This window comes from Arvicanthis niloticus, chromosome 8 (assembly GCF_011762505.2).
Source record: "Arvicanthis niloticus isolate mArvNil1 chromosome 8, mArvNil1.pat.X, whole genome shotgun sequence".
Lineage (NCBI taxonomy): Eukaryota > Metazoa > Chordata > Mammalia > Rodentia > Muridae > Arvicanthis > Arvicanthis niloticus.
This window is the reverse complement of record NC_047665.1, coordinates 31,704,267-31,759,430: the sequence shown is the minus strand read 5'-3', so window position 1 is coordinate 31,759,430 and position 55,164 is coordinate 31,704,267. Positions and strand designations below refer to the sequence as shown.

Below are 55,164 nucleotides of genomic sequence, written 5' to 3'. Positions count from 1 at the left end.
GGTTCCTTGGGCACAAACACAGTCCTTCTGAGCCAATACTACTTGTAGCCTGACGTCCCTTCCTGTCTGTCACCGTGTAACCACAAGTGATTCCAACACCCACCACCCCTACACTTTGTAAACTTAGATTAGGAAATATTTCACTTACTGAAGTCTCGAACCTGAAGCCTGCACCTACCCTCATGGTAAGTCCCTGGGTAGCAGTAGCTTTGCTTTTGTCAGGGCGATCCTTGGGTGAAGCCTTGACCTCCTTAGACAGAAACCTGGGTACAGCCTCTTCATGACCAAACCAGGTACTTGTAGGCCATGCTGAAGATGACACCTGGGATCCACACACCTGTGTGGGCACTTGGACTTGTAAGATGAACTGGATCATGTCCCAGTGCAGTGGCTCGCTCTCTCTCTCTCTCTCTCTCTCTCTCTCTCTCTCTCTCTCTCTCTCTCTCTCTCCAAACTCAGACCTGCCATAGACTGTAATGCAGAGTCAGAGTCAGGGTCCACAAAGGGAAACAGGATTCATCTTGTTAACATCTGTCTCTATCCAGGCTGGACCCTAGGATAGTAAGCTGCAGTAGTGACAGCAAAGGAATGTGCAAGAACGAGTGCAGCCACCCTGGTGCAGTGCAGGAGGGAGTTTTAGGAGACAGGAGTATTAAAGGGAGGGCATCTTGAAAACAGTGAAGCCTCATTTGAGACCTGACATGGAAGTCAGTGTGGTGTGAAGGAATGAGAACCCAGGCTGAGGCTGCATGTGTGGGGAAGCCTGAAGGTAGAGCTCAACACTGGGAGTCACAAGCCATCCCCAGTGACTACAGAGTCGCACTACATAGGCAGTGGTGAGCTGCAGACCAGACTGTAAAAGGCCCAGCCTGGCCAGTCGAATACTAGTACAAGTTTGAATCCCTTATTGGAGATGCTAGGGACTGGAAGTGTTTTTGATTTGGGGTGGTTTCCTGATTAACAGCACTTCCATGAGCATCATGAAATAGCTTAGGAACAGGACCCTCCATAACTCTAAAATTGATTTGCTTCATATGCACCTTAGGCACACATGCATATGACGTACACAGAGTCTGGAGATAATTGTTTTGTACATGATTGTCAGCACGTCTGTATTTTGATTACTTTTCAACATGAGATATCAAGTATGGGATTTTTCATTTGTGGAAAATACCAGAGTTCAAAGAAGTTGGATTTGGAAACATTGTGAATTGCACATATCAGGTTAAAAGCGATCTGTAGTGACATCCAGTTGTCACTTGTAGAGACCCTGGCACATTTGTGCTCCTTTACTTCTTAGCCTAGTGCTTCTCACTGGCCTGTTCTCATCTTCTGTGGCTTAATCCTGAGGTGAGAGCTTCATGAGGAGCCAGTGTTACAGATGAGTTCCCTGGACACCGCAGGAACTCAGTGGATGGTGCTGAATGAGCAAGTGTGTAATCTGTGCACACAACACAAAACGTTCTTCCCCACGCAAATGAACTGTGAAATAGTTTATTCTGAGCTAAATCAGAATGTCCATGGCTCAGGAAGGTTCAGATTGTCCTGAATGATGTATTTCACTATGAAGTCAGTTACATGAATGATTTTTTTTTAATATTTAAAAAACAAAAAACAAAAGTCAAATTAGCACATATACCAGACCCATGCCCATTAGCACATTAGCTCAGACGTGCACGTTTCAGTAAAGTGGGGAGTTCTCTGTTGTTGGCCTCAGATGATGCCTAAGCCTTTAGATCTTATCTTTGGGTTTGGTGGAAGCTACTGATCTGCTAAATTAATGTAATCCAAATGTTTTGCCTGGTAGAATGATATTAAATCATAAGGAGATTAATAACTGGCTTCCGGGGCACCAAAGAGCCCAAGGTATTGGCTCTCGATATACAACATTTCATCTCTCTGCCTTCTGTCACTCTATCTACAGAATTTTAATCCAAGAATTTTGTTTCACACTTATGTATTATTGAGGATGGATTGGAGGCCCATGAAGGGGGCGGCTGTGACCACCATCCAGGTGAGAAATGTTGGTACCCTGAGCCAGGTCTTGATAATGATGATGAGAACCATCAAGAGGGCAAGTAGACTTCAGTTGAGAGAAACTAGGAGAAACAAGAATTCAGTGACTGTTGGGGAAGTGAGAGTAGGGTCCACTCTGCTCTCTAGGACCTTACTGCGAAAACTTGTTCTTTAGTCTTCTACACTACATGGTTGTGTGAGCTTCTGCCATGTTAAGGTTAGATGTAAGGGAAGTGCTAAAGATGAAACTGGCAGATCTCCAAGGAGGCACAGAGCTTCGCAAAGCACATACTCAAGCCTGTTCACTCTCCTAGAACTCAGTCCCAGGAACCAGACTCAGGAACCTTCCTGTACAAGTCACTCTCCAATTTCCTTGTTATTGAGAGGGAGATACTGGCTTCTTCCTGGCCAAGTTATTTGTCCCATTGTCAGAACTTCTAGGAGATCAACTTAGTCCTTGAGCTCCCGATCTACTTACTTTCTTGTCAGCTTCACACAAGATGAGGTCATCTGGGAAGAAAGTACCTCATTTGAGAAGATTCCTCTATCAGATTATCCTGTAACTCTGTGGGGGCATTTTCTTGATTAATGATTGACGTGGGAGGATCTGACTCACTATGGGTGATGCAAAGCCTGGGAACATGGTCCTGGGTATTATAAGAATGTAAACTGAGAAAGCCATGGAAAGCAAGCTAGTAAGCAAGCAACATTCCTCCACTGGCTCTGCTTCAGTTCCTGCCTGCTAATACCTACCAGTTCCTGCCATGATTTCCTAGGATGATGGATTTCAAGCTTTAAGATGACAGAAACTCTTTTCTTTCCAAGTTGCTTTTGGTCATGGCATTTATCATGGCAATAGAAAACAAATTAGGCTGTGGGCTTGGGAGCTGCAGCCCTTGCCCTACCTGATCTGGCTGTATACCCCCGACAAGAGTGCTGTTGACACAGCCAAGACTGTGAACAGGGAAGACCTGCATGTTTCCTGAAGGCTCCATCTTCCCTTGCTAGGCAAGGCTGCTAGCTCCAGGAAGACATCTTTGAAGGGTTACCAGCAGATCACCTGTGTTCATACTACATGCTCTACCCAAGCTGAGTTGACAGTAAGTCATGTTTCTCAAAGTACTAACCTTAAACTTTGGCATTTGCACTTTTCCCTGAGGAAAAGATCCTGCTTGGGGTTTAGTTTACTGCAAAGTGAACAGTTCTTTCTTGTTTCTGTCTTGGCAGGAGACCTATTAGTTATCCACAGATGAACTCAGGTGATGGGTTTGGGGGAGAACATGCGTGCACTCAAGGTATTTGTTTTTATTGGTATTTTTTGTTTATTCATTTCAAAGAAATCCTTAACCTCTGGAGGAGTAACATGTACCATGCATGTCTACGACATGCCAAGCTTAAATACCTGGACATTCAGACCCTCGGTTCCTTGGTACCTGGCAGTGGCTTGGGAAGCATTTGAGCCCATATTCCACAACCAGAGCTGGCTACCAGCTGTCACTTTGCATGCCAGCCTCTGATCATAGAAATAGGGAACACACAGAGTCACACCCTTGCCATCCCACATCAGCTGGCTCCTCCCATCCTGACCCTGAGTTATTAATAATTTTATTAAGAATGTGCTTTCAACACTCTTGTATATATATGTACTTAGCAAGAACTCACCAAGGCTGCAAAGGGCGGTTCCGCTTCCCTTATTACCAGAGAAAAGGGAGAAACAAGAAGCACCGCCCTTGAATCCTTACTTGGAAACATCTTTCCTTTTTTCCATTCAGTGGCATCTCCTGGTCCTCAGGTGCACCAGAACACAACCAAAGGCATGGACAGTGTTATAGATGGGCACCTTCTCATGCCCTGAGAGCTGGTCACTTTCTTGTTTCCCTGTCACAGCTCAAGACCTTGAGACCTGTGATGTCAAAAAAAGGGCAAGATTATGTCCATGTCATGTCTGCCAGTATCACAAATTAGTGTCATTTCTCTTTGTGACTCAGGCTCAAGGGACTGCAGGAAACATCTGATAGTGCTCTAAGCACTGAGCCCGAATCTTTCCATCATGGGAAAGACTTGTCAGCACGTGTTCAAACATCTGCAACTTGAGGTTTATTTTGGCTCTGGGTCTCTATGCAAACTATCGATCATAAGAGTTTGTAGCTTACAGTTAATTTTCCTGAAGGTTTTAGTTTGGGTATTAGAATCTGGCCACCAAAAGGGCTACTTAGCAGGTGTCTGAAAGTCTGGGCAGTTCAATATTCTAATTGCATGGCTGTTGACTTAGAAGCTGTTGACTACAAGAGGAATTTGGAATAGATTGTTCTTGTGTGTACCCATGTTTAAAGGTCTGTATTTTAAAATGGTGTCAGAACCTAGGGAAGGGCCTTTCTGGAGGTTTCTTCAAGGAATAATCTCCTTTGGGACCATTCTAATTGGCTATGCTGACTGAAGGGTTGCAACTTGCTGCTCAACACACATTCAATTATAAACTCCGTGTGCATGGAACATGTCAGAAGCAGGACGGCTTACTATCTCTCCTCTCAGAATCCTATTAGGTTTTCTCTGTTCTCAGCCTCGGTTCTTGTCCCCAGGAGCTGCTAAGGTAGTACAAACAGGAACCAGGCTTTCTGGTAAGATGCTGCACCCTGGGGAAACCCAGAGCACTGGTCAGAAGCCATGTTGGAAAACGAAAATCAGAAAGCTTTCTATGCACATCAAAGAAATGCTAATGTTCTGCTTTGCAAAGGGTGTGTCCTTCATGGCTGCAAGCCTAAAGGGTACACATTTCCCTCAGACTTCAGGTTTAGGAAGAAACCTGTCATGTGCCTAGGCCCCATGGTTAGGATCCTCTTCGGCCTTGTGTGAAGCCATACTGAGGTGGAAGAAGGAAGATAAGTGTGAGGAGATGTTGACCACTTGCAGATTGGGCTCTGTCTGTCAGTGTGGCATGGTGTGGTCTGAAATGGCCTCCAAGCTTTATAGTCACTGTCCTACAAAATGTCCTGTTCTGTGCATTCAGAGCCTCTTCCAATGGTCTATGTTCCTCAAGAGGGAGAGGCATGGGTCCAAGTAATAGAGCTGTGGGAAAGTGCTTCCTTAGCAGATGGTGGTCTGAGGCTCTTGGTGTTTGACCAGCTAGGCCTGGCAATTATAGACCAGCTTGGATGAGGCCCAGTTTGCTCCAGTTCTCTGGAACACCTAGGGGAGTTTCAAAGCAGGCCACCTATTCATGTGAAGAAACTCTTCTGCATCCTGGTGCAGCAGAAATTCCTGATAAGACAGAAGAGAGGGCCTGGACAGTACCCTGTCTCCTGGACAATGATGTGGCCAGAACCAGCTTCCTGGGTAACATTTGTGTTTGTGAATTCTCTTATTACTAAGCACCTCCCTCCAGATGGCCAGCTGTCACTGAAAAATTGTCATGGCAGTCTTGTGAGACAATCCTCATTTAACAAATGAAATTGAATTCTAGAATCACAGCCAGAAAACAGTGAAGTCATAGTTGCTGGCTAGAAGTGCCCCAAATTCTTAGTCCATTTAAAATGCTAACATCATCTGGGAGCAGGGAGAAGCTGACTCTTGCCAGCAATGTCCAGCTGCAAAGGATGACCCCTGCAGGAAGACAGCTGCCTATGTGGGGAGAGGGGGAACTTAGCTCCAGACCATCAACAGAGGGCTTTCTATAGCCCATGCTTCATTATTTTCTACAAGATAAGGAATGGACTGAAGAAACTTTGAGACTCCTAGCAGGAAACAGATCCCCTCAGATGAAGGGATGATTACCAAAGACAAAGACAAAGGAAGCAGGGACTGCTTGCCGCAGCAGCCAGAGTCTGCTTCCTTCCTTAAGAATTCCTTCCACCCCTGCATCCACGGGGGAGGAGCTAGGAGATGGTGTCCACAGTAAGATGTGGCCCCATGTAGAGATATCCACAGGCTGCCCCTTAAGAAGTGCAGTGATCCAGAGGAGATGGGTGGGAAGCTCACCATACCTTGCCCTCCTGTCTGTTTGGTCTGGGCAATTGCAATTGCATGGTTATGGCCAGAGATTTGGTAACAGTCTTCCACGAAACACCTTTAGAGTCAACCAACTTAATAGCTAAAGGTGATCTGGGGTGGGGGCTCTGGTCTGCAACACATTTGCCCCAGGACACACCAAATCAAAGCTTTTCTTGTCACAGCTTTCAGCTATAGAAAGCATTCTAGAAGCATCCTTAGTTGCCCCCTTCTCCCAACCTGGGCCTCTTCTTACAACCTATTTGGAGAGTTGATGCTCTGAGGAGGGCTATGGGGGGGGGGGGCATCTGCTGTGTGCTGAGCTGACCCCTCTACAGAGTAGGTGAGAGAACAGTCTGTTGTGTCTCCATCATCTCTCTAAGCCACACTAGGTGCAGTCTGTCACAAGAGTGACAGACTTTTTAATCACTCTGACTAGAGTGTATTATTACATGAGTGTACACTAAGGAGGGCCCTTAGGACAGGTGCTGAACATGAAGGTGGAAAACTTGGGAGAAGGGTCGAGGGTGTGGATCCTGGGTGTGAACCATGCAAGCAAAGGGAGAATTCTGCATCTTGGGACCGCCTTTGGACCTGGCAGGAAGTGACTGTGATCCGTAGGCAAGAGGGGAGACAACCAAAGAACATTTCTCTTGTGTCCCTTGCCGTCTTTCATTGGGACCATTGTCGTGGAGCAGAATGTCAGAGGTGTCTGCCATACCTCTGTCCATAGGCTCCTTCGTGACAACTGAGAAGCTTGCACTTGCTTGTGCATCACTTCCCTGTTAAGCCCCCTTTTGTGGAAACCCAGCTAATTAGTGATTTCCTGGGACGCCCACCTCCCTGTTCTTTATTTACTTTTATTAGAGTGCTCCAGTACTTGGGACTTGAGCAACTGGTTCCATTTCATTGTTTCTACAGAGAGAGAATTAAAAAGTCTCTGACTTTGCATGCATTCTTTCGGGGGTTTCTGACCCATCCTCAGAGACAACCGAATACCACTTTGGTTATTTTGGAGACCTTGGTGAGAATGCTGCTCTTGCCCTGTATGGGGCCCCTGTGGCTTCCCCTCCATGAAAAGAGGCAACATGGGAAAGTCTAGCTGTCACAGGAAGGAAGGCTGGCCCCTTAGCCTGTTCTTATTCTCAAAGAATTCCTATTGGTGTAGTTGGAAAGTGTTCTCTTCCCTTGAACAGTTCAGAGGCATATTTAGAACGCTTCTGTGTGGATACAGTTTACTAAGACCATCACTCCCACCGCAGAAATAGCCGATGTTTTTATGATTCCCGGTCATTAAACATTCCCTCCTGAGCTGGGAATTTCCATGTATATGCCTATGGTATAAAGCCCCAGCCTTCCCAAAGACTTCATGCCCCTTGAGGGCAGAGCCTGGGTCTTAATCAGGACTTAGAATGAATGGTCTAGCACAGGAGAAGAACTTGACAGGGAATTTCAAGGGCTCCATGCCCTACCCGCTTCACCTATTGTCAGTTAAGGTTAATGCTGGCCCCAATGGTAGAAGTGAGCCAGACCCCCTGGACTGTTTCGGTTTATTTGGTTGGCTGGTTGGTTGGTTGGTTGGTTAGGGGTTGTTTGTTGTTATTATTTTGGGTTTGTTTGTTTTGTTTTCTTTTGTTAATTTGTTTCTTTTTCTACTCCTGAGGGGGTCAGAGAAAAGCCTAGTGCCATCAGCTTCATTTTAACAGCCACTCTGGCTGAGTCCTCCCCAGACCTTTGACCCAGACCTTTGACATTATTTGACATTATTCTTGTTACCGTTTACTAGGATCCGCCCACTTACAAAGTGGGAGCCTCTGCTTCCCACTGTTCGATTCACCGCCTTTCTCACAGTCTGCTCTCGATTCTCAGAAGAGCCTGTTGCCGTTTGCTATGGAGCTATCTGCTAACAAAGTTCACTGTGGCAGTTGCTAAGGTTCCTTGAAGCACCTTATGGTATTCCTTTAGGAATACCCAGAGTTCTGCTCTGCAGAGGATCTGAGCAGACACTGAAGCACCTATACCTCACCCCAAAGCCAACACATTGACAGCCAGGACTGACTGGCTCCTTGAAGTGCCTGTTCACATAGCAAGGTCACCTGGGACCTAGGTACAGAGCTGTTAGCAGTATCTTTCACCCAGGGTTCTTTAGAGGAAAAAAAAAAAAAAAAAAAAAAAAGAACTTGCCTCAGGGTTTCTTGATCTGAACTTCTTTCAGAAACTACTCAGACAGGGACATTGGAATGTGACTTGGGTCAGGCTCGTACCCCAGTGACAGAATGCCTGGGCTGCCCCCACACCACTGTGGGGGGTGGGTGGAGAAACAATGTTCTGACTGTGTTTTAAGAAGTTAAAACTATCCAATCTAATGCAAAGCCTTCAAAGTTAACTGAAAATCATTGTAAAAACACAGTGGATGCCCTCCAACCTCAGAGGTGACATCACTTTGCTCCAAAGCATTAAAAACAAAAAGCTGTAGTTCCTGAAAAAAAGAATGACCTTTTCAGAGAGGTTCTTGGGTAGGAAAGGATCCCTCATATACCTCTGTCCCCTGTAAGTGTCCACTCACAGGCCAGAAGGCAGAAATCCATGGAGGGAATGTGGCACTTCACAACTATCCCTGTAAAATTCTCTCCAACGTGGCCTCTACAGCTTACAGTTATAAAGCTGACAAGGCGAGGCGGGCACATCTATCTGCCTTGCTTCTGGACTTTATGAGACCTTTGCTTCTAAACCATTTGAATCCTGCCCAAGGAGACAGGGCCTGGAAGTGAAGGGATGCATTTACCACAGGCAGTGCATGGGAGAAGCTATGCTGTGTGGAGCCCACAGCACCTGTTGATCACTGAAAATCAAAAAGCTATCTTCATATCAGAAACCTGAAGAGATCCAGTGAATTAACTGATGTCCTCTAACTTCATTTCCAAATCAGGCCTAATCAGAAATGTTTATTTCATCAGCTTTTTCTAAAGTGGTACCAGGTACTAGGTGGTCTCTTTGCCTCACTAGCCGCCTCCTCCCACTCCTCAAACAGACCCAGAGAGCTGCAGACCTCAGTTTGCTGAGTCAGGGAATGGGGCCATCCTGCCTCAGTTTCTGTAACAGTAGATGGGTAATCCACAAGAGAAGGAAGTGTCTTTTCTGTGTGACTGTTAGGAGTCTGAATGTCCCAACTTACCTCTTTGCTTCATTGACCACACAGTTTCCAACTAAAGGGATGAAATGAATTTGCCCTAGTAACCTTTTTTTAACCCTAGACTTTACCAAAATGAGGTCTTGGGAAAATTTGTCCCAAGCCCCAGTTTCTGACCCGTTTCTCACTTTGTTTAGGGATTGGATTGAAGATACTAAAACTGTTTCATGTTTCCTCATGGGGCTGCATCTTCAGTCAGGTCAGTGTCTATAACCAGACTAGGGAAAGGGCTCCAAGAAAAACACACAAACACATTCTGCCACCCTCCCACCTTGAATGTTTTTGTAGTGCTCTTGACAGCAGCTAATGTTCTTCAAGAAGACTGCTACTACACCATTTATAAGGAGAGTCCCTGGAATTTCTTTGAATAATGTCAGCAGCTGCCATTTAAACCAAAGGACAAAACTGTGTTTGGAGTTTGATTTTGTTTTTGTCTTGCTATGGCAGAGGTTTGAATGGGGAATGGGAAACTCTACATGGTTTCTAACATTGTTTCCCCTTTAGATATCATGTTATACCAGATATATTGGACCACTGGTTTGAATGAATTCATATTCTAACAGAATACAGACTGCCTGTAAGACACGCCCATGCTGGTGGCTTGCCACCTTCCTGGCCGTGTTGAACATGAGTGACCATGCATACACACTATTTTCCATAGAAAGATACAGGCCAGGGCTAATTAAACAGCCCGTTGGGTTGCATCAGGTGCTAACAGACTTTGCAGCTGTCTGACCAGCAAAAATATTGTGAGCTTCTTGTAACCGTCTCTTGGGCAGACAGAACACAGGGAATCTGACCTCTGTTTAAAGGAGACAACTCACCATGAAGGGTGTCCCTGTGTTGACCCTCCCCTCCTTTTCTACACTACCAACCACTGATTTTGCATACTTAAAAGAGAAAGACTGTTTAGCAGGAATTGAAATACCATAAAACTCACCCATCTAAAGTGTAAATTCAGTGACTGCACTGTGTCCACCAAGTTGCTTGGCCATCCTCAGAGTCTGGTTTCTGAGGACGTTCATCACCCAGTGGGGCTGGCCTGCCTGCACTTACTCCTTGTTCCGACTGTCATCTCTGCCCAACTCCAGTTCCCTTCTGTCCCCATAGAGTTGCCGTTCAAGGACATCGCATTGGCACAGAATCATAGGGCATGTGCAGTATTTCTTGTCTGGCATCTTGTCTCTTGTGTAAGGCAGATGACTTTTGCCCTGCTGTGGCCTGTAGCAGCAAGTCTTTCTCCTTACTTGACTAGTCTGTTGGGGTTTGTTTGTTGTTTGTTTGTTTGTTTTCAAGGGTTTATACTGAGTAGGGGCAGGAGACAACCATAGGCTCTCCGTAGAAGCTGACTGTACCCCTTTAGGGGAACATGTGGCAATATGTGGAGGTCTGTTTTCTTGTCACACCTGGGCTAGAGGATGCTACTGGCATCTGTTACAGAGGCCAGATTGCTGCTGATGGCAGAAACACAAAGAATAGCCTCTCAACTGAGATTCATGGCTGGGGATCTTTCCCTGGAACTCCACTTGACCTTAGGGCTTCTCCTGTAAATTAAAGGGACATGGTGCTAATCTTCCCATTGAGTGACCTTATCGCTTATCACTTGAAGGTCCTTTGCCTGTTGATGTTTTGTCCAGTTTTGATGTATATCTAAAACAACAGATGCTTGTGAAATCGATCTCTTTTTCTTTCAACAGTTTGAGTAAGTTCTGGTCTCCTCTGACATATTATTGACTTATATATACTTTTCACCAGAGGGAGAAGTAGGGAGCAGATGAGTAATTCTTGTCTCCTGGTTGATAGCTAATATATATTGGTTTAAAACATTTAGAAATGTTAAAAGTAGGAAGTACTTGCTGGCACAGATAAAATCCCAAGACGACATGGAACGTCAGGATTTTGTATCTGTGTTGTTCTTAATGAGAAGTGATAAAGTCTGCACAGGGGTAGAGCTGGAAAGAAAACAGATCTAAGAAAACAAAACTAAAACCCTTATCACTCAGCCTTTGGCACAGCATTAAACCCTGCGTTAGCAAGAAGATATCAGCCAGGGTTAAAATATTTCTTTTATCTGAGACCAGGGACTTCCTGGCTGCTTAAATCTTCTCTCTAGGGTGGCTGGGATGCCAAAAGGAGGAATTCTATCTCCCAGTTCTCTATGGCTTTATACAATGATGAATTAGAAACAAAGTACTCTGTCTGGAGCTCACTAACTTAAGAGGCAGAGGGACCTTTGGGAATTGGTCAAGTAAACATTTCAGTTACCCCAGGCAGCTTCTCCTCACTCTGACCCCTCTTTTGCTCCAATGGGCAGCTCTGCCTCCACCCCATGAGGCTCCGTGGTGACAAGAAAACATAGGCAGCTGGAGGAAACTCCTGCCTGAAGAGATGACTCTGTGAACAAAAGCAGAGGACCTGAGCTTCTTCGTTCCCAGCAATCATGCCAGCCTGCCTGTAACTCCAGTTCAAGGAGAATTTGAGGACACCTACGCTCATGTATGCACGAGCACACATACCAGAGAGAGAAAGAGAGAGGAAAAAAAGAGGGGGGAAATATATGTACACATGTATATAAATATGAAAGTATTTATATATTAGAAATATATAAGTGTATATGTCATATATGTGTGTATATGTATATAGAAATGTATAGTATATGTGTGTGTATGTGTATCCATCAATAATGCAAAAACATTGCATCTCTGGTTTCAAGAAACTTCCAGGACTCCTTGCTCTCCCTGCTCAGTTAGACGGGTGATGACTCAATCCACCATCTTCAAATAAGAGTAGATGCATGTTATCCATGTAGTATGCATGCCTATGAAATACAAGAAGAAGGCAAGCATTGCTTCCATCCTTCCTGAGAGAGAGAAGCAATCCCAACACTTTGTCAGCCTTCCTCCTGCAATAGCTTATCAGGCAGTGCTGGGACAGATGGACACAGATGGACAGACCATATTCTCAGTGGACAGCATCCTAATGCCGGTCGTTCTCATTCACTGGTGCATGTTGGCAATTGTGTGTCAACATGTCTAATTCTATGTCATTAGAATGGCCATGCGAACTCAAACCAGTATCTGCTTGATATGGTGTCTCTCTCTCTCCCCATTCCCCCCTTCCACTCCCCTCCTCCCTCCCCCTTCCTCTCTTTGAATTTGGAGCCATGTTCAAGCCCTACGGATTCTTCTAGCAAGCACTGGCCGAATGTCTGCACTGTAGTGTGTAGTCTTCTCTATCTCATGGCTGTGCCAGCCAGTCCCTCACCCTGAGGACACCTACATGCTAGTGAGAAAAGAGAGGGGAAGAATCAAGACACAGGAGTAAGAGACAAAGGGGGGCACTGCCAGTACCCTGCTTTCAAATATTTGGGAAAACATCTTTTGCTCCTTAAAGCAATTTTCCAGAAATACCACAGAGTTGCAGGAACTGGACGTTTAACTGTCCTCTAAAGACACAGGACTGGATGAAACTGCAATTAGTGTGTGTACAACAGAGCCCAACAGGGCTGTGCTCCCCTCCCCCATGCTGTTCTTGCTCTCACTCCCCTTCTGTCCTCCCATTGAAAGAAAGAAATGCAAATTTGCACCCTCCTCCTCCCTCCTTCTATACTTTTTCTAGGAATCTGTGTTCTGATTTGTGAGGGCAGGCCACAGGTGTCAGCAGACGGCGCCCATAATAATAATCCTCAGCACCCATCTTCTCCCGCCAGAGTCGATGGGCAGGTGAACCTCGGAGAGCCCTGCAAAAGAGTCCCGTTCTCTGCAGTTACTCTTTCCCTCCCTCAGAACTCTGTCCCTCTGTAGCTGAAGAGGGACAGCTGGGGACAGCCTGTCTCCTTAGAAGCCCTTTCTGCCTGCAGACTAAATGGATCTCTGAGCTGAAGCCCACCTCAGCTTCCTATAGGAAAACACTTCCCTATAGGAAGACAGTTATCTTTAAAAACCCTTACCACAAAGTCGTGTTCCATCCCCTGACCGAATTCATAGATGAAGCTGGTAGTATATTCCACTTCTTAACTGTTCCTTCCAGTGTGCCTTCCTCATTCATACTCTCGAGAGAAATATTTTACTTTGTAGATAAGAGGGTTTGGGTTACTATTATTATTTTTAAATGTGGCTGTGACACCCATAAAATGTTTTCCCCTGCTTTGAAAAGGCCTACTCTCACCTAAAGTACAATGAGAGAGACAGAGACAGAGAGAGAGACAGAGACAGAGAGAGACAGAGAGAGAGAGAGAAAGAGAATTGGCAAACTCCCATCAGCCCTTGGCACACTCCTGTTCTGGCTTTAGCCCCTTGGCTGGTGCTGGTACCCAAGATGCCAAGGGAGGACACACTGTCCCCTGTTTATAAACCATCTCCCCTCCTAAAGAGCACAACACACGTTAATCTGTGATTTCATCCGTTTTTTTTTTTAAATTTGACCAAATATTATATCTGAAATGTTTTGAAATGTGTACACGCCTTACAGTTAAAGAGATTGATCACACACCATGTGACTATGGTTAATGTACTGAAGAGTTGAAAACAGTAAGTAGGTGAGAAGCCGTGTGTACTAATTAGCTGGAGTTACCACTGCATGGGGCATTCAGAGGGGTTTCGAACTCTTGCTCCTGTCCTGGGAGGTGCTTTCCATGCTTTTGGAAAGAGAAAGAGATTGGTCTCATTTTTTCACTGAATCAGAAGGAGGGCACGACAGTGGAGGAAGGTGGTGTCTCATCTCACTTCCTGTGGCTCCCTGCAAATTGCAGACCAAGGATTTTGTACCTTGAATCATCTTGCTCTGGTTCTCCATCCCTTTCTGTTCTCTAACCAATAGGAAACCAGCTCAGGGTCACTTAGTTAAAAATAATGGAGCAAGGACTTCATGCGAACTTTTATAAAGTAGCTGTCAGTGAGGTCCTGCGTTGCAAGCCCCCGATTCACCTGCCCATGGAAGGGGCCCCAGGAAGTCTCAGAAGAGGAGCTGAGGAGTTCTGCATGCTGCTGTCTCCAGAAGGTCAATGGAATGGCTGGAGGGCCTGAGCTGTCTGCTATCTGCCTCCTCAAGTTTTACTGGATTTTTAAAAATATGTACGAGTTTTACCTGCATGTGCGTATACCACATGTATTTCTGGTTCCTGTAGAGACCTGGAGAGAGGGAATCAAATGCCCTGAGACTGGAATTACAGACAGTTTTGAGCCACCATGAGTGTGCTGGGAATCAAATTCATGTCCTCTGCAAGAGCAGCGACTACTCTGAAACACTGAGCTACCCAGCCCCCTTTACTGCTTTTTGTGATGAAAGGAAATATAAAGTCTGCAAAGTAGACTATTACAGGCACCTCGAGCCTACTTTAATTGCTGATAACACTTTGTTTTCCCTTTTTGTAAAATTAAACGTATATAATATATAATAAAGTATATAATATAATAAAAGTATAGTTACTGTCCATTTCAAATATATTCTCTGCAACCTTGTCTCTTTTGTTTGTGTTTGTTGTTTTGTGTTGTGTTTTTGAGGTAAATCTTGCTATGCAGCTATGGCCAACTTCAAGAACAAGATCCCCCTACCATGGCCCCTAAGTACTGTTGGGATTACAGGTATGTACCGCCAAGCCCAGAAAATATCCATAGCCTTTTTAAAACAAGCAAAAGAAAGCCAGATCTAGTTTATAAGTGCATATATAAAGGTTGAAAACAGTGGAGCAAAATCACTGTAGTTGTCTCTTGGGAGGCAAGAGCAAAGCCAGGGGTAGGCTAAACTCAGGAAGAGGACTGCTTGCCAGTACACCTTCATGAGGCCTGGCTTGACAATGCACACAGACTGTAAGACACAGTGTGTCCTCAAGTCTGTGTGAGATTCAATTATAAACCACCAAGTCTGCAGGTAACTATTTAAATGAGTTGTCTGGTGCTGGCTGTAGTCTTTCAGTTCCTAGACACTGGCTGCATAGGCTAGGACAACAAGCTGTATTGTGGCAATGATGTAGCAATGCCTGGAGCCCAGCTTGCTAAGACCCAGGCCACTAGTCTCCGTGCTGGAACTCCTGCTGTCCCTTTAGAGTATTTTACCCACTTGGATCCCCTGCTTCAGCTTAGGCAGGCCCTTGGTCTGATGGGCTGTCTCGTAGGAAGCCTACCAGCTCCCTCTTCCCCAAGGCTGAGCTTTTCAGAACCCTCCCTCATCCCCAGACACATTCTTTGGTTGCCCCACAGACCTTCATCTGTGCAGAAGTGATGACACTCTTCTTGCATGGTACATTGTCACACTGAGGAGGGTGGGGAGGATTCGGTTTTTAAAGTTAGGGATGGAGTCTTACTCATCAGTGCCAACCTCCCCAGAGATGTCTGCTGTAAATTCCATTGAGTAAATCATTCATTCCGTGAGTATGGGGTTTTCCTAAGTCCACGTGCTTCAAACTTCTACCAAGAGGAGACAGTAAGTTGTGTGTGTGTGTGTGTCTGTCTGTCTGTCTGTCTGTCTGTCTGTCTGATGAGTAGGGCCAAGGTAAGCCTCCACCTCCTTCCTGTGAGACAGAGTCAATCTTAAGCAGCCATTTTGAGTATCTCAATCATAGGGATTGATTTCTCTCGGTTTGAATAATTCACTTGAGGGTTATCTGCTTAAAACTGCAACCCACAACTCCACTGAAGAAGGATACTTACAGTGAGCCATAGATGTCTCCCAAGGAAGGCTGTACAGCCACCTGCATGCTTTTAGAGATGACCTCCCTATAGAACCCTCTCTTGGGTCATGTGGTACCTTACAAGTGCCCATGTGAGGCCACTGTCTCTGTCTAGGCTAAGGATTTCTTCAGTTTACGTTTTAACACTTAATGTTGCAGCAAGAATAAGCAGCTGTGTTTAGACATGAAACACCTCTCCTCTCTGAGATGCAAGCCTGGAGGGGCGGGTCCTAGAATAGTATCTGGCATGACACAGATACTTGGCACCTGCCTGCCTAGGAAGTGAAGACTTGGGGCTCAAACTACCTTTCCATGAAGCCCAGGCTGATGTTCTTAGTGGTGGTTGACAAAGGTTCGTGTGGAATCTTCTAGTTGCTCTAGGTCTCCAAAGGGGAGCTTCCTAAGGCTAGGAGACAAGCTCCCCGAACCTGAGTCTAAGCACTTTCCCTTTAAATTACCAGCAGAGTTGAGGAGTGTCTGGGGTCTAGTTTTGAGAGTCATGCAGAAGGATCAAGATAAAGGATTTTGCTTACGGTCTCTTGAGTAGAAATTAATGCAGAGGACAGAAGAGATGGTAGCCAGTGGCCATTGTATCAACCATAGCAGCAACAGTACTAACAGTGGCCACAATGGAACAGGAAGCCAGTACCAGCGGGTAGCACCTGTATATGCCAGTGGCAGCAGAAACAATGACAACAGTAGCAGTGGGAGTGACAAACAACACCATCCCTCTATCAACACCATCTATGCGGCAACTAATGCTCCAGCAGCCAATGTTATTATCACTGTTACATCCTAAACCAGCCCAACCTAAAGCCCATACAGACTTCAATTCCCTTGAAAGCCATCTGAGCCACCTTCACTTGCACCAGCCTCCTGCAGCAGTACCCACTGAGCCCCACCTCCTCAGCGCTTGCCCACCAGCACAGCCTGCAGCTCTTTCGGTTCCTCAAAGGCAGCATCCTCTCCCCTTTGCAACCCTCTTCCACCCCACAAGCCTCTCTTCCCTCCCCTTCGGGCTTTTCCCTGTATTGGTCCACTTAGGTCAAGCTTGATGAATCCCTGCCTCTCTGTAGAATCACCAGGGAAGGTGTGGTCACTGGAGGTTGAGAGGTGGCCTGTAGGCGCTCCCATTGGCAAGAACCAAGCCAAGTAAAAATGGTGGTGTCACTGGATCTGGACTTTGCGGCCAGAAGTTCCAAAAGAGCATGTTGCCATGGAGAAACAAATATGCTGGGGTGTGGCTGGTGGTAGAGCACTTGCCCTAGCATTCACAAGAAAAAGTGTAAAGCCCACTGGGGTAGGGAGGGGAGTTATTCATGGGTCTTGAGGGCTGCTCTCTATGGTGTCTCCACTTAGAAGTGAGTTGCACAAGTTGGAGTAGCATCACATGCGACAGATGAAGAATGAAGGCCGAAGCAGTGCAGCTGAGGCTAGAGCAGGCTGCATCTTCAAAGCCCGAGTTCCCACAAGCTTCCTAAGGTAACCCCAAGTCTCCATGGGCTCCCCAGTTCTTGCACTCCGGTGTGATTTGGAGCATTTGACGATCTTGTATGATCTGGAAACCTATGACTTTTCTTTTAAAAACATAAATTATTCACACTTTACCTACCGTGCCACTGTGCCACTGTGACTGCAGCCCTGCATCTCCTAGCCCTGCATCAAGAAAAGCCCCAGATGCTGGTTTTAAGTACTTAGCTTTAGGCCGAGGAGCACCCTAACATACAATCAGAGGGCTACAGTGTTTAGCTCCTCAGCCTACTGAGTGGTTCCCTATCTGGCTCTCGGTTACCTGTGCATATACTATGATTAATTCTTACACATTTATGTTCACTAATGTCAGTGCTAAGATATCCAGTCTTTGGGCTGCCTGTGCTGTACTCAGCTGTATCAAGTGGCTTGCGCCGTCTGGGATCCTGTCTCCTTAAGAACTGTTTTTGGAAAAATGAGGACAGAGGTTTTTGATTTCTAGTCCCAGGCTCCACAGGCTGGCAGAAGCTGGAATTGCTTCATGGTCGGCACCAGTTCTCTCTGGCCATTCTCCAGGACGGCTTGCTGAGTGATCAAGGGCCACTAAAGGAGATGGGAGTGGCTGATCTCGGCTTGTTCTTACTAAGTGCTCTGCAAGCTGCTAGGCTGTATGCGAGCTGCTCTAGGAGGTAAGGGTTTGCGGCTTGGTTGCAGCAGCCAGCTCCTAGCCCTTTGGTGGTCAGCATCTCCAAAAGAAGGTATTGACTGAAATCAGGGATGGTTTTGAAAAACCAGGATGGGGTTCAGGGCGAAGTGGTTGGTGCCAGGAATTGAAAGGGAGAACGTATGTGAGGAGCCCAGGGCATTTGTGCAGCCAGGAAACAAGGAAGTACTTGAACAAGAAAGGAACATGTCAAGAGGCTACAGAGCCAGCCAAAACCAACCAAACAAACAAAAAACCCCACCAAACCAAACAAAACAAAACTTCGGATGAGCCAAACCAGTGTAATTTAAGCAACAAATTAGCGTCTAACCTGTGGAATAAAATAAATACACAAGTCCAAACTGACATAAAATTGAATGAATCAGTAAGTAGAAGGCTAGGGCATTCTTGCTTGTAGAAGAATTCAGGTGAGCAGATGTGGATGGGACAAGAAAAGCACAAAATCGCCATTACAAATGATAGTAACAACTCTGGGCCAACTCCCCAGCCTCTGACTCACCAGGCACAGCAGGGAGAGACTGTATTTGCATAGTCTGGACTTATCTCTCCCAAGAGAGAGACCAACCAGAAAGAAAACCTGATCGGTGATCAGAGGGGAAACCCTTCAGTTAGAGCCCTAATTGGACTATCTAGGGCAACAGGGACATTAGTAAGCCTACTACTGTCACATGTCCATTAATGTCACCCACTGAGGACAAAGTGTCACTTCTGTGGGACTTTTGCCAAAACTGCACTGACCTCAAGGTAACCAGAACAAACATGGGGCAACGGAGAAACGGTCTGCAAAATCGCTGACTAGTGGTACCAAAAGCGTTGCAGCACAGATGACGAGAGAGGACCCCAAACTGCCAGAGGGATCAGACATTAAAAAATTATTATATTAAAAACTGCTTTCAAAACCAAAATGACAGCCATGCAAAGTGGTACTCAGGAGGCTGGGGCAGAATGATCACCACAAGTTCAATGAAGCTAGCCTGGGCTACATATCAAGATCTCTCTCTCTCTTTCTCTCTCTCTCTCTCTCTCTCTCTCTCTCTCTCTCTCTCTCACACACACACACACACACACACACACACACACAGAAATACATACATGCATACATACATAGGATCACAAAAATAGTAGAGTTTGGGTGCCCGATGTCCTAGTAGAAGCTAAGCACCATGTGTACCTCTGGATTGGTGTAGGGAGAAAATACAAAAAAAGATGGAACTCAGTGTAAGCCACTGTACAGTAATGAAACCATGAAACTTGGCTTTATTTATTCATGCACACAGCTACAGACACTTGATCTTCAAAAAAGTGCCAATATATATATATATAGGAGAAAAGATAGCTATTGGGTTCTGATTGGAAACCAAGAAAAACTCATTCCAGAGGCAGAAGTTTAAAAATGAAAGCATTATTTTGGGGCCTCACAAGGAGCCAGCCAGTTCTGCCTCTGAACTGCACCCCTAAAGTTCAATGAAGCTAGCCTGGGCTACATATCAAGACCCTATAAACATTTTTATAGAATGGAAACACAAAGCAGGGGGTGGGACATGGTGGGCTGTTGCATTGACCAATCATATTTTGGCACAAGGAGTTAATCAAGAAGTTAACACTGGTGACTGGGCCATATCCAGATCACCTGGTTTCAGGGTCCTGATTCAGCTTTTGCAGTCAGGTCCCCTCCTGGACTCTAGCCTGGAATTTAGAAAAATAAGGGAACAGAGGCGTGAGCAAGCTGCACATAGTCAGTCAAATCAAGACAGGCAATTGAGTATTTGTGTGCCTTAGTTCAGGTAACGGGATAGACAACTTCCCTCTTTGCATCCTTTACTGGTTAACAGAGAAACATGAAATACCCGAAGAAGCAGAATAGGAGTTGGTTCTGGGGCCTGGGAACACGAACTCAGTTTGGCCCTGCCAGCAATATGGAACTTGTTCCTGAGAAGGGAAGACTCGGGAAACTGTCTCCTAACAACAGCCTCTTCAACAAATTGTGCTAAAGAAAATGAACAGTCTACATGTGTAAGAATGAAACTGGGGCCCTCACGCACCGCTGGACACCAGGACTGCAAGATGGCGTTGCTCGTGCCACTGAAGGAGAAGAAACTGGTGGGGGTTAAGCTTGGAGAGCTGCTGAGCTGGATATGGTCACGAGATTTCACCCCCAGTGGCATTGCAGCGGCCTTTCAGAGAGGGTATGACCAATACTTACAAGAAGAGCACAAATATTCGGGAAGGCAGCATCAGGGATTAATATGGCGCTGGCAGCGTACACGTGGCTTTCAGCTACTGCGTTTTGGACAAGGAACTCAAACAGGAGCAGCCATGCAAGCACCACTGAAGAGGGGTCACTATGGGGAGCATTGCACGGCTGAGCATAACCGCCCTGCTCCGGTCTAGGAAGAATTCAACTGGCTGAACCTTCATACCCTGACTGAGAACCAGCGTCCAATAAAAGGTCACTGACTGGTTAAAAAAGAAAGAAAGAAAAAGGAAAAAAGAAAAGAAAAAGAAAAAAAGAAAAGAAAAGAAAAAGGAACTGGATTTGCCCCCTCTGTACCAAATATAACAACAATAATAATATTTATTATTATATTTATATTTTATGTTTATATTATTTATAGGTATATAGTGTGTATAATCATATAATGATAATAATTATTATAGTTAATAACTAAAAATGGATCAAAAATCTTAACGTAGACCTCATAAGCATAAGCGTTTAAAGGTAAACACTGAAGAAAGAGTCACAGCAAGGTTTTTTTCCAAAAGGACTCTGGTTGCATAGGAAATAAGCTCAAGAATTGACAACTGGGCTTGAATTAAAAGCTCCCCACAGCAAAGGAAGCAAGGAACAGAGTGAAGAGGCAGCCAGAGAGCAGCAGGACATCTTTGTCAGCTAAGCATCTGACACAGATTAACATCTAGAATCAGTAAAGAAGTCAAAATAGCAAACACCAAAAGAGAAAAAAAAAAATCAGAAAAGCAATTTTCTAGTTGATGAGTGAGCAAATGAATTGAAGAATGGTTCTCAAAGAAGTGTGAAAGGCTGGGCGGTGTAACTTCAGTTGATCACTTTCAGCCTTCATATAAATGCAAATCAAAACTTCACTGGGGGGTCTATCTCTTCCCATCAAAAGCTTTCCCAAAGAACAAATAGTACCCAATGTAGAGGAGGCTAGGAGGAAAAGGAAACCTCTGGTAGGCATGTAAACTGAAACAGCCTCTCTAGAAATGAGTATGCAGTTCTGAAAAAGAATATGTTACCACCATATAATCTAGCTATACTACTTCTGGCTATGCGCCTGAAGCATTCTAAGTCATTACACCACAAAAGCACTTCAAGTCCACGTTTCTTGCTCCATTACTCACAACAACCATGATGAGGAGCAGCCTCCATGCCAGTTGGCAACACACAGTGGGGGCTTGTTCAGCCATAAACGAAAACTAAATACATTATGTGCAAGAAAATGAATGAAACTGGAGGTCATCCTTTTAAGCAAAATAAAACAGACAAATGGTGCGTTTATAGAATTTAGATTTCACACACACACGCACACGCACATGTGCACACTAGTGAGAAGAGGCATGGGAGGCAGAAGAGGGTGCCCATGAGTGGATAACAGTGAGTGGTGGACTGTTTTGATCGACGTGCATCAAGATCTTATAATGAAACCCATCATTGTGGATGCTATTTAAAAAAAAAAAAAAAAAAAAAAAAAAAAGCAGAATTAAAAAAAATTAGCCTAATTTTTAAAAACAGTCCACAACATTGTGATTTTTTTTTGACAAGTAGTTTATTCTGTGCGTGACACTATTTCCAGTGTACTGAAAAATAAGAACTAAAAAGTATGGTTCTTGCCCTTAGAAGTTCCTAGGGGAGATAAAATATAGCAAGAGAAATATGGGGTGGGGGAGAGGAAGGAATAAAAGGAGAAAGAAAGAAAGAAAGAAAGAAAGAAAGAAAGAAAGAAAGAAAGAAAGAAAGAAAGAAAGAAAGAAAGAGAGAAAGAGAGAGAGAGGGGGGGAGGGAGGGAGGGAGGGAGGGAGGGAGGAAGGAAGGAAGGAAGGAAGGAAGGAAGGAAGGAAGGAAGGAAGGAAGGAAGGAAGGAAGGACGCACCTGGGGCTGGAGAGATAGCTCAGTGGTCAAGAGCACCTACTGCTTCTACAGAAAACCTGGGTTTATGTCCCAGCACGCACATAACAGCTTACAACCACCTGTAGCTGCAGTTCCAGAAGATCTAACACCCTCTCCTGGCTTCTGTAGGCACCTAGCATGCACAGGGTTCACTTACATCTGTGTAAGCAAACACTCATACAAATAAAATGTAAATAAAGAAATCTTTAAAAAAAAATAAATAAACAGAATGCCCATAGGGGAAAAAGAAGCCCTGGTCCACTGATGATAGGAAGTTAAATTAGTACAACCTAATTTAATAGGATTGAAATTCCTCCAAAAAGAAATTAAAGTCCATAAAGCATCAACAATCATGTTACTCAATATATGTCCAAAATTTAAATGAACATGTGGAAGACATAGCTGTACTCCTATGATTTTTTTTTAAAGAATCACTCACAACAGCCAAGATATCGAATCAAATTATATGCCCACCAACAGAAAGGACTGGATGACGAAAGCAGTGAACATACACAATAGAATAATATATAACCTTCAAAGGGAAAGAAATCTGGCCATTTGTGATGATATGGATGAATGTGGGGGACATCATGTTAAAACAAATGCCCAGGGATAGAAAGATAAATTTCACACTCTTAGAAACAAGTAGCAGATGGTAGATATAACGGTTCAGGGGGAAGGAAAGGTAGACCGATGGATACAGAATTTTAGATAGACAGAAAAAAAAAAAAAGGATTTCTGGAGTCCTATGCACAGTATGATAAATATGGTTAATGGTATACAAATCAAGTATTACAAGGCAGGCTCATAAGAGAGGAGTCCTGCTGTTTGTAACAACAGGGAATGTGGAAGCCAAGATGTGAAATGGATCAGGCACAGAAACACTACAATTAAGAAACAACTCATTTTAATTGTACCTCGCTGTATGTGGAATCTGAAGGCATACAACTTAGAAGCAACGAGTAGAACAGTTACCAGAGACTGGAGCCTTGGGAGGGAAGGAATGGGAGAGATGTTAGTTAAAGGACACAAAATGTCGGTCAGAAAGGAGAGCAAATGTGTGGGATCGCATGGTAACTACAGTTAAAGACAATGGATTATGCACTTGAAAATTACTTGCTAAGTAGATAAATAAATGAGGAAATGCAGATCGGTCAGTTAAATCCAGCCCATCCACAGTATATCCAGACAACAGATTATACTATTGTGCACCGTACATACTGTGGTTTAGAATATCCCCCAAAAGCTTGGTTACCATCTATTGAACAGTAGTAGGACCTTAGAAGGTGGAGTCTAGTGGAGAGAAGTTGGACCCCTTGTAGTTACCACAGGAAGGGGCTATTGGCACAGAACTCTGTCTCTCTCACTTCCCAGCTGCCATGATGGGTCAGCCTTCTCTCTACATACCTTTGATATGACATGCTTTGCTGTCTCAGAACCAAATGAATAGGGCCAGGAGCTATGAGTTAACTCATAATCCAACACAAGATTGTCCTCCTTTTAAGTTAATTGGTCACATGTTTTGTCACAGAAATAGAAAGTTTTCTAAACAATAAATATGTACAGTTTTTATTTGTCAGTTGAAATTGAGGGAAAGAAGGAAGGGATGGAAAGGGAAAAGCAAAGAAGGGAGGGAGAGAGGGAGTGAAGAAGAGAGGGAGGGAGAAAATCAGAACACAATAGATGGCATGTTTTACTCATTTTCAATTCCATAAAGTAAAACTTCATTTAGAGTCTTGTCCTAGCCAGAATGCCTATTATTATCAAGAAAATAATAATAACAACAATAATAATAAGTGCTGGTGAGGTTATAAGGGAAGGGAGATCTTATACATGGCCAGTGGAAATACAAATCAGTTCAGTCACAATGAAAAATCAGTACAGAAGTTGATTAAAAGAAAAGATTTGTAAGGTTCTTAAAATAGAACTGCCACATACGTGACTTTGCTCTAACACAGCTCTAGAAACATACCTGGAGAACACCAGGGCACCACTCCCATGTTGACTACAGCACTGTTCACAGTAGCCTCCATATGGAACAGCCTCAACACCCACAAACAGATGAGTAGAGATGAAAAATGTAGCATCTGCATATATACATATATGTATATATGTATGTATAATGACATTTTATTCAACCAGAAAGGAGAATAAAATTCAGTCAGTGAGAGGAGCGGTAGAGTATCATGTTAAAAAAAATAACTAAACCAGACTCAGAAAGACAAATATAATTTAAAAACAAATATCATGTGTTTTTAAATCATATGCAGAATATACACACACAAGCAAACACAAATGATCATGTGAAGGCAGAAGGTAAATGATATACATAAAAATCAATAATGGAATCCGTTATTTTCTACAATAAATTTTAAAAACAAAGTCCAGTTTGGTTAGCAAATAGTTTTCAGAGTGCCCATAAATACTACACATCGAGGCATAGAGGTCTGAGGAGGCAGGAGGGTTGCTTGGTGCTTGGTGGATCATGACGTGAGCATTGACTGAGAGTACAAAACACCCCCAGTGACCACAGTGGAGAGATGTCACGAGGGGACTGGCCACCTCAGCAGAAGTACTGAGAGGCCCAGGGTTTAGAAAAGGGACGAGGCCACTGGAATGTTGCCAGGAGATTGTCACTGGTGGTTTTGGTAAATGCAGTTCCTTCAAGGTGAAGACCAGAGATGAAGAGCCATCATCTGACAGCGTGCTTTGGACAGGAACCACGCTCCACTGTGTCTGTATTTCCCCTAACATCTAGCACGGGGGCAGGAGAGTGAGTTCAACCAAGCCAGATTTCAAGTAATCCAGAAAAAGGCATTCTGGTATCAATGCCATGCTTCAGGAATAAACTCCCCAACAAAAAGAAAGAAGGTCTGCCATAGAAGAAGGCACTGTTAAAGCAAAGGAAGAGAGATGTGCCTTTGGTTTGCTGTAAATCATGATTAGTTAAGTTTGCTAAGAACTAATGTTCTGATCTTAAGATATATATTTATGGGTTTAAGATTATTGTGTGTTTATCCCCAAAGAGCGTTAAACTTGGGGTGGGAGATAGAGAAAAAACATTTATATAAATACTGTGTGGTCCCCACTATGTTGGTAACACGTTGGGGATTCCCCTAACTGCCATATCTTTTTCTCAGAGTTAAGATCACATCATGCATGCAATTTTGCATCTGCTATCCTCGCTTAGCCCTGAATCACAAGCTTTTCCCCCAAATTGATGAAAATTTTCATAAATATCAGTTTCCAACTGTGCAGATGTACCAATGCATATTTAATTGCGCCCCCCCCCCATGATTCACTATTTAAAGTATTTCTTAGTGTCACCTCAGTCTGTGCTAAGATGAGTGTGTCTGAAGACACTGGAAGAAATATGCTGATCTTAGTCATGTGGTTCTTACCAGTTCTCCTTCTAATGCATATGGATTTGCTGTCCCCTTTCAATGACCAACCACTCATTTGTTCATTTATTCAGGAAATATCCTCTCCACATCTGGGTGAGAGATGCATCTTAGTGAGATGACATCAGAGAGCAGGACAATTGTAGACCCACTGTGTGGTGGTCAGAAGAGGCAGACTGTGGAGCAAGCTTGGAGTGACTGAGACTTAAGGTGACCAGCAGCCAGGGCTCTGTGGATAAATCATTGTGTGAGTTCTCTAGAAAGTGGCCTTTGATTAAAGGCCTGAAGGTGGGCAGAGGGCAGGCAGCATTCCAAGGAAGTGATTGCTAATGAGGGAGAATGTGTTTTCCTTTATTGTTCCTATGGGGCATTTCTCAATGAGGCATGTGCCTGGCAGAAGCTGCCCTCGCTTCCCAGATGGTTCTTTTGATTCTGGAGCACTTGACCAGTCTCTCTTTACCTCACTGTATTCTCTAGGGTAGAATTACAAGGATCAGTTGTAAGAAATTACTGAGAAATTACTGAGCTTCATTGAAGATAGTCCTATAGCCTCAGACAGGACATCAGGCTGGACCTTGTACAAGTTGATGCCCAAAGCTGACCCAAAATCTCAAGTGGTAAAGGTTCTTACATGGCATTGTCCTACCTCCCAAGACCTTTCTCATTGATGGATGGAACCAAGCCCCAGGCTGAGCCCCAACTGCGGGTTCTGTTTCCAGAGCTCAGTATCTCAAAGCCATCTCAGGGCAAGGGTGTTCACATCACTCCCTTCCAAGAAAGTTTCCCTAGACTGTGTCCTGCACTATGCACACCCAATAAGGGTCAGTGTCCCTTTCCCTTTCTTCAGGCAGCTGCCCTTGTGCCTTCCAAACAGGCCAGCATGCCCTTCCTGTGCTCAAGAGCCTGCTATAGGCTTCAAAAGGAAGTGACCATGGCTACTTCCACCCAGAGTGACTCCAAATCCATGCTGAATAGACCTGCAGCCAGGGAAGGAAGTGATCAGTGCCCGTAGTCATAAGGAACCTAGTTCCTCCTGACCTCCCCCTGGCCCCGAGCTAACCAGTTAGAGGCAGAAAAATAGAGAAGCTGGCTGCTCACCACAATATCCATTGTGTTCAATATATTTCAGCATTCCTGTGTTCCCTTTAAATGTGCAGATGAATCTTAGATGTGAGCGCCCAGGCTCACAGTCTGAGGGTATTGTGAGAAGTCGTGGTAGCAAGAGCATGAGGCACTGGTCACATTGTATCAGTGGCAAGGATGCAAAAGAATATGATGCTTAAGGTGTCTCTGTCTCTGTCTCTGTCTCTGTCTCTGTCTCTCTCCCTCTCCCTCTCCCTCTCCCTCTCCCTCTCCCTCTCCCTCTCCCTCTCCCTCTCCCTCTCCCTCTCCCTCTCCCTCTCCCTCTCCCTCTCCCTCTCCCTCTCCCTCTCCCCTCTCCCCCTCCCCCTTCCCCTCCTATTTGTACAATTCAGGACTCCAGGTCATGAAATGATGCCATTCACAGTCAAGGTAGGTCTTTAGATCTCAATTAACTCCATCTAGAAACTTGTCATGGATTGTTTTCATGGCAAATATTTCTCCATTTCTTTTGCTTGACCATCAGTATTAACTTCCCACTTTCAGCTTTACATCCTAAATATCACCTTTGCCATTGTTTCCTTTCTCTGGCGATGACACCACGATCCCCAATGCTCACCATCCTTGAGGTCACACCTCCCTTTCTTTTGCCCTGTGAATCACAGCCTCATTCACCTTCACCATGTCCCATCTTCCCATAATTTGCACCTCTATCCAGCGTGGTTTTGCAGATTTGCCTTCCTAAAACTTCAGTCAAGCTGTATCACTTGTAAGGACAAACTTTTAACATGTATGCCTTGCCTGTTCTCTTCCAACAATGAATGAACTCTCTCTGCACTCCTACCCCCCAGTGTCTGATAGCAACGCAGATCCTAAGCTCTACTACCTGAACCCCAGAGTCTGAGCTAGCCCCTGAATGCATCCAATCCCTGTGATGTGGAAGAACTAATGCTCTGTCCTAAACAATTACCTTAACGGTTTAGACTTTCTCTATGGTCTTCTCTTTCCAGTTCCTAGGTCTCCACCTCTACCTCTGACTGTTTACTCTTCTCCTAGCATCCTCTGCCATACTCTAAGATTTTCAACAATGCTAATGGCAACCTAGAATGTTCTTTTCCTTCATGTCTTGTATCGAAATCCTGTGACTTTGAGGTTCAGAACAGAAGTCTTCTTGCTGAGGTTGCCTATGGTTTTCTCAATCATTTCCACCCCTCCCCTACTTGGTACTTTCCCAGAGAATGATACCTTATGAGGGTGAGTGATATATACCCAGTTCTAAGCTGAGTCACTGTCAGCAAACTCTTTTGGACAACCCTGGGTCTTGGCAATGCCTCACTGCCTCATCTTGTGCCTCACAGGAGAGCTGAGATAAATCACAGAACTTTGGAGAACGTCACAGTGGTCCATGCAGTTGGCCATTCTAGCTTGAGCTTTGGGTCTCAGAGAGCCATAGCAAGGGAAGGTAGAGCTCAAAGATGTAGAGTCACGGCAACAGTGCCACCGATTCAAGGACTATGTATTTGCAAGCACTACCTCTGCAGAAGGCAGCTAAATATGATAGAACACATCATTGACCTATGGAGCAATGCTGAACACCACCCACGGCAGGGCACTCTGCAGAGCAGGGACATGGAACAGCAGAGAGGTGTTCACTGGCCCTTGGGAAGGATGCCTCATGGCATAAAGGAAAAGGGAAGAAGAGTGTATGAAGGGTGAGCTGGATCTTCAAACACAGGAGTTTGAAGGGGGCACCAGCTTACTTATCTTTTAAAGGCCTGCTACCACAGAGAGTCTGAATGCCCTAGAAAGTCATGTTTCTTCTCAGATTATATTGTGGCATGCCTGACACCTGAGTTTTGCTCAATAAAAGAGGGGCTATAAAATTTAAAAAGTATTAAAAGTCGACATGTTAAGCTTCCAACATTCTGTGTAGCTTATTCCCTCTAAGCACACCCGCCTGTAACCCAGCAGAATCCATTTTTTTTGCAGCTGAACACACTATCAGGGACTACAGTGCATCATGACTGTTCTAGGTCTAGCAGAGTGCATCTGGTGAGGAGACCTGCTAGGGACACTTGAGGCTGGGCCTCGGGAGCTCCTCTTCTGTGTGGATCGGTTTCTTTTACACTTAGTGGAGGATATCAAATAAGAACAATATTATTGTGTAATCCCAAGTAGTCAAGCCTGTGTACTTATTCAGAAGAAACTGCCTTTGGATAATGAGTTTGCAAAGAGTCAAGGGCAAAGCACAATGTTTAGATCAGAAGGTAATTTCCAGATGGAGCTTTTCACAGTGACTAGGTTAGTCTGAGCTGATGAGGGGCCAGTTTCCTTCAGTCACACTGAACACCTCAAACAGGCTGGGCAAAGAGGCCCTTACAAGAAGATGCTTCCAAAGGCATGAGAGAGAAACGCTACAAGGAGAGCCAGAAGGTGTGGAGAGAGGAAAGGAACATGAAATGATTCACAGGTTCAGAAGTGAGGAGGACTCCATCTTACAGGGGACCGCAGGATATTTCTTAACAAATTTCTGCCATTAATACTCCTTGTGGCTGCTACCTGATATGAAACAACAACACGTTTTATACAAAATAATCTAAATCACATGTTCCTTTAGAGACTACCAAAACGTTTTGGATAGTGTCTAAAACTAAACACTCAATGTCCACCACATGACCCATGTCCATGCCTACAGCTCCATTAGTACTTTCACTCTGTCTTTTGTATATGTTTTGGATACTGTCCAAACTGTTCCTAAAATTTGAATGTTCCCAACATGAGCTCTGTCCATGCCCATAGCACCATTCACACTGCCACTCTGTCTTTCCAGAATTCCAAAGCTTGAGACAAAATGCCCAACCAACATCAAGAATGGAAAGGTTGATGAGTACCTGGGTGACTCTGTAGTGGCTTTGAGGAAGCCAAAACAAGCATCCCTTGGTGGACTCCATAACTCTTTTAATTACTCTTGTACCATGAGAACAAGCTACAAACAGAGCCTGATACCTCCTCTGAGAAGGAATGAGTGGAGGAGGAGACACGGGATGCTCAGATCTCACATGCTAGTTTCTCTGTGAAAGAGGGAGGTCAAGATAGGTTGCAGGTAGGGCAAAGGCATTGGTAATTGTGAACTGTGAGGTAAAAAACCAAGGGGACATAATACTTCTCCATAAGCCAGGCCGTGTCTACTTGGCTGGGCCTCCCAAGGACCAAGATGAGTCTGAGGAGAGGAACAAATAGAGGATTCATCATGGAGGGTGACCCCAGGGAGGTTACATAAGCAGGCCAAAGCCTAGAAACATGACATCCTCTAAGTGTGTGGTGAGGCTGTCCTCAATACCAACTGGTTTCATTGCCATCTGGGCAAGTCCAGGTGACCTCCCTGATGTCACCATATTCTTCTCTGAAATAGGAATCATCCCACCTTACTTCCTCGCCTGGCCATAAGAAGAAGTGACTGAGGAAACTGTAGCCTAAAAGCAGCACAACTTCTCTGTCTGCAGGCTGCCACTAAGCTGAGGGCTGAGCTAACCTGGGATTTTCCTCTGCCCTGCTCAGCCTGGAGGAGCCTAGTACTTCTGACAGAGTTCTGCTCATAGGTGGCTTCTCATATGGTAGTTCCTTTGCATTCTCTGCTTAGCCTCATAGCTGGGTCCACTGTGGGGAATGTATCTGACAAAATCTCACGGAGATACAATGATCTCACCCAAGTCATATGTCATTTGCTGACACTCACTGAGTTATTGTGTCATGGATAAAATCACATGGAACACGCATGTATCAAAACATTGTACAGCACCCCAATGGTGTTCACAATTTTTATGTGTGTGTGTGTTTTTTAACCACCTAAAAATAAGTTTAAATTGAAAAATGTTGATCCCTTAATGTGGGAAAGAACTTGCATCTATTTGAATGACACGAGAGCTAAGACTGCTTTGGATCAGAAACCATATCCTTTGCCCCCTCTCTCTGCCTCAGCAGAACCAAAGGAGCTCAAGAGACCCATTTCTGTGTGCTTACGGTCATCAAATATAAGCAGCATAAGTTTTAATGCAACTGTGAAAGTTTCTCTTTGTGGATGATCTGCATTAACAAACTGTCAAGATGTTGAAAAGGAGAAGTGGGGGAAAAGGGGAGGGAGACAGGAAAGGGAGGGGAAACAAGCAGGTGAACTCTACACAGAAAATAAGAAAAGAAAAAAATGTCCTGCACTGTCCTGAGTGGATGCAGGAGGAATGGCCCAGGTGGCCCTGGGAACGAAGGGCTCTTCCTCTGCCTACAGAGGAAATTGCCATTCCCAGGGACCCTTAGCTCTTTCTATGATGAAAAGTATAGTAAGACTTCCCTTCTGCAAGTCAGCAGTGCTCAGATTATCTCCACCTCTCCCACCCTATCCTAATGGCTGTCTAGAGAGCAACAGCCAGGATCAGGGGACTCGATGGCCCGGCTGGGGCTGTGTGAGCAAAGTAAGGGCTGCTACCAAAAGGAATCACAGTGCCAAATTACCTTAGTTTGACTTTATGTCTTTTTTTCTAAATTTTGTAATGGCATGCAAATGATACACATCCAGTAAAATGATCCTTTGAATTCTGAAGACATGCGATTATTGTTCTTACAGTGCAGAGGGCCATGGGGACCCACTTGGAGACCCTTAGTTCTTGTTTGACAGTGTTGTTGATGGGTAACTCTAAAGGTAAGTACAGAATCTTTTGAACAAGGACTTGATGATCAGTAATTCAGGCTCATCATGGCTAAAGGCTTGCTTTGTGTTGTCCTTGGTTGAGCAAAGAGCGAGGCAATCTACTAGCACACTTTTCATGGCTTCCTTAAAATGCCTGAGACAGGAGATAGAGAATAAAACCATTTAAATATGTTCTGTGAAGCTACTTTGTCTGATATCTATATGCATATCTGGTGCTGTATTTGAATGTCACACACACACATGATGCTTACAACTACTAAAGAGGCTATTTTGCTGAATCATAGCATGACACAGGACACCATGTAGTGATACAAAGCAAGCAGCTAGTTAAGGCCTCTCTTTCTGATAATGCCTCTTCTACTAACAAGCTTGCTCAAGAATCTAGATAATCCTAATTACTTTCCAAAGGCCCCACCCCTACCAAATACATTTTCACTGAGGAATTAAATTGCTAACCCATGACTGTGAGGGGGAGCCATTCAAATTACAGCAACTGATAGATGTTTGAACCTCGGACAAAATAGTTTTAAATATTGCTTGGAGCATATTTAAACTAAACAATTACACACATTTTATCAGAAAATCCAAATTTAATTCCGAATTACACAGTTTTGTATGCCACAACTGGCAAACCTCCTCTAAGCAAAGAGGTAGACAGGACGCCTAGGGGCACTGCCCCTGGAAGGTGTAGCAGAAATGGATTAAAGCAAAATAAGACACAGACTTTGGAGGACAATATCTTATGATGGCCAGATTTGTTTCAGGGGAGTAATAGCCCAAACTTTTTGGTTACAAGACACTCCATCCATCACATGAGCCTCCAACTCAGAGTCACACTTCCTCTGTGAGAGTCTGGGAAGTGGATTCTCTGTGGTACCATTTCCTAATTCCTGCACCTGGATCTGTCCATCCATCAGCATCAGGCCTCATGGCCTCTGTCTGCCATACTCAACCACAATCAGATAATTCCTCCTTTGCTGGGGCTCTCATCTTCTAATAAGGGGTGTGGGTTGAGGCACTATAATTAACTGATACTTGCCTGCATGATAAGCCAGTGAATGTTTCTTCCTGAATCCTTTCTCTTTGCCTGTGATCAAGCATGTTTCAGACTAATTGCTCCTTAGTAGCTCGTATGAACAAGAAAGAACTCACACCCGGAGACTCAGGTTGACCATACACAATGCAACTTTCCCTGAAAGATAATCTCTGTCTGTCCCATGTGCCCCAGCATCACACCCAGGTGTCAAGTGCTGGTGCACTGCTTTTACAGTGTTCTGCGGAAAAGAAACATAGCAGATACAGTTTAGAATAATTCAGAACCAAGCGACATTACCAATGGGTAAAATGAGACAGTGCCATTTGCCTTTCACCTCTTGCTTCAGTTTTTGGGAAATTGTCCTCAGCGATTGCAGAGTATTTGCATTCTTGTTGGCTCGGGAACAGGAGTTGGCAGTGTCGGGTGGTTCCTTGCTTAGAGCCACGTCACTATTTACGTAGCAAGCATAACAAGTCAGAGAAAAGAGCGTTACAGGGAAACTTCTTAGAATGCTTGTGACAAAAGGAGATAAAAAGGGAACAGTTGGTTGTTTATAAACATGATGAAAGAAGAAAGGGACAGTGTTGCCCTAGAGTCACAGACTTTGTGACTCCTTATTACATAATTCATTAAAATGACAAATCTCACATTCTATAAGCCTGAATGTGATTCTTTTCTACCACATGCATCTACTCCTGTTATTAACTGTAGTCCCAACAGCTTCTCCTCAATGGCTGTGCTTTGGGGATGTTTGATACTGGAGCTGTCTAGAGTTTCCATCTGCCTGCTGTCTGAGAACTTGTCTCTCTCTGTGGAATCCTCCCAGGACTCCTGGTCACTCCCCTCTGTCTGCCATACCCAACCACAATCAGATAATTCCTCCTTTGCTGGGGCTGTCATCCTCTAATGGGGGTGTGGGCAAACACTCAGAGCGTTTTTGCAATTTCAGTTAAGAAGGTATATTTGGGACCTTATATAAGATAAATAATTTTATTATTGCCCACAAATATATCACTTTTCTAATAATGTTCAGTTCTGCTCTTGGGATCCACCTGTCTCAGCCCATTAGGTTACATATACTGAGCCACACCTAGCTTTTTTATATGAGTACTAAGGGCTTGAACTTAGGTATTTATGCTTGCAGAGTAAGCAACTTACTGACTGAGCCATCACCCCATCCCCCTGACTTTAACCCAAAGGAGAGCAAACAGATGTATGCATGGGAAAGACTGGTTCACAAAAGCTTAGTTCTTGGGCAAGTCACAGAGATGTTTAGTGTTCCCTCTGGATCTCTCTCCTTATGTACAAAATTGGACTAAATATGCATGGCCCTGAACACCATGCAAGTATGGTTGGAGGATACATGTCATTATGTCTGTGACAGTTCCCAAGTGCTGATATAGGATATATACAATCATAGTTCCAAGTGGGTGAACACTTGTGATGTACACAACTTTGTTGTCAGGACACTGCAGAAAACAGGGTCACTGTCACTTTTGAATGTGGGAATGTTCAACTCGCCACCCATGCCTTTAGTCTGGTGAACTCTAGACACCTTCTCCCCGCCATTTACCATGAAGTGGTTGTCAGGGCTCACAGTGGGCGTTAGTTCATGCACCTGGAATCAGAGCATCAGAGGTTTTGTCTTTGCTTATAATCAGAGGCAATGCATTAAAACAATGGAGTGTTTTTTTCTTTCCTGTTTTACTTTTTATTGTTTTTAAAATAATTTTTCCCAAAGATATAATTTTAATGTTTTTTTTAATTGTAGTTTTCATTTTAAGGAGTGAGTTCATTAGAAAATACATTTATCCAAAACAAGGTCTCAGTCTCTTGGAGGGGGGATTACTGAGAATTGAACCCAGCGCCTTCCATGCACAAGACAAGCATTCTACTGCCAAGGTACTCCCTAGTCTAAATAGTGTCTTTTTTGAGTGTCTAACAGTGACTGGCTCCACTTTTTCTTACTTGTGACTGTGTAATTTTAAAAGGTCAATTCTCAAAATATTGAATTTAGGTATAGCTTTCCTTACAATCTTTTTATGGGAAGTATGAATGAGAATTTTACCCCATTCAGATCTATCTCAGTGGCTCTTTAGCCCAATAACCTAAATAATCTCCATGTGGAGTATGGAGCTCGGCCTTTGGGACAGATGCTCAATTCGCTAATTTCTTGTGACATTTTCGAACAACAGTCCACCATTTCACTGTGAAATGTATTGCTTTTCTTAAGTGTCAGTGGGGAAGAGGATGGGAAATCACCTACTCGAAAAATTGTCCTCATTCTTTCAACTCTGACTATGATTTAAGAAGCTCTTAGTGATCAGCTGGTAGTACCCACCTGGCCACTCCTTCCTCTCCCCCAGCAACAATGTGAACATGGAGAACTTCAGTAATTTATAAGAAAATCTTATTCGACCAAAAGGAGAAACAGGGGCATGCTCTTTACAGGGCACAGTTGGAACTGGAACTCAGTGAATGTGTTGTATGAATTAAGCCAGTCTCTCACACATGTGTCTCACATGTTTTCCCATGTTGAAGGCAAGGGTAAGAAAGTAAAAGACAGACTAATTAAAGAGTCCTGGAGTAGTGAGTGGTAAAAAGAAAAAAATGGCACCAGAGGAGGTAAAGGCAATGAAACCCATCACTGCTGTGTACAACTAATAGATGCTAATAAAATAGGAAGTTTAAATGATTTGGGTAGATTATTGCATGTATTCACCTCATCGTTAAACTTCTAGGGGATGCACACAACAACCGAGTAAACCAGAAGATGGCGTTGAAGGTTAGTAATCACATCTTTTAAACAAGCTAGCCATGTGAGGTCTCAGAAGGTTTCTTGTAATGACTGTTGTTTAAATTTCTGAAAACAGAGGATGTGGATGGTTGAGAAAAATGTTGAAACCGTCTCAGCCAAGGCAGAGGACACGTGTATCAAAGTGAAAAAAAAAAAAAAAAAAAAAAAAAAAAAAAAAAAAAAAAAAAAAAAACTTTGCTGTTTCTGCCCTTAGCAGTCTCCTATCTGCACACTTTGAAGAACAGTAATTCCTCAGCAGCAATGCTGTGTTATCTGAAGCTGCAATCTCTGCTTTTGCTCCGAGATGTGTCTCTGGTGACCAGGATAGTTCCCGACAGACAGAAGGTGTTCAAAGAATATTTTTTTTGAATGAATTGAAGCCCCAAAGGAAGAAGAGGGGAAAATAGGTGTGACCAAAATTTTCCTTGAACGAAACTCTGTTGTTTACTACCAGGGCTCTGACGATGGAAAACTTATTGGGGTGAAATAACAACGACATGGCATCCTGTTAATTTCTGAGAAAGCCTGTTAGTGTTAGGAAAAACAACATGCTCGTGGGCATCTCTGCGCCTGTTTCCCTGTGGATGAAATCAGATGTTTCTCCTAAAGTCCAGAACCCAGGATCTCAGATTAAAAGAAAAAATGAGAGATACATGAAATGGAAAAACTTTACAAATGCTCCAAGTTGACCTGTGGCGATGGCAATCTAAAATCATACAGAAACTGGTGGTCCCTCTGCTTACCTGAAAGCACCAAGTGAACTACATATGCTCCAGGCATCCAAGCTGAGCGGGAGAAAGTCAGCGGTGAAAGCTCCTGGAGTTAAATATGAAGGTCCAAGAAAACACAAAAATGAAGTAAAACCTTCAGTCAACCTAGCTGTTATTTCTATTCGGGGCTTTAGTACCTCACCTGCAACTGCCTCCCACATGGCGGAGGTTAAAATTATCATTTTTAGGTGAATTGGCTTCAGGAAGCCCTTACTACCTGACTACTCAGGGATCCCCCATCTCTTTTATGTTGCCAAATTGAAACTTTGGGGGATGTGCATTGTCTGAGTCATCTCAATTCGCCGGTTTCATTCACCCAACGTGTATAAGCGTTTCAAACACAGTATTTGGGCCATGGTTTATAAACTTGCCTTTCTATTTTTCTTTTTAGTGAGCGTGATTTTCTCTAAACGCTCAGAGAGACATGACTCCGCTTTACCCAAGGATGCTCCCACCCCTCTCTTCTATCACATGTTGTGAAACCAAGTCCCCTGGGCTCCAGACCCTCCATCACTTGAGCGGTTACTAGTTATCAGGTACCCTCAGTGGAGATTCCAGTATTCGCCCCACCCCACCCCCAACCCCCTTGCATGCCTCCACATTCACAAGATTGGGCCATACGGTTTCCCATCAGGCTGAGGATTTCTGAGTGCGTCTGAGTCTCCAGCCCCCTCCATAGGAGGGGCTTGAGAAAGCCAGGGCTTGTTTGCAATGGGACAGCCCTTGGCCCGGTGGGCTCTAGTCCGAAGCTCTTGTTCCTGCGGGACACCCAGGCACAAGGCAGGGATGGAGGGCGGTCCTGGGTATAGGCGAGCCACGCCCTTTCAGGCGGGGCCGCTGTGCCCGCCCAGCACTCCGCCTCCAGCTCTATAAAGTTCCTCTTTCTCACCTCACTTTCCTAGTTTCACCACTTGAACTTGGGAGCCTTTGCTGCCCTCAGCTCAGAGTGCGGGTGAGGTAAGGCCTGGAGTCGGGCAGAAGGAGGAGTGTGAGGCTAGTGGCAGAGGAAGCCTGGCTTCCATCTCTGAGCCGGAGCCCTGCGAGGGAGCGTGCGGAGATAGCGGACCCAGGCTCCGCTCCTCTACGCTACTCCAGGACCAGTGCACTGCGGGTTCTGTATGAAGCTGCTTGGGCGGGCTTTCCAGAACATCCCCTACAGGCTGGGCGGGACGAGCTAACGGGACTGTGGTGTCTTCGGAGGATCCCACTGGCCGCAGCTTGTCTGCAGGGGAACAGCCTCTGGCTCTCTGCTCCAGTCGAAAGCTCCTTTCCCAGCCCTGGTTCATAAAGGACCCAAACTCATCTAGGACTCCAGCGCGTGATTCCTAGGCCGGATGGCCAAAGAGAGCTGAGAGCTCCAAACTTGGGTCGGGGTGCTCAGAGCCCCTTCCCCCACGCCTTTCTTCACTTCTCGAGCAAGGGTGCTTGGTGTTGCTGTCCACAGCATCCCTCATTCCCAGCCTCGCCTTCACTCCAGCAAGGGTTCGCGCTGACCCTCCGCAGGTTGGAATCTCCTGTTTCTTGGCTGTGCTGCTTGCCCCATAACCAGACTTCCACCTGTTGCTTCCAGGACCCACGTAATGGTCTCTGGTTGGATAGGCCTGGCGTTATTCGGGGACAAAGTAAGGGTGTCATAGAAGAAAGTCAACGGAGAGAGCTGGGGTACTGCACACCTGCATGGCAGGGACACAGGACCTGGAGAAGGGCTAGTCCACGTGCCAGGTTCTTTTCGTCTGGGGCCTTCAGGGCAACTTGAACCCAGGAGGGGGCGAGCATACAAATAGAAGGAGGGAAAAGTGGGATGAAAGCTACTTGGGGCTGGCAGACCGACCGGGCGAGTAAGCAAAGGGGTCGCCCCAGCGTGGCGCAAGACTTGGGGTCTGCCGATTAGTTGTGTATCTAGGAGCTTTCAACGGAGTGCGTTAAGACTGTAGACAGTGAGTGGAAGATGGGGTGAGAGGAAGGATCTTGAGGATGGTGCGCGCCAAGGGATGCTCCCCACATATTCGTTAAAGTACCTTCTCTTGGGGGAGACCCCGGAGACCCTGGCACTGCACGCGAGCACCTGGCAGCCTCGGAGACTCCGGGGCCTTGTGGGCACTGCAAGAGTTTGGGTCGGGGCTCCCCCAAGAACGATGCCACAGTGGCTGCAGGAAAAGCTTGTGTCCCCGCAGCGCACGAGCCCAGCCTGGGAGGAGGCACGCGTCATGAACTTGGAGACGGGCAGCCGGGGCTCAGAGTTCGGCATGAGCGCAGTGAGCTGCGGCAACGGGAAACTCCGACAGTGGTTGATCGACCAGATCGACAGCGGCAAGTACCCCGGGCTGGTGTGGGAGAACGAGGAGAAGAGCGTCTTCCGCATCCCGTGGAAACACGCGGGCAAGCAGGACTACAATCGTGAGGAGGACGCCGCCCTCTTCAAGGTCAGCGGCATTCGGGATCCCTGGGCAGGGATGGGGGAGGGGTGTCGGAGGGGGTTAGTCTCACAGCCCTGGATGTGCTGTGGCTCCAGGGCAAGGGACTAGGAGGTCAGGTGGGCTCCGCAAGAAGGAGGCCAGAGCATCAAGGAGTGGGTCCTGCTTAGCAGAACTCCGGGAGAAGGGAAAGAGGTTGCAAGCTCTCGGGGTCTAACATACACGGAAACCAGGTCCCAATACTAAGTTTATATGGAGGAAAGAACTTTCAGCTCCAGGAGCGTCTCTGGGGGTCCCGGAGGTTCTGGTTGCATAGCCCATTCGCTGTTTCCTGCCACTGCTTCCACCGACGGCTAGGACCACTCTCTGCTTCCCTGTCTGTTTTGCTACTTTTGAGTTTTTCTCTCTGGGTTTTCTTTCTTTGATTGGGCTCCTCTACTGTCTGGTTCTAGTTCTGGAAGCTGTGATCTCTGTTTTTCTTTCTTTGAGTGGCTTTGACTATTCCAAGTCTTTCTCTGGGAGACCCCTCTCACCCCGTGTGAGTCCCTTGGGACTGATGTCACCAGAGAGTTGGCTCACTGAACTGTGAAGCCCCCAGCCTCCACCTGCCAACAGGACCAAGAAAGGGGACTTCCTGTGGGAATTTGTTCAAAGTACCTCTGTGATTTTGTAGATGTCCCTAGTCTTGTCCACACTCCATTCAGGTGTTGGGTGTGTACAGCCCATATGGGGGTCTCCCTCTCATCTCACCATAGGGTCCTAGGTGAGAATCACATTCCACAATTCAGGCAACAGCAAATTTGAAACACCCAGCCTTCCTTTCTGAAATGCAATCCATAAATTCTATGGATTCTTTTGAAGATCTGGGCTTGACTTTTCTTTCTCTCCTGTCTTAGGCTTGGGCACTATTTAAAGGCAAGTTCCGGGAAGGGATCGACAAACCAGATCCCCCTACTTGGAAGACGAGATTACGATGTGCTCTGAACAAGAGTAATGATTTTGAGGAGCTGGTAGAGAGGAGCCAGCTGGATATCTCTGACCCATACAAGGTGTACAGGATTGTTCCAGAGGGATCCAAAAAAGGTAGGGGTTCCTAGCACAGGTCACAGGGTAGACACATTATGACACTCACAGAGCTGCACTCGCTAGAGAAGGTCACGTTCGACCTCTGCTCTAGGTTAAGCCCAGCAGTCTCTTTTTCCACGCTGTCTTGGTTGTAAGTGACAACCCTGTGGTGTTAATGTAGGGTGGCCTCCCAAACTTTAAGCCTCCTGTGTGTGTGGGGGGGGTATGCACTTGAAAGTATTATTTTTACTTACTCCGTTCAGTTAGGATATGGATCAAATTTCCAAACAAAAAATGGGAAAATCCATTAAAATTTTACTTACCTAATATCCTCTAGTCATTAAGCATTTTAAAGAGGAGAAAGCACACCACACATCTCATACACATTCACATTTCTTGTACTAAAACTGCTAGAGCTTCTAGTTTAACATGGCCTGCTGGGGCAGTTATGAATATTCAGATCTTGAGTTTCCTCTCTTCGAGATTCCAACTAGTCTATCTAGAGCAGAGCCCAGTAATCTGCACTTGGTTCCAGTCATACAGGATGCCTTAGCGAGGTGCCATCTCACTACCAGAAACCACTTGGTGGATCACATGCTTCCTCCTCTGGGTGTTACAGGTCAGAGCATGTTTAATCAGTTTAATGGCATAGACAAATATCTCTGTGAGGAAATTGCTTGAAAACCAAAACTAAAACAAACCTAAAACACCTGATTGGTTAATATGGGTATGCATTCTAAGAATTAAGTGTTGGACACTTTTATAAGATTTAAGTCAGTTCCTTGTTTCACTCTGTGTTCTTTCTTTCTTTTCCCCAAACACACAGGAGCCAAACAGCTCACTCTGGAAGACACACAGATGGCTATGGGCCACCCCTACCCCATGACAGCACCTTATGGCTCTCTGCCAGCCCAGGTATGTGGTAGACTCTTGGTCTTGTGGAAGGCTGGGCTATGTCCTTTTGCCTGGCTCCACACCAAGAGGCAAACACAAATGAAACTGTAGGGCCGACTTCCTATTTGCTGTGACTAGGACACATGCTGAACAAAAACCTGGTCAGAGAAGGATGTTTCAGTTCCAGTGTGGTGTCCCTGTTTCTGATGCCATGATTAAGTGGGGGAGTTTGATGTGTCCCACCTGTTGGAGATAGGCTTTCACTGATGGTCAGATCTTCTGGGAATCAGACCTTTTGTGGAAGTCAAAGGTTTTGGAAGTAGTACTTTATCATGTGAAACCACAGGGCAGCTGACTTCTCTAGGCTTCCCTGATGTGAATTACAGTACTGTTTGATTCACTTTGGTGGCTTAAAAGGGGGCAGATTTCACTGCAGTATTCTTGGTGCCATGCTCAGCCATATGATGAAACCTTACAAAAGTCACGGCTCGACACAATGTCCCCATTGTGCTTCAGACCCTCTGTGGCTGTTTTCTACCTAGTGTGATAGACAGTCTATATCACTTTTGGGGGAAAATGACTTGGATGCTGGACAAAAAAGGGGTTCCCTGAGGAGTTCGGGTGATATGACAGGACCCCAGCACCCACTGATGTCTTCCTCTTAGCAATCGCTGTGCTCTGTCAGCAGGTTCATAACTACATGATGCCACCCCATGACAGGAGCTGGAGGGATTATGCCCCTGACCAGTCACACCCAGAAATCCCATATCAATGTCCTGTGACGTTTGGCCCACGCGGCCACCACTGGCAAGGCCCATCTTGTGAAAATGGTAAGAATTGTGCCAGGGTAGCAGACAGAAGAACAACCTGGGCTCCGGGTATGGGCGACATTAAAGGGCTTTCCCCTTCCACTGAGATACCAGCAACACATCACATGAAGCTGCTGGTAGTGGTGGTGGTGGTGGTGGTAGGGTTGGTGGGGGGATGTTGCCTTGTCCTGTGAAATGTTGAAGTCCTCAGAGCCATGATAGGCATTTCTCTGTATGGGAACTTAACTAGAAGGCCTCAGAGATCATTCCAAGGAGCTGAAAAGTGCTCCAGTTTTAATACATAGAGAAAAAACATGGATGACCACAAGCTCTCAATGACAGTAGATGTCAATTATAAAACTTGTCTATATTTTGTTTCAGTTATTTGATTAACATGTTTTTACTTTCCATAACATTATGCAATCTTTGTCCCATTAGGACAGAGGGATAGATTTTGTCAGTCTCCCATCCGAGTTGTCACTTATTGGAGAGCCATGCTAATCTCCCTAGTCTATGTCTCCCTTCCCTCCTGTAAAGTAGACAGCTGTGCCCAGCCTGCCTCAGCAGGGACTTAGGGAAATCATTGCTAGTTCATGTCTCTGAATACTAATGAGTCATTTGTAGCTGTTCTTGGTATTAAGGATCAGAGCAAAAGTAATCCACAAAGTGTCTCTACAAATGAGGGTCCAGAGGCTCCGAAAGACCCATAGGGGTCCCCCAGATGGTAGATGAGCTTGGACAAAAGAAACACCAATTAACCAGACACAGAAAATTTCACAAACTATGTTCAGTGAGACTTGGGTCCTTTCGTATTGATTTAGGTGAGTGCACCGAGCTACACCCTGAGTCCTTTTTGGACTGTACATTTTAAGATAGAGTCTTCCTAAATTACCCAGGCTAAATTGCTCTTTTGCCCTCCTGCCTTCAACTCTTGAGTAGCTGGAATTTCAGGCCCGTCTTACCAGGCTGGACATAAAACAAGCTTTTAGGACTTTCAAGTTCATTATTTAAATATAAGTCTTGACATGGGTCACCACTCCAGTAGTTCTTTTATATTAATTTGGAAATATTTTCCTTGTCACAATTTCACCAACACCCCCCTCATTCCATTCATGCTTACACTACTCTTACTTTAGTGTAACATAACTTCTGTGATGCCAGGAAAGATGTTTCAACATACACACACACACACACACACACACACACACACACACACACACACCCCACCACCAAACTTACAAACATCAAGCAGAATAAATGGGGATTGAATAATTAATTTATTTTTTAACCAGCCTTATAGAAGTCTGAACTCTGATCCTGCTAGTAACTTGCTGTGTGAGCTAGTGCAAATCCCTCTCCTTCTGGGCCTCAGTTTCCCTGTAGATGAGTTTTGGAGAGCACCAGGCTTCCATCCAGAGTTGTACTGTAGCTCCTTCCTCATCACCCTGAATTTTTCTCACTGGATGTAGACTTTGGCCTTTGCCTCATAATCAAATGTTCTGCTGTCAGCAGCTATTTAGAGGCTGTCAGGCTTGGGTTGGAAGGTGACTGGCCATGGCCTCTCCCAACTCAAGAGCCTCCCCGCACTGGGACTCTCTACTTAGACATCATCTGATTTTTATTTGCAAATGCAGGTTGCCAGGTGACAGGAACCTTTTATGCTTGTGCCCCACCTGAGTCCCAGGCTCCCGGAATCCCCATTGAGCCAAGCATAAGGTCTGCTGAAGCCTTGGCGCTCTCAGGTGAGTGTGGCACTTCTGATAAAGCTATGAGGGAGGTGACATCTCTCCTCTGCTTAGGTTGGATGGGGATTTAAACTCTTTCACCTTGCAGGCCCCAGGGTCTGGAGTAGGCATGGTCCAGGCTATGTGGACATGACACTGAATAAAGTACACTATCAGAAATCTCCTCAGCAGTACTAGCTAGTCAAATACTATTTGGATGACGTCTTTAACCTTCTTCATTATTACCTGCCCAGCTTTCCAGGAATGTATAACCAGGCTCCTGACATTGTCGCAGTGCAGAAAGGCTTTATAGGCACAAAGGCTTTTTCTTTTCAAATGCTGTTTGTCCTGTTTGGGTTGGCTACAAACAAATGGTCCTGAATTGCTTCCAGGGAACACTTGTTTTGGACCCTGGTCTCTGAGAAGTCCTTATGCCCCTAAAGGACCATATAGCTCTGATTTCCTCACAACTTTGATAGAATTGCTGAGTGTGCATGGATTTGATCTGATTTTAAAGTTCTGTTACTAAGAAAGCCTGCACCTGGAGATACTGCCCAGTTTTAAGAAAGCCCACACTCACTTGAAGCAGATGTCCATTTAGTCTTTAGATGATTTTTTGAATGTTTTCATATGAGATTATTAGAAATCTCAGCATGCCCTTGGCTACCTTAAAAGTCTATGACTGAAAACATCAACTACATTTTGACAAATTTAGACACTTCTCTTGTTCTCGAGGGAGGAAGAAGTTTTACAGTCTAGTTCCTTCCAGGTCTGATGTCCAGGGAGATTTTGTGAGCCACTCAAGAATAGCCAAGGGACACTTCTGAGCATCAGGGTTTGTCACACGCACTAGAAAGCTCCAGATTCTCTTCTGGAACACCTAAGACTAAATGTGGGTGCCCTAAGAGTGGGAAATAAGTAGCTATTTATATCTCTGCAATCTTGTGATTCTGGTGACATTAAATGAAATGAAACCTGCCCTACCAGTCACCTCAGATGGCCAACGCCCCCTCTCTTTGGGTACACCACTTGACTTCTTACTGTTTATAGCTGCAGACATAGAAGACACCATGATGTGGGCTGTCAGAACTTGCCATTGAAGAATACAAGGCTTTTGTGGGTTTCTTCTTCTGGTTTGCATAATTAATTATCAACCCTGAGTGCACTTTTCAGAAAGCTGTTCTTTCCAGGCATTGTTTGGGCTCCAGCCACCACCACGTGTATCTGTCTCTGCCTGGGGAGCCCTGTGCACACCCAGCTTGCCCTTTCAGCCTGTGGGTGGTATTTTAAAGTGGTTTCTGAAATCAACAAAATCATTTGTCAACAGGTTCCTGCCTTAAAGCTGTAGAAAACATAGTTGTGGGGTTCTTTCAGAGTTGAACACGAAGCTTAGAGGGATTTCATGGGGTTTTACATTAACCACTGGCTTCTAGAGCATTTTGCATCAATTCTTTCCCCTACTCCAAGAAAGCTGACTTAAAAATAAGAAAATAAGGTGGGCAGTGGTGGCTCACGCCTTTAATCTTAGCACTTGGGAGGCAGAGGCAGGTGGATTTCTGAGTTTGAGGCCAGCCTGGTCTACAGAGTGAGTTCTAGGACAGCCAGGGCTACACAGAGAAACCCTGTCTTGAAAAATCAAAAAAAAAAAAAAAAAAAAAAAAAAAACCCTAAAAAAATAAGAAAATAAAAGTATCATTTTCCAGAGCCCAGAAATTGTCTTTTTAGTGCCATCTCTGACATATCTATGTGAGTTTTGTTGTTGTTGTTGTTTGGTTTTACTTAATGACATCATGGTAACACTTTAGAGAAGGGAAGTTCCAGAGCTGAAGACACATTGGCTTTTCTTCTGAGATGTCTCTGTATTTCTTTTACTATTAAAAACCAGCCTTAGAGTTCAACTCTAAAATCAAAATTGAGATTCTGGAAGATGAATTTCAATTCAGTAGTATTGTTTCAGATTGTAGACAAAATGCCACCACTATTAACACTGTCTGTTATGAAACAGAGGTGCTTTCTAATAAAATTTGGCTGAAAATCCAAGAAATATATACCCTTCCCTAAGACGAGTAAATGGCCACAACAACATTTGAAAATGACCATGGTAGAGAAATCAGCTTCTTTCCATGACCTTCTCTTAGTATTGGATGTTCCTGAGGTAAGAATCTACAGGGAACAAGGGCAGCTAACGTCTCCAAGACTTCCTTGGCCCCAGGATTTTTCACTTGTTGATGGAGCATCTTGACACACAGGTGTTCCACCTCCTGAACTTCCTATCAGTCTAGTCATTGAGTCTTTGGGGCTCTGAGCATGGTGGCACCTGTCTCAAGTCCATCAGCACTGACTCCAGAGTTTTGTTCACAGACTGCCGGCTGCATATCTGCCTATATTACCGGGACATCCTCGTGAAGGAGCTGACCACATCCAGCCCCGAGGGCTGCCGGATCTCTCACGGACATACCTACGATGTTAGCAACCTGGACCAGGTCCTGTTCCCCTACCCGGACGACAATGGGCAGAGGAAGAACATTGAGAAGTTGCTGAGCCACCTGGAGAGGGGACTGGTCCTCTGGATGGCCCCAGATGGGCTTTATGCCAAAAGACTCTGCCAGAGCAGGATCTACTGGGATGGGCCCCTGGCGTTGTGCAGTGATCGGCCCAACAAACTAGAAAGAGACCAGACTTGCAAGCTCTTTGACACACAGCAGTTTCTATCAGGTAACACACCTCACAGTCTGTTAGAATGGAAGTGGCGGTGGGTGCTGGCCATGAAGGTCTCAAATGGCAGTGTCTGCCTATCTCAGACAGAGGTCTTCCTCCTGAGATCAGTGAGCTCACCCAGAAATAGGGTTTCTGCCTGATTCATGCCTGGCCTTTATCTGCCATGTGCTCTTCTTATAAGCAGAGGTCCAGAAATAGGATCCATATTTGCTGACCAGAAGAGACAATGGTGCAGGTTGATATCTTAATTTATCATTATTGTTTCACTCTAGGTTTTTGTTTTATTTGTTTGTTTTGTCAGAACCTATGTAGCTCAGGCTAGTCTAGAACTAGAGACCCTCCTGTTTCAGGATTATGATGTATTCTACATCTGGCTAATGAACTCAAATGTGGGCTTTCAGCAGCATGTGCCCCTCCCCCAGGAAGGTGCCACTGTATTGGCTCTATGCTCTCAGCAAGTTTATCTGCTGACACTTCAGCTCTTTAGGGGTTTCTAGAAACATCAAGAAGGTTAGAAACACATTCTTAACATTTTTGGTTATGAGATGTGTCACCCTTATAAAATTGTCACATTGCAGGCAGGACCGAAGCTGAGAATGTAAGGAGCAGGTTCAGTGAGGGGGAAATTCTGAGAAGGTTTGGTCTTATCTGGCATATAAAGGCTTTTAATCATGTTTTCCAGAACCTGTACTTCTTATGGTTTGAATTTTGACTTTGTGTACTTACATTAGCCCGGGGCTGGCTTATATGAAGTCATTAGCCTTGCCACTGTTGGGTACCACCCAGAGGCCTCCCCTAGAAACATAGCAGAGGATGCCTTTGGGGGAACAGGCTGCTCTGCTGACTGCTGATAGCACCCCCATCATATCCTGAGCGTTCTTTCTTCCCAATACCCTTTCCAAACAGCCCACACCTCTGGCTTTCCATCTACTTTCCTTCTCTAGAACCTGAAATTGCTTTGCTCCCTCTCAGCCGTGCACGTTGTAGTGGTTTAAAATGCATATACATTATGTTCTGGCTAAATTCCACTAATTAGCATGTGTATCACCTTGCATATCTATCTTTTTTATTTTGGTAAGAATATTACATGAAGTCTATTCTCAACGGTTTTTTAAAGGTTTTTTAAGTTTTTTAAGTCCATTATTGGTCATGAGGATATACTATCATTGAGCTTGTGTTCAACAAACTCCTCTTGTCTTCCTGACAGTTTATAATTTTTGACCCACAGCCCCTTCCCACTTGCGGTGACCACCATTTGGTGCTACTTTTATGAGTTCGGCTATTTTAGAGTTCACAATGGAGCATCATGCAGCCATTGTCTTTGTGTGCATGGCTAACTTCACTTGGCATGACGTTCTCCAGGCTCATATGTGTTGTTACAAATGACAGGCCATCCTTCTTTTTAAAGTCTAGGGGTATCCCATTGTGTTATCTATATCATGTCACATTCTCTTTATCTGTGTATCACTGGTGGGCACTTGGGATGATGCCTTCCTTGTCTAAGCAGCTCTGACTGGTGCTGCTGAATGGGGGAGTGTAGCTGTCTCTCCAAAACCAATTTGCTCTGCCTTGGGTACGTGCACAGAAGGGGACTGCTGAATCCTCAATGTGCTTCTTCCTTCCGTTCATTTACAATGAAGACCAAAAGCCCCAGTGTGCTTGGTACTAGTGGCATTTCCTCTGCCTTTTGAGCTTCAGTGGCCAATATTTGTTTAGGCTCATCCAAAGCCTCTTTCATTTCCAAAACCAAACATGTTCCTTGATAAATATCCTCCCCTGAGAGATGGGACAAGAGAATCTCCTCAGGCTCCAAGGCCTGATGAAGACCCTTGGAGTTGGGCATGATCTAAGCCTTGGCCAGACTAAGCCTTTGCCTCTCTTGGGGTGAGTTCTAGTGTTTGTGGTCCAAGTCAAAAAAAATTACTTCTGGAGATGCATAGCTACACATCTTATGTCTTCCTTGTGGTCTGGAAGTCCTTGAGAGCCCTCCAGAAGGCTACCACTAACTCCCTGCTTGATTAAGGTAGCTCAGAACAGTGACAAATGGTAGTGGCAGGGCTTTGAGGTACACTAAGGCTTAGTGTGCCAAAAGGGATCCAGGCAGGAGGCAAGTGCCAAAACAGAGCAAACCCCTTGGGCTAGAAATTTGCTTCCTAGGACTTATTAGTTATTGATGAGTAAGAGCTGTTTGCCTTTGTTCCCTTCTACTGTAGTGGGGCCTGTTGTTTTTGCTGTTTAGTCTCCAAGCCCCACAGAAGCTCAGGGAAGATGACATTGTTGCAGAGAGGCCCAACAGCCTCGTACCTAGGGATCCCCACCCAATGTTCTGGGAATAGCAGGCTGAGGTGGACTTTCTCAGAGAGTTGTGTTACTCGCTACTCTGACCTCACCCCACGTAGGTGTCTTCCCGGCCACAGTGCTATGCACTTTTACACATTGTGACTAAACCATTGGGTTTGACTTAAATTCTGGAAGAAGAAAGAGAAAGAAACGCAGGAAGTCAGTTCTGTGAGCTTCTAGAAGCTCTTCAGTTGCAGAGAGCAGTGGAAATCTTTGATGTCTACCCATTCAGGATTTGCACCCCACTAGGGACAGTCCCCATAGGCACAGTTGAGAAATCATATCTGATCAGGGCAGAGTCTTCATGGCTGCTTTGTGCAGGCAGCTTTTTAATGTCAGTTCTTTCATGCAGACAAGACCTGGGAAAGTAGTGCCAGGAGGAGGAATAAAGGTTAATGATAGTGATTGGATGTGACTTTCTGATTGTGCTGGAGGAGGAAGCCAGGGCCTTGTACATACAAGGCAAGTGCTCTATCCCCAGTGGCGATGCCCCCAGCCATGGGAAGGTTTCTTTTCAGCAATCTTCTTGTCTGGTTCACATCTCTCAGGCAGGACTAGCCTCAGCATGGCATCCTTGTCAGAGGGGCTTCATTGGTCCCCTTCTCCCTGAATCATTCTGTCCCTAAAGTGAAATTGAAGCCTGCTCTGGTTCTCCAGTTTGGAGTTTTAAACCTAGTATCAAGTGGGATCCAGCTGCCAACAGCTGGTGTGAAAGACAGATGCTCTCGGTGCCCAAACAACACGTGGCCTCCATGGTTAGCTGGTGAGGTTTAAAAATAACCCTGGGCCATCAAAACATTTTGATTCTTTACATGAAAATGTCTCCTTTGCCGGTGCTGTTTGACTCAGCATGGCTACTTTTCTTTTTCTTCTTTGTCCTCTTCTTCATTTTGGCCTTGTATGTTTTTGTGAGTCTACTGCTGCAGACTCAAGTTCTTAAGCTTGGGTCATGTTCCTTAAGAATAATGAAGTAAAACCAGTGTCAAGTCAGGAAAACATGTGTGAACTTGACCATGTGATTTTGGGTCTGGGATCTGCCCTAAGGGCTGGACTTAAGGGAACAGAGCCTGGGCTCCCCCAAAGCAGACTCACATGTGGCTCTTGCTTTCCATTCACCCACTTACCAGGTGTCTGAACAGTTTTGTTTTTTCTTGTGGGTTTTCAGAGCTGCAAGTGTTTGCTCACCACGGCCGGCCAGCACCGAGATTCCAGGTGACTCTGTGCTTTGGTGAGGAGTTTCCAGACCCTCAGAGACAAAGGAAGCTCATCACAGCTCATGTGAGTACTTGGTTACATCACCCTGAAATCACACACTGTAGAGCTGTCCCTTTTAGAGAAGTGGCAAATGACGAGTAAATGTCAACTCACCTGGGAAAATAAATGTAGACCTTAAAATAGTGTAGGAGGAAGCAGGCCCCAGTGAACAACACAGCTCAGGGACCCACAACCTACTTCCAGCCAAATTCTGTCACCACAGAATCAGCAGGGTGGATGCCTTGAACCCAAGCCTCTGCCTGTTCTGTGTTCTTGTTTCAGATAGACTGCTGTCTTCCCTTTTATAGGAATTTCCAGTAGTTGGAACCAAGTACTGCATTCTGACATCTCTGCTTCTGGTTTTTAAAATGCCGTCTTTTCTAGTCAAGTAGAGCTTTCCCCACCAGGAGGCTGCCTATTGTGTATTATGCTTCATAGTTCCTCATAACTTCAGACAGCTCTCAGACCCTCTTTTTGTTGCTGGACTTCAGGGAGTTATTTAAAAGTTGGACAAGGGTCGCTGAGTCTTTCCAGGAATCCAGATAGGTCAGTCAATCCTCAAAGCTAGGGTTTATTTAGATAGTGTTTAGCACTCACTTAATAATTAAAAAGTAGTTCTGAATACCTGATGTTTTAATTATAAGATGTTACTTAACTATATATCTTGAAAAGTATGCAGTATGGTGTAAATGTTATGTTCCAGAGTATCCACAATATCTCAGTGCAAATGGGGTATTAGTTCTGATAATATTTCTTAGTGGAAATTGAAGACTGGGCATACAGCTCAATGGCAGGCACTTACTAGGCAGTGAGTGGTAAAGCTCTGGATTCTGGACCCAGCCTGGAATGGGGGTTGAGCACTGCTGTTGAACATGTAGCCTCCCTTCTTGGTTACAAAAGTAAAATCCAAGAAGAAAAAAAAAAAAAACAGACTGGAGAGATGGCTCAGTGGTTAAAAGTACTGGCTGCTCTTCCGGAGGTCCTGAGTTCAATTCCCAGCAACCACATGGGGGCTCACAACCATCTGTAATGGGATCTGATGCCCTCTTCTGGTTTGTCTGAAAACAGATACAGTGTAGTCACACATAAATCTTTTTTTTTAAAAAAAAAAAAATTTTAAAATGTTGCTTATCTATGCTAGATTCATCCGAATATCTGCAATCTCATTTGAGATTAGAACTGAGAAAATGCTCAAAGCCAGGATTATGGTTTTGCTTCTTTTTTATTTAAATAATCTTTTTTTTTTTTTAGTAGTAGTGAGTAAATTTCAGCATAGATCTGATTTTAAGGACTTTGGGTGCAGTGGGGCTCCACAAAAAGGGGGCAACAATGGTCTTAGAGGCAAAGGGCCTCAAAATGCTGCCATGCGGTCCAGAGGTAGAAAACATGCATGGGCACACTCATGAAGTCTCCTGGTTTTCTTATTACAGACTTAATTCATATGGGTGCTTACAGAGGAATTGTACCAGTCATTATATATCAAATAACAAAAGGCTTGATTTATATACGACTGATTGTCACAGAGCACAGCCTGACTTGGTGAGGCTGGCTTTGAGTGGCAAAGCAATCGATGCTCACAAACAAACTAGATAAACCAGAACCAGCAAACCGATGTCTTGTGGCTGTTCAGCTCTGTCTTCTACTTGTGGTTCAGAGTCATGTCTGTCGCACAGCCATCTGGTCCATCAGGGTGAGCCCCTCTATCAGGCTCCTGAGCCTAACATTCACAGAGGTTTCCTTAGCCTTTTAATTTCATCATCTCACTCAATAATGTCCAGTTAATTCACTAAATATAAAATCCAAGAGGCAATTGGTTTCAAAAATGTAATATTTGTCTTCAATTATAGAACCACGAATTCTATTTCTAGGGCATTCTATTCCAGGTATTGTTAAGGGCAAACAAAACTGGTTTTTCAAATGGCTCAGATTGTGAACTGCTTTACTGTGTTATGCTATGCAGTTTGTGGTTTTACTCAGAGTCCTGGGGTCATTTCATGATGCCCTAGTTGTATGGTATTAAGAATATTCTAGTGATGTCTTTTCTTAAAAAAATGTTGTATTAAAGGTAGAACCTCTGCTAGCCAGACAACTGTATTACTTTGCTCAACAAAACAGTGGACATTTCCTGAGGGGCTACGAGTTACCTGAACACATTAGCACTCCAGATTACCACCGATCCCTCCGTCATTCTTCCATCCAAGAGTGAGAAGCCAGCAGCAGGAATGATTTTGTTTCGTTGTAAATACTCTGACAGGGCAGCCGGTTGCTGCCCTTTCTCTTTGGAAGAGCTAAGAAGTGGGTTCCCACTTGAAGACGACAACAGGGATTTGTGAGGAGAAAACAGCTGTATCTGTTCAACAGAGGAGCTTGCCCCAGAAGAGTGCCTGCCATCCAGGTCTTCACAAGTGCCAGCACTTGGGTGACTGTGCCCTGGCTTATAACTGTGAAACTTGATCAGTGTCATGTTTACATGTACTTAAATGCTGGCTTTAGCCTGGTGTGGATGAACTTTTGCTTGAAGACTGAAAATCTGTGCCAGCGTGAATCCCTGACAAGAGAAGACAGAAATATTATTGGTCCATTTCTCAGGGAGGTAAAGTCTAAACTAGAGACTACTCTGTCCACCAACAAAGAAATGCCTTCTTGGATAGAGGCACTATAGGTCTCCCAGATCATGTCCACTGAGTAAAGGGACTTGTTCTTAGCTCCAGTCTATCTTGTCATGATGCTGCAGAGTCTCTCCAAGTGGACCCTACATCCTGTTTGCTCTCTCTTCTTGCCCTTCCCTAAAAGCCAGATGGTGGACTCTTATTGCCACATACTTGAGCCAGAAAAGCATCAGGGACATATAAGATGAAACATGTTTGCGTCTCCTCCAATCTAACAATGACTACAATCTACAATGTATTTTTTGACGTATCCCCCTTTTTGTTTTGCCTCTCATTCTTTAGAATTGTTGCTTTTGAGAGAGAGAAAGAGAGAGAGAAAGAGAGAGAGAAAGAGAGAGAGAAAGAGAGAGAGAGAATATACTAGAGATAGATTTTTAAAATTCTGTGCCATTTCCCCTTCTATTTGTTTTGTTGGCCATGAGTAGTCTCCATGGCAACACTGGAAGGGCGGAGCCTTTGATCAGGTTGGGAACTGTCCCGGACACCAGTGGTTCAGTGTACAGCTGCAGACTCAGTGGGCTGTTTCTGCTTATTTTGTATATTAGATGCTTCCTTGTGCCAATAATAGTTTGACAGAGTCTCAAAATTGCCTGGCTTTTCCAACAATACATTCTTTCACAGAATCCCAAAGAGTCTCACTTGCTTTCATAAATCGTCTGATCCCTTATTTTCTTGTTACTGCTTTGTTTAGGTGGCATACTCCAGGAGTTGTCTCCTACCACAACATAATTTCTGTTTCTTCAAGGCTCAGAAGAGTCAGCTGGTCTCACACACGAGGCACTTATCTCCTCCTCCTTCTTTTCTTCTTCTTCTTCTTCTTCTTCTTCTTCTTCTTCTTCTTCTTCTTCTTCTTCTTCTTCTTCTTCTTCTTCTTCTTCTCATGCTACTCTTAATATTACTTCTTAAGTCTTTCATCAGCATGCATTCAATAAGCAATGGACCATTAGGGTGTTGTTTATTTTTGTTTGTTTGCTTTGTTTTTAAAAGGGAGCCTTTAATAAATAACATACATTATAGAAAATGGAAGCATTTTTTCATAGAGAAGGGGGAAACTGAAAAACATTTTATGTTTGAATCTTCCTTGCTAGAATTATCTCGAGTTCAGTCGTTCTTTAAACATATTTTAGTTTTCAATACATATATGAAGTTGCCTTTTTTAGAGAGAGAGAGATGTGATGGCACTCTTATGTACACAGCTATACAGACATACCTCATCTTTTGAGTGGCATGTGGAATTCCACTGCAATGTGCCTGGGTGCAGTTTAGACACCTTCTTAGCTACCCGTCATGAATGCATCCCAGCGGCCCACTGAGTCTTGTGAACTGAAGTCACTTATACATCTTATAGATGCAAAACATTCTGGGGTATATTATCCCAAGGGAAGATGAAGGCAAAATTGGGATGCATGCTTTCCCCAAGGCCCCAAGCCATATCTGTGCTCCTGGAGTGTATTAACCAAATCTGGCACTTCACTGAGGTTCTTTGCCTGGTCCCGTATGACCACGACTCTTCATCCCATGAGCAGATGCTCTGTCTCAGTGGCCATGTGAACTCTTTTTTCCCCCTTAATGTTATGCTGCTTTAACAGTGAAGCTGAATTTTCTAGAAAATGCTGTATGGTTTGGGCCACCAGTTCCTATCTGACTTTACAGCCAGGCATGCTGATGGCATCCATCTCGAGGGATGGTTTGATAGGCAAACACTCCTGACACAGAAAGGATACCTCCATCATCCCTTGTTGACAAAATGGGATGCACACAGTAGAATTTAGTTTGCTCTCACTGGAAGATGCTGTTGAAGAGGTAGGCTGAGGAACACTGTGTCCTAGGGAGAAAACATGCAAGTCTCACAGGTGCATGCTGTTGGCTTTGTTTCTGGTTCTTGAGCAGGCATTAGTGTCTAGTTTAAAACTAAAAGCCCCAAAGCCCCAAAGCCCCTCTGTTGTTGTCCTGGACAGAGATGTTGGTAGAGCCCACCTGTAGAGATCCAGAGTCACTCTGGGATTGGAGCAAGGAAGGGCCTGCTTTATCATGAGAACGCCAGCGCTGCAGAGGCCTGGGTGTAGTGCCTGAGTGAGTGGCTGCAGGCCAGACATAGGGATGCCAACAGGCTGAGTTTGGTGACTGATTAAGGCATATGTGAGGTGCCCTTGCCCTGTAGACAGACTGAGTGTGAGCCCCCACAGCAGAGGATTCTGGGAGTCAGGGTGTCATGTCCTACACAGGAAGAACCTTTAATATTACTTTTAAAACTTACTTTCCCCCTTGCTAATATTTTGATAAAAATCCAAACAAGGTTTAAATGCCCTCTCATTTCTCTCCAGGCAGTCTTGTCCATCCCACAGGTGAATATTTGTTGTTGTTTGTTGTTGTTGTTATTGGTGAAAAGTGTGAAATTGTTAAGGTCTCTGTTTTTGTTATTTATCTCCTTAAGTCACATGGCTGCTGCATACATTGCAATGTTGCCACAAGCCTGCCCTACCACACACATCTTTTTTGCCAGTTGTTTCTTCACTCGTTGAAGCCTGCGCAGTAAGTGAAACTCACTCAGTCCTTGCTAATTGCTGCTGCTCACTGTCACACGAATGCAGGGAAGGCTGATTTTTCTGGACTCATTTTCAGCGCTTTGATGAACATGTTTCCAGTGTATATTGAAGTAGAAGACAGCATTTGGCAAGCCAGTTCTTATTAGACACTCTTCAAGGTGAACCCACCTCATGTGGAAGGGCATTGTCCCTCTGCTCCCATGCCCTGTGCACCCACTTCACAGTGAGAGACCTGCTGGGGACCAAGGCTCAGAGATCTCTGCCTTAGAACTTATACTTTGGTTGTCTGCCATATCTAAGCCCGGCAGGAAAGCACTGCACCATCCTGCCTCCAGTGTTGAATGGATAGGCCATGGATTTTGCTGTAAACTTGCTTCACAAGGAAAACTGTGTGTTTTAAAATATTTGGTAAATAAAGGATTTCTAGGAAGATTGACTGTGGAGCATATTTAATAACGTCCTCACAGCCCTTCAAACACTTCCTCTATCTGTTGGGTTCTTGGTGAGGCTGTCAGTGGCCTACTTCCTTCCTGGCTGCCTGTGAGTCCCTGAAATCAGATCTCTAAAGTGTTCAGCAGAGAGAAAGCGAGAGAAAAGAAGAAGAAGAAGAAGAAGAAGAAGAAGAAGAAGAAGAAGAAGAAGAAGAAGAGGAGGAGGAGGAGGAGGAGGAGGAGGAGGAGGAGGAGGAGGAGGAGGAGGAGGAGGAGGAGGAGGAGGAGAGAAGAGGAAGGGGGAGGGAGCTAAGGAGGGAGGGAGGGAAAGAG

General features: G+C 44.8%; 1 protein-coding gene and 1 pseudogene across 4 annotated transcripts; both read left to right on the top strand.

The window, feature by feature from the left end:
• The first annotated feature begins 20,115 nt into the window (after positions 1–20,115).
• On the top strand, positions 20,116–20,468 carry LOC117713476 (ATP synthase F(0) complex subunit f, mitochondrial pseudogene; annotated as a pseudogene).
• A 16,398-nt stretch (positions 20,469–36,866) lies between these two features.
• Positions 36,867–54,822, top strand: Irf4 (interferon regulatory factor 4). 4 transcript variants are annotated; one of them, XM_034511004.2, is made up of 9 exons: positions 36,867–36,924; positions 38,142–38,390; positions 39,278–39,464; positions 40,273–40,361; positions 41,029–41,170; positions 42,784–42,891; positions 45,235–45,588; positions 49,097–49,209; positions 51,251–54,822. In XM_034511004.2, exons 2-9 carry the CDS (start codon positions 38,175–38,177, stop codon positions 51,389–51,391), a joined length of 1,350 nt encoding a protein of 449 aa, XP_034366895.1. In that variant the 5' UTR covers positions 36,867–36,924; positions 38,142–38,174; the 3' UTR covers positions 51,392–54,822. The 4 variants fall into 4 exon arrangements, with proteins under 4 accessions (XP_034366895.1, XP_076795323.1, XP_034366894.1 ...); XM_076939208.1 differs by having other exon boundaries at positions 49,097–49,213; positions 51,255–54,822; XM_034511003.2 differs by having other exon boundaries at positions 41,026–41,170.
• Positions 54,823–55,164: the final 342 nt, after the last annotated feature.

What these genes read in the sequence shown, in the direction of transcription:
- Irf4 (XM_034511003.2), top strand. Translation starts at nt 38,175, where the DNA reads ATGAACTTGGAGACGGGCAGCCGGGGCTCAGAGTTCGGCATGAGCGCA. An exon ending in TCCAGAGGGATCCAAAAAAG is followed by an intron (nt 39,465 to 40,272) that starts GTAGGGGTTCCT and finishes CCAAACACACAG; the next exon opens with GAGCCAAACAGCTCACTCTG. An exon ending in AGGCCCATCTTGTGAAAATG is followed by an intron (nt 41,171 to 42,783) that starts GTAAGAATTGTG and finishes TTGCAAATGCAG; the next exon opens with GTTGCCAGGTGACAGGAACC.